Source organism: Cucurbita maxima, unplaced genomic scaffold, assembly GCF_002738345.1.
Source record: "Cucurbita maxima cultivar Rimu unplaced genomic scaffold, Cmax_1.0 Cma_Scf00033, whole genome shotgun sequence".
Taxonomy (NCBI): domain Eukaryota; kingdom Viridiplantae; phylum Streptophyta; class Magnoliopsida; order Cucurbitales; family Cucurbitaceae; genus Cucurbita; species Cucurbita maxima.
The window spans coordinates 2,154,182-2,224,563 of record NW_019272049.1 but is presented as its reverse complement, the minus strand read 5'-3'; the positions used below and the strand labels follow the sequence as shown (position 1 = coordinate 2,224,563).

The 70,382-nt window shown below is 36.8% G+C and overlaps 7 protein-coding genes across 12 annotated transcripts in view; 5 read left to right on the top strand and 2 right to left on the bottom strand.

Annotated features, from left to right (window-relative positions):
* Positions 1–244, top strand: part of LOC111467237 (rhomboid-like protein 14, mitochondrial) — a 3,529-nt gene extending 3,285 nt beyond the window's left edge. For all 5 annotated transcript variants that reach the window (XM_023112081.1, XM_023112085.1, XM_023112082.1 and 2 more), the window contains one exon: positions 1–244. This exon is cut by the window's left edge and continues 744 nt beyond it. In XM_023112081.1, coding sequence (XP_022967849.1) covers positions 1–24 — 24 coding nt within the window. In that variant the 3' untranslated portion in view covers positions 25–244.
* Positions 245–1,140: 896 nt separating this feature from the next.
* Positions 1,141–6,850, top strand: LOC111467161 (cell division control protein 48 homolog C-like). Its single transcript, XM_023111949.1, has 10 exons — positions 1,141–2,188; positions 2,793–3,409; positions 3,530–3,682; positions 4,530–4,646; positions 4,740–4,844; positions 5,047–5,112; positions 5,250–5,314; positions 5,393–5,594; positions 6,249–6,386; positions 6,473–6,850. Exons 1-10 carry the CDS (start codon positions 1,243–1,245, stop codon positions 6,518–6,520), a joined length of 2,457 nt encoding a protein of 818 aa, XP_022967717.1. The 5' UTR covers positions 1,141–1,242; the 3' UTR covers positions 6,521–6,850.
* Positions 6,851–12,471: 5,621 nt separating this feature from the next.
* Positions 12,472–15,080, bottom strand: LOC111467218 (myb family transcription factor PHL5). The gene is made up of 7 exons (XM_023112045.1): positions 14,256–15,080; positions 13,941–14,163; positions 13,794–13,870; positions 13,649–13,688; positions 13,424–13,478; positions 13,161–13,230; positions 12,472–12,876 (listed from the first exon to the last, which is right to left on the bottom strand). Exons 1-7 carry the CDS (start codon positions 14,739–14,741, stop codon positions 12,667–12,669), a joined length of 1,161 nt encoding a protein of 386 aa, XP_022967813.1. The 5' UTR covers positions 14,742–15,080; the 3' UTR covers positions 12,472–12,666.
* Positions 15,081–17,220: 2,140 nt separating this feature from the next.
* Positions 17,221–30,105, top strand: LOC111467221. 2 transcript variants are annotated; one of them, XR_002714495.1, is made up of 6 exons: positions 17,221–17,397; positions 17,710–17,753; positions 17,799–18,933; positions 21,537–21,611; positions 29,659–29,859; positions 29,940–30,105. XR_002714495.1 is itself a non-coding variant. In XM_023112049.1 (5 exons), the coding sequence occupies exons 3-5, from the start codon at positions 18,016–18,018 to the stop codon at positions 29,773–29,775; spliced, it is 1,110 nt and encodes a 369-aa protein (XP_022967817.1). In that variant the 5' UTR covers positions 17,221–17,397; positions 17,710–17,753; positions 17,799–18,015; the 3' UTR covers positions 29,776–30,105. The 2 variants fall into 2 exon arrangements, 1 of the variants encoding a protein (XP_022967817.1); XM_023112049.1 differs by having other exon boundaries at positions 29,659–30,105.
* Positions 30,106–31,309: 1,204 nt separating this feature from the next.
* Positions 31,310–37,874, top strand: LOC111467210 (UDP-N-acetylglucosamine--dolichyl-phosphate N-acetylglucosaminephosphotransferase-like). Its single transcript, XM_023112035.1, has 11 exons — positions 31,310–31,730; positions 32,963–33,050; positions 33,406–33,497; positions 33,624–33,742; positions 34,543–34,658; positions 34,729–34,856; positions 34,954–35,040; positions 36,039–36,099; positions 36,177–36,217; positions 36,313–36,433; positions 37,573–37,874. The coding sequence occupies exons 1-11, from the start codon at positions 31,366–31,368 to the stop codon at positions 37,630–37,632; spliced, it is 1,278 nt and encodes a 425-aa protein (XP_022967803.1). The 5' UTR covers positions 31,310–31,365; the 3' UTR covers positions 37,633–37,874.
* Positions 37,875–38,705: 831 nt separating this feature from the next.
* On the bottom strand, positions 38,706–47,130 carry LOC111467217 (DNA repair protein recA homolog 2, mitochondrial). The gene is made up of 8 exons (XM_023112044.1): positions 46,899–47,130; positions 45,691–45,751; positions 44,612–44,829; positions 43,448–43,535; positions 40,897–41,069; positions 40,503–40,649; positions 40,285–40,419; positions 38,706–39,415 (listed from the first exon to the last, which is right to left on the bottom strand). The coding sequence occupies exons 1-8, from the start codon at positions 46,992–46,994 to the stop codon at positions 39,134–39,136; spliced, it is 1,200 nt and encodes a 399-aa protein (XP_022967812.1). The 5' UTR covers positions 46,995–47,130; the 3' UTR covers positions 38,706–39,133.
* Positions 47,131–47,452: 322 nt separating this feature from the next.
* Positions 47,453–51,026, top strand: LOC111467271 (protein FATTY ACID EXPORT 1, chloroplastic). Its single transcript, XM_023112129.1, has 6 exons — positions 47,453–47,724; positions 48,313–48,541; positions 49,909–50,073; positions 50,367–50,413; positions 50,494–50,534; positions 50,645–51,026. Exons 1-6 carry the CDS (start codon positions 47,614–47,616, stop codon positions 50,733–50,735), a joined length of 684 nt encoding a protein of 227 aa, XP_022967897.1. The 5' UTR covers positions 47,453–47,613; the 3' UTR covers positions 50,736–51,026.
* The last annotated feature ends 19,356 nt before the right edge of the window (positions 51,027–70,382 follow it).

Here is a 70,382-nt window from a genome sequence, read left to right as displayed (position 1 = left end):
AGGCTTGAAAGATTTGGATGCTGATACAATATCACCAGGTATTTGCTCTTATTTGAAGGCATAGCAACGCAACTATATATCTTGGCAATGAAGATGTTTGCATATGTTGAGTAACGTAGCAATTTGATTGAATACATATGGAATAGTCTTGTACATATGGAACGAATTAATATACTTTACATTGTTTTTTTCTTTTTTACTTTCTTTATAATAGTTGGATATGGATTTAAAAATATTTGTACAATCTCTCACCCGCCCGTTCTCGATAACTTTTCTATCTTCGATCATCTTTTCAAAAGAAGAGTTATATTTCTTATTCCTTTGCTTTTAGGAGTTAGTTTGCTTCAAATGCTTGAAGCGAAATTGACATTTTAGCGATAGTACGAGCTAACTATAGGACACTCTACTAAAAGCCTACTGATAAAATAAGTTGGGTTTGTGAATATAATTTTTATATACTAGTTGGTTATTCACGAGTGGTTCGTAACTGCAGTTTTACCTAGTTCTTTCGTGAACAATTTGTTTATAATTTAATTATGAATTATGTTTTTCTTGTTGTTCAAAGTATACTTAAGAGAATTACGCATCTACTTATTTTACGAAGATTATGTTTCTAATTATCAATCAGGTTAATTCTTCAAAATCAATTGTGAAAATATATCATGAATTTAGTTTGTAACTCACTTGCATATGAATATGACGTCAAATATTAATCTTTTCAATTAACAAATAAATATTAATCTTCTCGATTAATAAATCTATAAAGAGGGATCAAATATTTTGTACGTAGACTTATACATAAAATAATCAAAATTATTATTAAAAATTAAAATTATTGGTTCCTAACAATTGAATGCTAATTTCAAAATTTTAACCAATTTTTTTTTTCTTTTGGCTATTTTTGATGAATATTTTTAGATTAAATTAGTATTAGATGAAGTTAGGCATTATTATTATTATTATTATTATTTTGGTGAAATTTAATTTCATATAATTACTGAAAAGGGTAAAAATGTCATTGTCTCCTACGCAATCCCAATAAAATAATGAACAATAATTATAAAAATAAAAACAAATTTAAAATAAGATTAAAAAAATTAGGGGTAAAATAGAAATTGGCATTACCAACCATCCCTCACAAATCCCCTCCTACTCCGTCCGTGTGTTGCTCATCGTTAACCGCCGCCGCTGCGCGTCGATTACAAGTGCATCTCTCTTCCACATCCAAGCGAGGCGGCGGAGATGGCTGGCGGCAGGTCGCCGTCCGTTGTGAATCGTGGTTTCCTTCTTCAACGAATTAAGTCTTGTCGCCATAAATGTCCCACCGTCGACGACATCGTCGAGCATCTCCAGTCCACTTACCGGGACTACCGAGGCCTCAAGAAGTCACCTTTCACTTTAATCGTCCAACAAACCCTCGACTCGCAGCTCACAAAGAGCCCTAAATCCATTCCTTCTACTTCCACCAGCAAAATCAAGCGCCAATTGCAAGATTCTGAAGATGAAGGCGCAGATTGCAGTACCATTGGAAAGAAGCGGCATAGGAGAGTCGACGTACGCGAACAGCGGTTGCAGAGTTTGGAGAATATGCACCTCAGGAGGATACAACGTAGCAATCAGGATGATTCGTCTTCATCGTCTTCGTCTTCTTCGTCGGATTCTGATAATAGTGGCGATGGAGCGTTGTCGACATCGGAGGATGCCATTTACGGGGAAAAGGTAGAGCCGGAGTTCGATCTGATGAAGTCGATGCTCCGAACATCTTATGCAGAGTCAAAGAAATCGAAGAACGAGCATTTGGAGAAGAGTATGGAGTTGGAAGTTGCCATAGATAATAAGGTTGCTGAAAAGATTTGTGTGGGGAATGCAAGCAAGGGGGTATTGCAGAAGGAGACACAGGATTCTCTTAATGGGACAGAAATTGAAACAGGTGAAGCGAAGGATGAAGGGCCAAGGTTTAAGGATTTGGGAGGGATGAAGAGTGTGCTAGATGAATTGAAGATGGAGGTGATTGTGCCACTCTACCATCCACAGCTGCCACTGTGGTTGGGGGTTCGGCCGATGGCTGGAATTTTGCTACATGGCCCCCCTGGTTGTGGGAAGACAAAATTGGCTCATGCCATTGCAAATGAAACCGGCGTGCCTTTCTATAAGATTTCCGCCACGGAGGTCGTGTCGGGTGTATCAGGTAGATAGGTGTTTATCTTGCGAAAGTAGTTGAAATTGTGTGCTTGAGTGGTAAAACCATATGGTTATATAGATGTGGAGATATGAATTTTGGTTATGAGATAGTATAAACATGCTTGCAATATGTCATGTTATGTTTTACTTACTGTCAAGAGTTAAGCTTTTCATTTTAGAAAATTAATTGTATGATTATCAATATAATTGTTAGTCTTAAACTCAATAGGTCTTAAGGAAATTGGTATTCTATGTTGTCTAATCTTGATTTTTCCACAGTTCCAACACTACATATGTTTTCTTAATGATACTTAAATCGTTAAACTTACAAATTTGGATTTGTGGTACTTATTTGTAATATATGTGTACATTTAACGGATCATTTGAGTTGATGAAAAGTTCTCACTTAAACTTCAATTGTAGCAATTTTGGACACTTTTACTACTATTACAAGTTTCACTTTTCTATGATGCTTGATCTTTTTTCTTTCAATGTTAATGTTCTCCATTTCCTCTTAATTTGTTCTTTCTTTTTGTTCTGGTTTCAGTGCCGAATATTTTGTTTTTTGTGTTCGATTATTTCAAATAATTAATATTTGTTGGTGCATTTAGGTGCATCGGAAGAAAATATTAGAGAGCTTTTTTCCAAAGCGTATAGGACAGCACCCTCAATTGTTTTTATTGATGAGATTGATGCAATTGCATCAAAGAGAGAAAATCTACAGAGAGAAATGGAGAGACGGATCGTAACACAATTAATGACTTGCATGGATGGGTTCCACAAACTTGTAGATTCTACTGATGCAAGTTCAAAGAAAGATAATTCCAATGTTAGACCAGGCTATGTTCTTGTAATTGGTGCTACCAATAGGCCTGATGCTGTTGATCCTGCATTAAGGAGGCCTGGTCGTTTTGATCGTGAGATTGTATTAGGTGTTCCAGATGAAAATGCAAGGACTGAAATTCTCTCTGTCCTTACCAGCAACTTGAGACTCGAAGGTTTGTTCGATCTTCTAAAAATAGCTAGGGCGACTCCTGGGTTTGTTGGAGCTGATTTGACAGCATTAGCTAATAAGGCTGGTAATCTTGCCATGAAGAGAATAATTGATCAAAGAAAATGTGAATTATCTTCTGATGTTGTTGATAAGGAACATATGGAAGATTGGTGGAAGCAGCCTTGGTTGCCTGAAGAGATGGACAAATTGGCTATAACCATGACTGACTTTGAGGTGATCAAACATATATGTATTTTTAATGATTCTTATTTCATGAAACTCACTGATTTTTTCTCAAATGAATGATATTGACTAGATTTGTCATTTTCTCTTCTATGTTGTTACATTCTACAGGAAGCAATTCAAATGGTACAACCTTCACTGAGAAGAGAAGGGTTTTCTGCAATTCCTAGTGTAAAGTGGGAAGATGTTGGAGGCTTAGAACAACTAAGAGCAGAGTTTGATCGCTATGTAGTTCGGCGTGTAAAGTATCCAGAGGATTATGAGGTATTTATTTTGGGATTTTCTTTTGATATTTAATAAATCATTATTTTTGTTTCATCTTTTCCTCTAGCTTGTAATTTCATATTCTCGTTCAGTTGAATTAGAGAACAGTTTCTATTGTAATGCTTTGGTTTAGGTTTTTCAGGCTTCATGATCAATAGTTTTGTAAGTTTCATTTCAAATGAAATATTATTTAGGGTCTGTTTGGCATGCAATCTAAATTCTTTTTTATGTTTTCAGTGAATATTTGTTTGGCACACTTATTCTTTAATTGCATTGCATTTGGCTTTTGTGATCCAAATAATTGAAATTTTGGAAACGACATTTTTATGCGTTCATTGTATCCAAAGTTCGAATTTAAAATTTTGAAATGCAGAATTACAATTAGAAAGATAAAACTTTGATAAGTATAGCATTTAACATACTATAAATTCTATGATATTTTGTGATAATAATAATATGAACTTTTTAAACATAAACCATATCCGTAGGTTAATTAATATTAATTGAAATTCAACCTAATATTTAGTTGGTAACTAGAACTATTTTTATGGGTTATAACTATATATTATGAAACACATTCTGGATGATTGTTTAAATTGGAATCCAAATTCCAAACCTACTGCCAAACATATAATAAAAACACTGGAAGCATGAAATACAACTTTGTTATTCATTGAATTCCTTGTTTTCAAATTTCTATTTTCAGACTACTATCCAAGTGCATCTTTAATTTTTGTCATCAAGTATATGGACTTTTTTATGCTTCTTTTCTACAGGGTTGAGAATTTCCAGTGGGTTGTTCTTATGGCATTTTGTCATTTTTTTCTTAACCTGTTCTTGGTTCTAGGGCTTTGGTGTGGATCTAGAGACGGGATTTTTGCTATATGGTCCTCCAGGATGCGGTAAAACACTAATTGCTAAGGCCGTTGCAAATGAGGCTGGAGCCAACTTCATTCACATTAAGGTTCGGTATTTAAGTGATTCAAATGAGGCTGGAGCCAATTTCATTCACACTAAGGTTCGGTATTTTTGTAATAACCCTTCATTTGTTGCACAGGGGCCCGAGTTACTAAATAAATATGTTGGAGAAAGTGAACTTGCAGTTCGGACACTATTTAGTCGGGCAAGGACGTGCGCACCATGCATTCTATTCTTTGATGAAGTATGACTCGTGCATTACTATTTGCTAGTTATGTTGTTGATGATCATTTTTGTATTTGACTTACCATGCTCTAAAATGGATGATGATCCAAATCTTCCCCTTTCTCTAGAATGGTTATGAATGAGTGGCTGATTGATAGAAGCAAGGTTTTTTTTTTCTCTCTTATCCTTTTTTTTATTATTATGTTTCCAATTGTTTGTAGGTGGATGCCTTAACAACAAAACGTGGCAAAGAAGGGGGATGGGTTGTGGAGCGATTATTGAACCAGGTTTGATGAAGCGTCTTGCAATGCATTTTATGATTTTATTGTGCTTAGGGTCTTTCTTCTTCTTGTTTTTTACTTTCTATCCTTATTTAGATTTCATTAGTTCAGTGTGGTTAAACGGATCCACTTCATTTTTGTAGTTACTCATAGAGTTGGATGGAGCGGAACAACGACGAGGTGTCTTTGTTATTGGTGCTACAAATAGGTATATCATCTAAATTTATATGCTTTGGTGAGCGTCGCTATAATCTTAATACTCATAAAAATACGTTCATCTTGGTAGACCGGAGGTCATGGATCCTGCTGTTCTGCGACCGGGTAGATTTGGAAAACTTCTTTATGTTCCTCTCCCTGGTCCAACTGAACGAGGGCTAGTCTTAAAAGCTCTTGGAAGGAAGAAGCCTATTGATATTGGCGTAGATCTACTTGCGATTGGACAAATGCAGGCTTGTGATAATTTTAGTGGGGCTGATCTTGCTGCACTGGTTAGTTTTTATTTTCTTTTAAATTTTTATAAATCTTTTGTTAGAAATTACGACTCTCCACAATGGTATGATATTGTCTACTTTGAGCATAAACTGTCATGGCTTTGTTTTGAGCTTCCACACAAGGCCTCATTCCAATGGAGATGTATTCCTTACTTATAAACTCATGATCATTCCCTAAATTAGCTAATGCGGGACTCCCTCTCAATAATCCTCAATAGTCCTCCCCTCGAACAAAGTGCACTATAGAGCCTTCCCGGAAGCCTATGGAGCCCTCAAACAACCTCCCCTTAATCGAGACTCACAACTTCTTTGTTCAACATTTGAGGATTTTATTGACACGGCTCTGATACCATATTAGAAATCACGACTCTTCACAATGGTATGATATTGTCCACTTTGAGCATAACCTTTCATGGCTTTCCTTTGGGCTTCCTCAAAAGGCCACATTCCAATAGAGATGTATTCCTTATAAACCCATGATCATTCCCTAAATTAGCTAATGTGAGACTCCCTCCCAACCATCCTCAACATCTTTTTGAGCGGGCAATATTTATATTTTAGGATTAGTCACGGTTTCTTCTTTCGTCATTTTACCTGGGAAAAGGGTGAAGGGTGTTCAAGGTCAAGCTCATGTGATTTTTATCATGACAGATGAATGAAGCTGCAATGGCTGCTTTGGAAGAAAAATTGACATCAGTCAGCAGTAATTTGGAATCAGCATCATGTACAATCAAGACGACCGATTTTGAGCGTGCGCTGACTAAGATTTCGCCCTCCGTGTCGGAAAAGGTTTTATTTACCTTACCCTACTCAAGACTAAATATTGTGATGCATTATTTTCTAACCATCCTTTTTCTCTCATTCTTTGGTAACAGCAAAAACATTTTTACGAGCTTTTGTCGAAGAGCTTAAAAGCTGCTTAATGGTTGCAAGACAGTTAATTCAACACTATTCGATATTGGGTACAGTTGCTGGCAAATTTCAATTCCTAAAGAGCTGTGAGTTTTGAAGTTTATTTAGGGCTTAAAAGGCACCCAAAAGAGTTGCCGTAGGTTTGAGGAGCCTTCTTTTGTGAAGGGCATTCCGAAAGTTTTGTTTAATATCCAATTCTTTGAGCAAAATTTACTGTTCGTGATTCAGGTTTTAGGGATAATTTATTTAGGTCCTCTAACATGACTAGAAGTACATTTTTTCTTATTAGAGTTTGAAAATAGTTGGAAATGATCCATGAAATTGTATTTTTGTTAGTTACATTCACATAGAGTTTGAAAATAGTGCTGATGTAACGGTCCAACTGTCCAAACCCATTGCTCGCAAATATTGTCCTCTTTGGGCTCTCTTTCGGGGTATCCCTTAAAGTTTTTAAAATGTCTAATGCTAGCTAATATTGTCCTCTTTGAACTTTCCCTTTCGGACTATCCCTCAAAGTTTTTAAAATGTGGCTCAGGAAGACAATATTGTCCTCTTTGGACTTTCCCTTTCGGATAATCCCTCAAAGTTTTTAAAATGCGGCTCTGGAAGACAAGAGTAAAGTAACCCATAGTAGACCATCTGACCTTACCGATATCACTAACCCACTGTAGTCTATTGTTTAGATATGACTACTAGTCGTTAGATAGCATAATTAAGTTATGTTAGCTCGATAAAAAGATTCTAAATTCAATTTTATGAATGAATAGAATATCCTAGGTGAACTTGAATTTTAGGTGAGTTGAACCTAGGAACAATCGGTTAGAATGAGCACCAAGCTGATCCTAAAACTGCAAGTTCACTTGCTATTGAAATGCCTATGAGCTAGATTGGATGAAATTGTTTGAGGCATGAGCAATATGTCATGTGGCTCGATTTACGTGTTATTATTTATGTTATAGTATCTAAATGAACTATATGTAACACGTACTTTTTTTTATGTTTGATTATGACTACTACGTTGATATGATCGTGTTTATGTCTTCCAAGATACCATGATGTACCATATATGATAAATATAAATGAAATAGTATGAAAGTATTATGTGCGTCATCTTATCGAACCATGATTCTTAATGTAGGATCTCATGCATGCTATATGTCATGTAATCATAGATTATTCTCCAACATGTTACGTGCTGAATAGGAGAGAGAAAATGTAAAAAGGAATATTAGCTCGACGTTTATACTCGAGTATGTACAATAATAGAGAATACAAATATTACAGAAAATATATTTAGTATATATATATATATATATATCTATTTGCTATATAAGATAAATAAGCACTATGTTCCATAACCGCTCAGCCGACACGTATAGCACGACATTATTCACGTAAACCACTATTTATAAGTCATTGTCACGTCACTTTTTTTTGTATTTTAAATAAACTTAAAATTTTAGGATATAAATGATTTTTTAAAAAAAAATTTATAAGTTTGAGGGCACAATAGGAAATGTCATAATCTGAAAGCACTTTTAATTGGTCCCATGGGGTGTAATTATTTTAATTCTAAGTCATTGGGCGGTCCAATTTGGATGACATTTTCCTCGTTTTTTTCTCCCATAATTTGTCACATATATAAATAAAGCCTAAACGATATAATTTAAAACCCTTTTCTTTCGCTCGAGTTCAGATTAATAATACATTTCAATTGTATTTATCAATTTGACTCATCCCCTTCTCGATAGTTATATGCAGTAAGTCGTTGTTGTTGTCTTTTGCTTACATTCCCATATAACGCAAATTTCAATTTCTCAAATTTTGCTTTCAAAACTCTTTGCCATCGTTTTCTACAACTTTCTTCTTGAACCGGGGCCAAAGGCTCGAGTATACGCCGCTTGGTCGTAGGCGATGCAAGAACGAATAACTTATCTTACTTGTTGCTGGGAAGTGAGTGCCGCACAATCGCAAGTCCGTTGCCATCAAAGTGCAAATGTGACACGTGGTATCAGAGCAATAATGTTCATATTTGATGAAATTGACCCACATTTTTAAGCAAAGAAACACTTCGAAGTAGTTTCTCTACCGAGCCATTTTCTAACTTTTTTCGTTTTTTGAATGAGACCCATTGGGATGCTCGGTTGAAGATTTTGTCTAAGATATTCGAGAATAAGATATTTATAAATAAGATGTCTAAGAATAAGATTCTAGAAAAATAAGAGACAATTGTGTTTGGTGCTACTCGAAAATACTATCATAATTTCATATAAATAAATAATATTTTTGTTTAGTTCTCCTAATTACTTTCAACAATTTAGACACTACGTACGACACTGTGTACGCAACGTTCTTGAAACTTACATGTATGCTAGAGAAAGGTTTCCACACACTTACAAGTAATGTTTAGTTCTCCTCTTCAACCGATGTGGAATCTCACAATCTACCTCCCTTGGGAGCCCAATGTCCTTGCTAGCACTTGCTAAGGAAAAGTTTTCACACCTTATAAGTAATATTCAGATCTCCTCTCCAACCGATGTGGAATCTCACAATCTAACCCTTTAGGGCCAACGCCTTTATTGACACACCGCTCAGTGTCTGGCTCTAATACCATTTGTAACAGCCTAAGTCCATCGTTAGCAGATATTGTCTGTTTTAGCACGTTACGTATCACCGTCACCCTTGTTTTAAAACGCGTCTGCTAGAGAAAGGTTTCCACACACTTATAATAAAGAATGTTTCATTCTTCTCTCCACCCGATGTGTGATCTCACGATCTACCCCCTTGGGGCCCAACGCCTTTATTGGCACACCGATCATTGTTTGGCTCTGATACCATTTGTAACTCCCCAAGTCCACCGTTAGTAGATATTGTCTGTTTTAGCACATTAAGTATCGCTGTCACCCTTGTTTTAAAACGCGTCGGCTTGGGAGAGGTTTCCGCACACTTATAATAAAAAATGTTTCGTTTTCCTCTCCAACCGATGTGAGATCTCACAATATACCCACTTGAGGCCCAACGTCTTTATTTGCACACTGCCAGTGTCTGGCTCTAATACTATTTGTAACAGCCCCAGTCCACCGTTAGCAGATATTGTCTGTTTTAGCACGTTACGTATCACCGCCACCCTTATTTTAAAATGCATCTGCTAGGGGGAGATTTCCACACACTTATAATAAGAAATGTTTCGTTTTCCTCTCCAACCGATGTGTGATCTCACAATATACTCACTTGGGGCCCAACGTCTTTATTGGCACCCCGCCCAGTGTCTGACTCTAATATCATTTGTAACAGCCCGAATCCACCGTTAACACATATTGTCTGTTTTAGCACGTCACGTATCGCCGTCACCTTTGTTTTAAAACGTGTCTGCTAGGAAAAGGTTTTCACACACTTATAATAAGGAATGTTTCATTCTTCTCTCCACCTGATGTGGGATCTCACGATCTACCCCCTTGGGGCCCAATGCCTTTATTGGCACCGACCATTGTTTGGCTCTGATACCATTTGTAACAGCCCAAGTCCACCGTTAGTAGATATTGTCTGTTTTAGCACGTTAAGTATCGCCGTCACCCTTGTTTTAAAACGCGTCGGCTAAGGAGAGGTTTTCACACACTTATAATAAGAAATGTTTCGTTTTTCTCTCTAACCGATGTGAGATCTCACAATATACCCACTTGGGGCTCAACGTCTTTATTTGCTGCTCAGTGTCTGGCTCTAATACCATTTGTAACAGCCCGAGTCTACCGTTAGCAGATATTGTTTGTTTTAGCACGTTACGTATCACCGCCACCCTTATTTTAAAACGCATCTGCTAGGGGGAGATTTCCACACACTTATAATAAGAAATGTTTCGTTCTCCTCTCAAACCGATGTGTGATCTCACAATATACTCACTTGGGGCTCAACGTCTTTATTGGCACACCGCCCAGTGTCTGACTCTAATACCATTTGTAACAGCCCCAGTCCATCGTTAGCATATATTGTCTGTTTTAGCACGTTACGTATTACCGCCACCCTTATTTTAAAACGCATATGCTAGGGGGAGATTTCCACACACTTATAATAAGAAATGTTTCGTTCTCCTCTCCAACCGATGTGTGACCTCACAATATACTCACTTGGGGCCCAACGCCTTTATTGGCACACCGCCCAGGGTCTGACTCTAATACCATTTGTAACAGCCCGAGTCCATCGTTAGCATATATTGTCTGTTTTAGCACGTTACGTATTACCGCCACCCTTATTTTAAAACGCATATGCTAGGGGGAGATTTCCACACACTTATAATAAGAAATGTTTCGTTCTCCTCTCCAACCGATGTGTGACCTCACAATATACTCACTTGGGGCCCAACGCCTTTATTGGCACACCGCCCAGTGTCTGACTCTAATACCATTTGTAACAGCCCGAGTCCACTGTTAGTAGATATTGTCTGTTTTAGCACGTTACGTATCACCACCACCCTTATTTTAAAACGCATCTGCTAGGTGGAGGTTTCCACACACTTATAAAGGAATGTTTCATTCTCCTCTCCAACCAACCAATGTGAGATCTCACAATCTAACCCCTTGGGGCTCAACGCCTTTATTGGCACACCGCCCAGTGTCTGCCTCTGATACCATTTGTAACAACCCAAGTTCACCGTCAGCAGATATTGTCTGTTTTAACACGTTACGTATCGCTGTCACCTTTGTTTTAAAATGCGTTTGCTAGGGAGAGGTTTCCACACACTTATAATAAGAAATATTTCGTTCTCCTCTCCAACCGAGGTAGGATCTCACCATCCTTCTTTTAACGAATAATAATAATAATTTAATTATTTAATTGACTAATATTCGTGAAGAAAGACCAATCAGAATCAATACCAAAATAGAAAAAGCCAAAGGCTTAAAGGACAAGAATCTTTGGCAAATGCACTAATAATGCATCTAAAAAGGTGTTCGTTGGCTTCCAACTCTTATCTCTTTCTCACAATTTAAATGGTTTTGGTAAGAGATAAGATGGCATTGTTTGTTTTGCTTGTAAATGTCGACACTTTTTTTATGCTTTGGCTACCTACTTCTCAAGTTCAAACACTCCTTTCAAATGCATATTCTATTCAGAATTTGGCTTCTTCTATGCTTCTTTGATTCAAACCTTCTTCGTAGCTGGTCGTTTCGGGTTTGGTTTCTGCCTCTTCGATTCTTGAAAAGACAACTAAAGCCTATTTGTTCGGATTCATTCGGTTTTAAATTGTTTATGTTATGTTATTCAAAGTTTAATTTTGTTTGTCTCGTTAACTTAATGCTGGAGTGACATAACGTGCTAGGTTTAGGGCGGAAATAACTAGGTAAGTTGTAATAGCTCAAGCCTACCACTAGCAAATATTGTCTGCTTTTGGTCCATTACATATTGTCGTCAGTCTCACGATTTTAAAACGCGTCTACTAAGGAGAGGTTTTTACACCCTTATAAGAACTTTTTGTTTCCCTCTTCAACCGATGTGAGATCTCACAATCCACCCTCTTAGGAGCCAGCGTCATCGTTGGCACATTGCCCAGTGTCCGACTCTAATATCATTTGTAATAGCCCCCAAAAAAAAAGAACTTTCGACCGAGATGGTCACTACCTTACTTTTCATTCGTCTATCTATAAACATGTTAACTCTAAATGCGTCAAATATATATCAATCCGGTTAAAACATATATATTCTTGATTAAGAAGGTAGAGGTTTAATTTCTACGCCACATGAGTGTCATAATGACATTATGACGACTACACTTTTGAGAGTCTCTTGATTTTATTAGCTTAGCTATTTCCTCTCCTCCAACTACTCTCTTCTAGTCCAATCTCTATGCTAAAACTTAGACCGTACGTGGTCGGTTTTGCATGGTAAAAAAATAAGGCAACAACTCGAACTTATTTTAGGGTTAAAATTACGAACATTTTCTAAAAATTTAAAGTTGAGATTGCAAAAGTTATCTGAAAAGCAACTGGCCATTGCTAGTTTCTTCAATTCAACTTTCAAAAGTTTGTATACTCAACAACACTCAAATATTTACGACATAAAGGCTTTTTCAGTCTGCAATGTTCATTGTAAGTTTGAAAGAAGACAGTGAACCCCCCAATGAGTGTTTATGTACTGGTAATGATGAAAATGGTGGTTCTCTTCATGGCTAACTTATGTTGGTTGAGAATTGGGCATTTCGGATGTTTTCGGCTGCAGGGATCGGAGGATCGTCGAGATAACCCGATGGGTCGTTAGGGAACGGTTTGTTGAAGCCATTGGCTGTGAAGAAGCATTTGTTAGTTTCTTGTTGTTGGTCAAACATGATCTTTAGTCGTTTCCCTTGTTCTTCAATTTGCAACTGTAGCTTCCTCTGTATCTGCAACAACAAAACAAAAAATTTGGAATCCTATTAGATATAAAATTGAGCGGAAAGTTCAAGAACTATCGGACAGTATAAAAGTTTAGATACCAACAAAACACTTTATTATTCAATAGTTTATTTGGCACAAACTCGATAGAATATGGGTATATTACCTCTAGTTGAACATGAAGACACGAGTTCTAAGAACTATTATACACTATTAAAGTTTAGATACCAATTAAACATTTTATCATTCAGTAGTTTGTTTGACACACACTCGATAGAACAGAATATATTACCTCTAGTTGATCATGAAGGCGCCTCTGAACATCTAGCTGCAATTGTAAAGCGTCTTTAATTTGCATGGCACTGTTATGCATCATCAATCAATTGTATTAACACGAATGAGTTAGAAATAACTTTTCGAAGATCTTATATAACTATTTGGTTTTCTTGTAATGGTTATCATCTTTCTTAATCGAACACTTAAACGGTTATCAAAACAAAGAGTTCAATCATTCATGTTCTTGAATATAGATAGAAAAAGTGACGAGAAGCTCACGTTTTGACATCCAGTTCGGCAACTTCATTCATGTCGTTCCTTCTATCAGATTTCCCTGCATTACAAAACACTGTTGCTGAAGTGATCTTCATTCGAAAATAACAATACAAAATTGGAGGTTGCAGGAAAGAATCCATTGTTGATAAGTCCAGATTAAAAGCTTCAAGCAAACAGAACAGAGGATTGAATTGAAAGAAATGGTTTTTCAGTATGGAAATCTCTTACTATCTGCAGATTCTGGCATGTATTTTGCTATCCGATATTTCTACAAAGGAAGAGGAACACAAAATCAGGACTTATGGGTCAGAAAGGAAATTCAAATCATACAAAATTGAATTATGTTATGGATTTCTTTCTTCTTTTGATGAACCTGCAAATGGCTCTTCACATGGAATATGGTCAATCCCTCTGAATCCATCAGCTTCAAAATTGCTTTAGGCGTCGCCTCTGTAACACAAACAACAATGAGCCTTGAAAAATTCAAGAAAACTCCACAAATCGGCTTTAATGTTCTTACTCTCAGCACCACCAAGACGATTAACGCAGTCAACAAACTTCTCATGGAGATCTTGCGTCCATCGGATTCTCGTTTTGGTAGGGAATCCATTGCCATTGAAGGAAGAAGAAGAGCTTCCAGAGCCAAATGAAGAACTCCAACAAGAGAATCTAGGAGAGTTCTTCTCTTGTGAAGAACAAAAGCTAGGCTGTGCAATTGAATAACTGGTTGAATCATAGCACCCCTGAATCAGAATCAAACACCGCAAAAACATCCATAAAAGTTGGAAAGGAGAAGGAAAATAGATTAATCAGATGGAGAGTGGAAATTACGTACTCCTTGATCTTTGAAAGGAATGGAAAAGTGCTTCTCGATTGAAGGCGGACGAGCATCAAACACCTTGTAGTCAGTGAAAATAGTCTTCGGGAAGCCATTGAAGCTTCTCTTACAGAGTTGAGATCTCACGACCGAGTGCAAGGTGTTACTGAATTCAGAATCTGCGCCGCTGTGCTCCGCCGAATCGGAAGCCCTATCGAAAGACGAAGAACCAGTATGAAACTCAATAGGAGGAATCCCCATACATTGCTCCGTCGCGAAGAAAGCCGAAGCAGGAGATTCGAACAGGTTGATGATGGTGGAGCTCGAATTAGACAAACCTAGATTTTGCTGTTCCGACGACTCAACCTCATCCATGGCAGATAGATGAACACGAGCTCCCATCCTCCAGGGCTGCTGTGCCCTAGTATTCTGAGAGTAACAATCAAGAATCACTCCATGATTTTGATGAATTTCTTGCTTCGAATCGATTCCGTAATCGTTCATTTACAGATTTTCCAAGGAAACAACCTCCAAATCTCCGTTTTCAGTCAATTTTTTGGGCTTGAAAACAGATTATCGAACCTTTTCCAAACAGATTGACAGAGTAGAAACAGAGATACAGAGAAGGGGCATAAATAACATCAACGCATGGCCTACAATTCCATTGCGATTATTCTTCAAGACTTGATGTGTAAGATATGATGAATAACAGCGAATTGGAAGAGAGATTATTCGAGAAAAAACGGGATAGAATGAAGAATCGGCACAAATAAATAAATCTACAACGGAGCTAGAACACAAAAGGGAAGAACAATTTGAAATGAATCTTCGTTTTTAACTACGAATCCCAATTTTCGTGTTCGCTCCCTTCAACTTTCATGCACGTATTAAAACTATTATTTTTTATTTTTATTTTTATTTAAATTGTTATTATTATTATTATTATTATTATTATTATTATTATTCTGAACGAACTTTAAAATTATTATTTTTTATCCACAATTTTAAATTGTAAAACACGTTGGAATGATCATTAATTAATTTAATGAGGAATTTCTTTTCTTTTATTATTAATTTTTAATTTTTATTAACGTTGTTATTATTATTATTAAGTTGATGATGGTAATTAAAAAATTTAAAATTTTAAAAAAAAATTATTTTCAATTTGAAATAAATTATTAGTTCCTAAAAAGTTTAAAAAATGACATTTTTAGTCCAAACCTCTCCCTAACAACAAATGTATTTTAAAATGGTGAGACGGATGCATAATGGGTAAAAGGGAACAATATCTAATAGCAATAGGGTTTGACTGTTACAAATGGTATCAAAGCCCGACATCGAGTTGGAGAATTAATAGATGCGTTTTTAAACTATAAGGCTGACGACGATACATAATGGGTCAAAACAGACAATATCTACTAGCGGGGTGGGCTTGGGCTGTTATTAATGGAATCAGAGCTAAACACCGTTCATTTACATACTCCGTTGGAGAGGAAAGCAAGACATTCTTTATTAGAAGACACTAAGCAGTGTGGCAACAGGATGTTGATGTTGAACCCCAAGGGAGCGGAACAAAATATTTCTCATAACAGTGCGTGGGCCCAATGGGGGATTTTATAATTTGTTTATGTTTAGCTCACTGTAGACAAATATTATATCATTGTCCTAACATCCTTTTCACTTCATTCACTCCATCCGTAGAAGTGATGAAATATCGACCGCTCACATGAGCCTTTGTGCTCCACTTTCTGTTCTAAAATCATTCCAAAACCCGCATTCTTGCAAGGGGTCAATGATCCAAAGGTTGGGTTGGGTTGAATAGAAAAATCTAAAATTCAGTTCGGTTTTCTGTTTGATTTTTTTTTGTTGGGTCAATCAGACCCTAAGATTTTAGTTATTAAATTAAATGTACGGTAAATAAGTAATTTTTTTAAAATAATAATAATAATAATAAAAAACAAATGGACAATCAAACCCAAAAATAGAAGGTTGGGTTGAGATGGATTGTGAACTCTATTCACGTTGCTCAGTGTCACGGTCATGCTCGTCCAGGGCGTGTTGCCCATGGCCGCATGCCTATGGCAAGCCAAACCCTTGTCATGTCTTTTCATTCTAGTGTTTTTACTTTTGTAGTTCTAGGGCGTATGACGCCTCAAAAATATCATGTCTAGGCGTGCCAGACATGAAATGCCTCAAAATGTACTATAGGGGGATATGACTAGTTGTCAACTTCTCCCTACCCAAGGTTATATATGCTAAGCCGTTGTTATCTCTCTCTTGCTTGCTTATATAACGTCTCTTTCAAAAATCTCTCTTTCTAAAATCTCTCTCTACCCTCGTTTTCCAAAAACCTTCTTTTAAAACCGAGGTTAGAGGCTTGATCATACGTCGCTTGGCCGTAGGCGACGCAAGTACAAATTGGCTTAGCTCACTTGTCGTTGGAAAGTGAGTGCCGCACAATCGCTAGTCCGCTGCCTTTAAACGTGCGATTGTGTCACTCAGCTCACCAATCCAACTAACCCGAAATTTTGGGTTAGTCTAAAAGATTTTTTCGACTCAACCCATATAAACGAAGATGTTTCAATATGTCTTCCAGTGTCAGTTTTACCGGTCTGCCTGTCTCCAATAATTAATTATCGCTAACCACGTTCGATAGAAATCATCGCATCAATAGCAATAAGTCCTGTTTGAAGAGGCTCATATACGGAACGTCTCGAAATAATACCAGGAGCAGGGGATTCACATTCTAGCCAATTTTTCACTTGAACGAGTTCATTCGACCTAACATTACTCACATTATGCTTATTTATTTTTTTTATAATTTTTATTATTAATTAGTCAAAATTTACTAATCAATAATGAAAACATGAACTATATTGAAATATTTTAAAATTCCAACAAATTATCTACTAAATATTTAAATAAAAAAAAAAAAAAAAAAAAAAAAAAAAAAAACTCCTACGGTGTGGTGTTGGCGGCATGTAAAAAATCAGTCAATATCGTCGCTAGCAAAATCCCACTCTCTCTCTCTCTTTCACTCTCAGGGCACTCACTTGGCCACCCAAAGGGCAGATGCAGAGTAGATCACATGAAGGAGAGGGCAGAGTTTCAATCACTCGCCGATTTCCCAGCCCTAATTGCAAATTGATTCCTGCAACAGGTCTATCTCTCATTTCTTTGTTTTTACTTTTGCATAATTCTATGGAATCTCGTTTTGATTTCGTTTCAATGCTGTTTCAACTATGGGAATTCTTCTTTTTTTTTCCCCCTTTTTCTACGTGGTTTTTGATTAAGGGAGTTTATCTTCGATTATGAACATTCTCTTTTGGTCGTAATTTGTGGAATTCGAGCGATCTAGTTCTGTTTCTGTTGATGTTTCTTGTTTCTTTCTTGAGGATCTTGCTTGATTTGTTCTTCTTGATTGGAATTGTTCAGTTCAAGTTCACGGTGTGATAAAATTGTTAATTTCTAGGGATTTTGCTCGCCGACGAACACTATTCTGCTGCTTCGCTACATTAGCGTTGGGGTCAGGCGACAACAATATACGTTCGTTGGGGCAGATAGACTGATGGTCGATTCTTAAACAGGGCGGATCGTATTACTTGGTATAGAAATCGTCAGGATGATTGTTTCGTATCCTCAGTTTTCTACTGCTTGGTAGTGATCTTGTCTAATTTTCATTGAGTGCTCGGGGGAATCATGCCTGAATTGGCTGATTATTGGACTTATTGAAGTAGAATGGCTATAATCCAAGAGTAGAACAAGCTTGTTTAAATCTATGTACTCCACGACTGAGAATATGGGAAAGGAAAATTTGCTGCAGAGAGTAGTAGATGACAACACTGAAGTGAATGGTTGTTCAACTGCCGAGAACGAAGATCTCGGTTGTCAGTCTCGCCATAGTGTAGGCAAGGAATCTGGGGCAAGTTGTCGTGTATGTCAATGTAGCGAATCTGACAGGAGAGGTGATGCTGTTTTAGGATTTCTAGGCATCACTCCTCCAATAATGGAAGAAAGAAAAAGTGATCGGGATTCTACATCCGAGAAGCAAAGTCTAAAACATGTTGATGGTTGTTCTATGCTGAAAAAAACCGTTAAAGGGGATTCTGGTTCGATTAAGTTCATAGGCCCTAATGGGGAGGTTTTCATTTGTAAAGCTGATATTGAAATGGGTTCATGTCATCTTGAAGATGCATTAGTGGAGCTTGGGTGTTCTTGCAAGAGTGACCTTGCTCTTGTACACTATGCATGTGCTCTCAAGTGGTTTGTCAGCCATGGATCAACAGTTTGTGAAATTTGTGGATGTATTGCAGAAAATATTAGAACTGATGACTTTAGAAAGGTTGTGAGTTCTTTAAAAGAATATGAAGCTTTAAGGGAAAGAACTGCTCGTGGGGAACCGAATCCTATGCAGACAATTGCTAGTACCGATATAGATCCCGATGCTGTTGCTGCTGTCCGCAGGCAGCGGCTTAGTGAAATTGCATTGTGGTTTAGTCCTCATAGTTATATTAGCAACAATAACTCTAGTGCAGCCTCCCAGGTTGTTTCTGAACATTTGAATACCATCTCAGAAAATGTCGTTCGTGCTGAAAATCCTGCAACCAGGTGGGCTGTTGAGGGTACTGGAATTCTCCTTGCTACAGGCCTGCTCACCGTTACGCTCGCTTGCCTAATAGCTCCTCGGGTGGGGAAGGTAAGCCTTAGTAGTTGTTTTATATTATAGTAATTCAGATGCATCTTTCTTGTCAATATGGTCATTTAAATTCTCTTATTTTAAAATTGGAATTCATAGTACTGCAAATTACTGAGTTAAATTTAAAAAATAACGTAGTTTTGAAAAATAATTATGATTTAAGAGTGTTGAAATAAGACAAATTACAAAATTGGGGTAGAGGAGCAAACTATTGACAAAAATAGGGTAGATTTTTTCAGGATGATTGCCATGTCGCGTATATCGTACTCGAGTTTTAGGCCTTCTTTGTTTATTTTCAAATAATAATCCAATTGTTTTCTATTATGGTTTGCTTGTTCAATGAGTTCTTGTTGTGTTACGTTGAAGACATGGAAATCATCAATACACCATTAGAGCAACCATCCACCACGAAACCAAAAAACACACAAGAACCTCTACTTAATTCCCCACAAAGAAGGGAAAAAAGGAATACATAATTCAATCATTTTGTACACAATCAAATTTTAAAGTGGAATAGAAACCTACAAACAAACTCCACAAAAAGTCCACTCCTTGACCGTTCAATTCATCTCTCTACTTCATTGGTCTTCTTCAAACATTATGTGAGACTCGAGTAAAGGAGGGGTACATGAATAGATCGAGACTACATTTGAATGAGAGGGATCACGAGAATAAGATGGCTAAGAAAGGCTTAAAAAAATTGAAAGTTATTGCCTATACCAACAAGGTGCACCTTTCTTTTCTGTAGCTGAATCATATGAACTAAGTTAAGTGTGCTTTGCTTGAAGCGGTTCTAAGTTGGGTGACCTGGTAGTTCTCCTAGGATACATGTGAGTAAGGACAAAACATGCTGGTAGTTCTAAGTTGGGTGACCTGGTAGTTCTCTCCCAATAAGATGTGGTTCGGGACGAACCGAAGCGAAAACTGGTGGGCATGTGACACCTGAATAAAAGAGTGATACATGAATGAACCGAGACCACATCTGAATGAGAGCGATCATGGGAATAGGATAACTAAGAAAGATTTAAAAGAATTGAAAGTCATTACCTATACCAATAAGGTGCACCTTCCTTTTCGGTGGCTTAATCATATGAACTCTATAGCTATGCTTTACTTGGAGCAATTCTAAGTTGGGTGACTTCTTGAGAATTCTCCTAGTGTAACGACCCGCTTTTTGAGGGATTCAAGCCATGAACCGTTACTCACTAATGTGAAATAAGTAAAAATATATAAAACTTAAAACTTTTAACACGTGCATGAACATATGAAATTCATTTAAAATAGTAACGAAATTTTTTGATTTTACAAAGGATAAACTGAGACCACCAAAATAGAATATTACGAGTTTAGACTATTTAAAATACACGAAGTACAAAAATTAAAAGACAAGTCTGAAAGAAAATCTAGACTTGGATATGACTTGATTCCCTATGGCCAACGCCCACGTGCCCCTTCGCCTCAACCGCTACATCAGGTTGCACCTGAAAAGAAAATTGAAAAAGTAGGATTGAGTATATAAAATATACTTAGTAAGTAGCTTGCTGGTAGTTCATAGTTCGTTCTTAAGTCTTATGAAATAAATTTCATTCGTTTAGTGTCTTATTTTGCTTTAGGAGTTTGTTCCTTAAAGTAAGTTCTTTCTAGGCTATACCCTAGGTTAGTTCGTTCCATCTCAGCTTAACTTAGGGTAATTTAGTAGAAACTTGTTTAAGTTCTTGGTTCTTGATCCTATCTAGACCTCCAACCCCCAGAACTTCCCTTGAATTCTAGGTCTCCTAAATTGTCGTTCTACTAGTCTCTTTCATCATCATCATCATAGTTCTAGTCCTGTATTGTAGGCCCTCAAGGGGCAACCTCGACTTCAATCATAAGTTCTAATAAGATTCATGCATTCTAAAGTTTAACCAACTCTTAAGTTACTACTGTAGATTTTTGCGCAGGTTCACTAAAATGAAACTAATTAGTAAACTCTCTAGTAATCCCCATAGAGTACAATCATACGTCATAAGATATCATAAGCCAATTCTATAGTTATTCGGACCCCTGACAGTCGAGTTAGGTTTACAATTAAAGCTAGTTGGCGAGCTTATTGTTATAACTTGGGTTTGTTTGGGAGTAGAGTTCCTCCTTGCCCCCGGGGGGATGAAAATGCCAAGGTTGATATTAAGGATAACTCAAATTTATGGATATATCGACACATATTTTAATATTGAAGACTATTATGGAAAAAACCATAGATATTTTAGAAACATAGAGAAATATGATAAATTTCTTCCTAGAGAAATAAATATAAAACATAATAATACATTATGACATCATTACGATTTGAGGGGAAAGAGACAAAATAAAAATATTTGTTAATAGACTAATTATAATTATAATGTATAATAATACATTATGACCCTAATTGTTGAATTTATATTTTATTAAGACAATTTTTTAAGAACATTAAAAAATGTATAATTGCCAATATAAAATTGAATCGACCATATGCCGTCGTTTGTTTCTCTTTGGAGTGCCAATGCTATGGGATTTTGTAATTGTTCCATTCATTGATATCCTGCGCTAGATTTTTTTTCTTAAAGAATTTTATTTTGGTGCAGAAAACTGCAAAAAGTGGCCTTCATATTCTTCTCGGAGGAGTTTGTGCGTTAACAGTAGTGGTTTTCTTCCGCTTTGTGAGTATAATGCTTTTATTTGGCTATGAACTTGTTTTTCTGGCATCTTTTTTTACTTTTATCATTGGAAACATTTTATTCATTAGTAACGCATTGATTGGTAGAATGGACTAAGGGTCTCACTCAAATGTAGTTGTCGGGTGTCATAATCACAATCATGTGGCAGCAAGACGACGATTGTGCGATACTTGTTCTAACTCAATGAACAAGTCAGCCATGTGAAAGTCGAATTTTGTGGACAATCTTAACGTATGGTCGAGCCTTGGGTCATGTTTGAGAGAAATGTTTTATAAAACGTGAGCGAGGAAATGAGTGGAAAACAATTTGAAAGAAATCAATATTATAGGTTAAAAGCGAAAAAGCAACAACCCCGACTTGATAACTTAGAACCGGATAGGAAGAATGGACAACTAGTCACATCCTTCTATAGTACATTTTGGGGGCATTTTAGCCTTGTTAGGTGTAGACATGATTTTGTGAATGGTCATACACCTCCGTATTGATATATAACAAGATAGTAAAGATCTAACTAGCATGATAGTAAGAAGAAGAGGTTTGGAAAGGGCATGCGGCCCTGGGTTGTTAGGTTATGGAACCTGCTGCCTATTTATATAGCTTAGTTAATGGTTATACATAATAAGACTATATATGGTAAATGACATATAAGTAAATTGTTATAAATAGTAAATAACTATGTATAGTAAAAAGCTATACTCGGTAAAACTATATACGGTAGATAGTTATATATAGTAGATGATTATCTGGTAAAGCTATATATAGTAAACTGAATCATATATATATAGATATATATATATATATATATATATCTCCTTAGACAGAGCTTTGAAAATGTACTCTCGCACTGTACATGCCTGAAGTCATCAATATAAACCTTTAGTCAATATTCCTCCTTGCAATTTCTCTCTCCTATTCTTTGTGTTCAATCTACAAATGTCTGAAGGTGAATCTGTTGCTGATCATATAAATGAACTCAATATGATTGTAAGTCAACTGAGTTCGGTGGAAATTAATTTTGAGGATGAAATTAAAGCGTTTATTTTGATGTCATTTTTACCTGAGTCATGAGATACTGTTGTTGCCGCAATCAGCAGTTTTCGAGGGTCTGATAAACTGAAGTTTGATGAAATTTGAGATGTAGTTCTTAGTGAAAGTATTCGCAAACGAGAAATTGGAGACTATCGGGCAATGCTCTCAATGTTGATCGAAGGGGAAGAAGTAAATCAAAGAGCCCAAACAAACATGGGCTATCAAAATCAAAGAACTGAGGAAAATCTCCAAACAAACCCAACGTAACGTGTTGGAGTTGTGGAGAAAAAAAGGCACTTTCGGACAGATTGTACAAAATTGAAGAAAAAACAGAATCATAAATCTGGAGATGATGATGGTTCTATCTATACAGTAGAAGATATTGAGGATGCTTTAATCCTTAGTGTGGACAGCTGAATCTTGGATTTTGGATTCAGGTGCATCGTTCCATTCATCTCCAAGTAAGGAATTGTTTCGAAATTTCAATTATGGAGATTTCGGGAAGGTGTATCTTGCCGACAACAAAACCTTAGAGATTGAAGGGAAGGGAGATGTCTCCATACAAACTCCATTAGGAAATTAGTGGACATTACAAGACGTCAAATATATTCTTGGTCTCAAGAAGAACCTGATCTCTATTAGTTAGTTGGATAGCACAGGCTATGCAGCAAATTTTGGAAAGAGTTCGTGGAAGATTGTGAAGGGTGTCATGGTTGCATGTGGCACACAATCCGGAATCTTATACACTACTGCGGAGTGTATAAACATGGTTGCTGTTGCTGAGAGTGCTTCTAATTCAAGTCTATGTCACAATAGACTTGGACATTTGAGTGTAAAAGGAATGAAGATGCTGACTGCGAAAGGAGTTTTAGAAGGCCTAAAATCGGTTGATATGAGTTTTTGTGGAGCTGTGTTATGGACGAACAGAGACGAGTTAGCTTCACAAAGGCTGCTAGAGAACCGAAGAAAGTGCGGTTGGAAATGGTTCATACAGACGTTTGGGGACCATCTCCAGTTTCATCACTTGGTGGATCAAAGTTCTACGTCACCTTCATCCATGATTTCAGCAGGAAGGTATGAGTTTATTTTTTGAAACACAAGTCAGATGTGTTATCACCTTTGAGAAGTGGAAAACGAAGTTGAAAATCTGACCAGCTTGAAGATCAAATGCTTGAGGTCTGACAATGGTGGAGAGTACAACAAATCAAAGTTTAAAACATTTTGTGCCACGGAAGGAATTGGATTTATGAGAACAATTCCTAGTAAGGCAAGACAAAATGGTGTGCAAAAAGGATGAACATAACATTGAATGAGCGAGCAAGAAACATGAGGATTCATTCTGGACTACCAAAGGCATTCTGGGCTGATGCTATGAACACAACAACCTATTTGAAAGACTCAAGTACTCTCACTTGAGAATTTTTGATTGTACTGCATATGTTCACGTTGATCTAGAGAAGAGAGACAAGTTTGATGCTAAGGCTGTGAAGTGCTACTTCATAGGCTATGATTCTGACATGTTTGGGTACAGGTTTTGGGATGACAAGAATAGGAAAATCCTAAGACATTGTGATGACCTTTCATGAAAATGTCCTATACAAGGACTGGGAGAAGATAAACTCTGAGACTACGAAGCAAATGGGAGTTGAGCTTGAGTTGCCAGAAAACTCACATAGTGATATTACGACAGAAGCTCAAGAAACTCTTGAGATGGTTGCTGAAGAACCAAACGTGGAGCAAGTTACACCTGAGCAGTTGTTGAGGAGATCATCTAGAACTATGAGAGCACCCGATAGATATTCACTTTCATTACATTACTTGTTGCCGACTGACGAAGGAGAACTAGAGTCCTTTGATGAGGCCGTGCAGGGGAAGATTCAACCAAGTGGGAGCAAACTATGGATGATGAGATGAGCTCGCTTGAAAAGAATAATACGTGGGCGATGACTGAGTTACCTACAGGAAAGAGAGCTCTGTTGAGCAAATGGGCGTTCAAAATCAAGGGGGAACCAAATGGCAAAAGGAGTTTCAAGGCTCGATTAGTAGTTAAAAGATATTCACAAAGGAAAGACATGGATTATGTTGAGATCTTTTTTTCGGTTGTGAAATTAACTACTATCCGAATTCTGCTGAGTATTGTTGCATTGGAGAATTTGCACCTTGAGCAAATGGATGTAAAAACAACCAAAAGGGTTTGCAGCTCCAGGCAGGAGCACATGGTGTGCTCAATAAGAGTTTATATGGACTGAAACAAACACTGAGACAGTGGTACAAGAAGTTTGACTTCTTCATGTGCAAGAACAGTTTCCATAGGAGTGAAAAGGATTAGTGTTGTTACCTCAAGAAATACACTGATTCTTATGTGTTTCTACTCCTGTACGTGGATGATATACTGATTGCTGGATCCATCATGAGGGAGATAAACTACCTAAAGGCGAGCATGTCTTCATTATTTGAGATGAAAGATTTGGGTGTAGCGAAGCAGATTCTTGGGATGTAGATTTCTTGAGATAGATTTGCTGGCACATTAAATCTATTTTAGGAGTAGTACTTTGAGAATGTGTTGTCCAAATTCAGGATGAATGATGCTAAACCCAAGACTACCCCTTTGGCAAATCGTATTAAATTGTCAAAGGGGCAATCTCCCAAGACAGTGAGGAAGGTGAGCACATGACATTAGTTCCGTACGTTTCTGCAGTTGGGAGTTTGATATATGCTATGGTCTGCACTAGACTTGATATAACACATGCCGTGGAAGTTAGAAAGTACATGGTAAACCTAGGGAAAGAATATTAGGAAGTTGTGAAGTGACTTCTGAGATATCTGAGAGGTGCATCCAATACTTCACTTTGTTATAACAAGGTTTTGTGGATGCTGATCTGAGTGGAGATGTAGACTCTAGCAAGAGCACATCTGGATATCTACACTATAGATGGAACAACAGTGAGTTGGATGTCCAAGCTTCAGAAATGCATTGCTCTTTCATCTACTGAGGTTGAGTACATGATAATAGCTGAAGCTGGAAAGTTGATGATTTGGATGATAGACTATCTAGATGAATTAGGCAAGAAGCAGTGCAAGAAGATTCTTTATACAGATAGTCAGAGTGTCATATAGTTGGTGAAGAACCTAATCTATCATTCAAAGACAAAACACATCAGAAGGCGATACTATTTCACTTGCAGGTTAGTGGAAGAAGGTGATATGTGTTTGAAGAATATAGAGGGTGCAAAAAATCCAGCATGTTGACAAAATGTGTTGATGTTAGAAAATTGAGGTTGTGCAAATCCTTAATTGGTACGGTGCAGTGAAGATGCTGATGGTCATTTAAGAATGAAATTCTTGGTTGACTGGATTAGTCTTCAAATGGGAGAATTGTTAGGTTATGGAGTATGCAGCTTATTTATAGCTTAGTCAACGGTTATACATAGTAAAACTATATATGGTAAATGACATATAAAGTAAATTGTCATAAATAGTAAATAGCTATGTATAGTAAAAAGTTATATTCGGTAAAACTATGTATGATAGATAGTTATATATAGTAGATGATTATATCTAGTAAAACTATATATAGTAAACTGAACCATATATATATCCCCTTAGGCAGAGCTTTGAAAATATATTTTTTTGTATTCTGTCTTACTGTACATACCTGAAGTCATCAATATAAACTTTTAGCCAATATTTCTCCTTGCAATTTCTCTCTCCTGTTTTTTGTGTTCATCTAGATCGAGTGTGTGCGTTGTTGTGCGATCCTAACATGGGTAACACGCCCTAGACAAGCATGACTGAGACATTCGACACGTGATCACAGACAACACACCTTGGACAAGCATGACTGTGACATCCTCCCCCACGCAATTGGTTGACGTCTCTATCAACCGACTCTCCACGAACTCAACGATGTAAGATGAGACTGACTTCAGATCTCTCGACGCGCTTCCAGTTGATCTCAACATTAAGGATCGCACAACAATGCACACACTCGATCTAGATGAACACAAAGAACAGGAGAGAGAAAATGGAGAACTCTGACTAAAAAGGTTTGTATTGATGACTTCAGATATGTACACCATAGAGAATACAAAGAGTACATAAAGTACATTTTCAAAGTTTTGCCTGAGGGGATATGGTTCAGCTTACTATATATATAGCTTTACCATGTATAACCACTACTATATATAACTATCTACCATATATAGCTTTATCGGATATAGATTTTTACTATACATAGCTATTTACTATTTATGAAAATTTACTTTATATGTCATTTACCATATATAGCTTTACTATGTATAACTGTTGACTAATCTATAAATAAGCAGCAGACTCCATAACCTAACAGGGCCCCCCTTGTATATGAAGCAGCGCGAGGGCCCTTGACTATGGTCGTTCTTGTTGTGAGGTTTCCGCCATGGAGTTCTACCTCTCTGTTGGGAGGATTCACCATCCCTTCCTCCATCTTCGAGTTTGTCACCTCCTCACCTTTGGTTGGGGAGTTGGATAAGTAATGAAGCCGGATTCCGCTTTACCTCTTGGGATTGATTGTTGCTATAGTCAAACAATCGTTCAATTGTAGCATAGGCCGTGGAAAGATCTTGAGCTCTGTTCGTAGAGCGTGGTCTTCGTCCATGGCTCCAGCCCCTCAACAAAACGGAAGACCTTATCTTTCTCGGACATGTCACAAATATCCAATGTAAACCTAGAAAACTGCTTGACGTAGTCTCAGAAATTTCCAATATGCTTCCGCTCCTTTAACTTCCTTCTCACTATTATCTCAACATTCTATGAGAAGAACTGTGAGCGGAGTTCTTGTTTTAAGTTCTCTAAAGTATCCACAGTCCATCAACCATCTTAAATGTCTATGTACTTGAATCTTCATTACAATTACAACTTTGCATCATAGATTTATACTTGCACATAGATTACAATGTTAATATGCAGTTGTTTAGGCACATCTAGAAGCTTATTTAACCGCCCTTCATTGATTTTCTTTCTCAAACGTTGTGCTTATGGAGGGGTGGCTGAACTATTCTGATGCGCTGGAACTCTTTTATGAGCTTGTTTGTTGTTTGGTATAGCTTATAGTGATTGGATGATGTAGCTGGCAGAGCCTTCTTGGTCTCATCATTATCAGACTCATTTGAATTTCTTTTTCTCTTCAAGTTGAGATTGGTCTAGGGTAGGTTGATTGATAGTGCCTGAACTTCTTCTCTATCAATAGGGTTCAATTGTCTTCCGCATCTCAACTTCATTGCTTGGCATTTCCTTAAAGACGAAGTTTCTGAATGAATGCGCCATTCTTGGCCATATACTCGTTTATTAAAGATACGAGTGAAGTTGAGGTTGAAGCTGTTAGTACGTTGATTCCTTGCTGATTGTTGCGTTGAAATTTTTCTCGGTGTTGTAGAATGGAAACATTTGAGTTAGTGTTAAGCCAGGAAGATGTAATTGTAATAGCTCAAGCCCACCGCTAGCAGATATTTTCCTCTTTGAGCTTTTCGTTTTGGGCTTTTCCTCGAGGTTTTTAAAACACGTCTGCCAGAGAGAGATTTCCACACCCTTGTAAAGAATGCTTCGTTCTCTTCTCCAACTGATGTGGATCTCACAATCCACCTCCCTTCGGGCCCAGTATCCTCGCTGGTACTCGTTCCCTTCTCCAATCGATGTGGGACTCCCAATTCACCCCCCTTCGGGGCCCAGCGTCCTTGCTGGCACACCGCCTCCTGTCCACCCCCTTCGGGGTTCAACCTCCTTGCTGGCACATTGCCCAGTGTCTAGCTCTGATACCATTTGTAATAGTCCAAGCCACTGCCAGCCGATATTGTCTTCTTTGGGCTTTCCCTTTCAGGTTTCCTCTCAAAGTTTTTAGAATGCGTCTGCTAGGGAGAGGTTTCTACACCTTTATAAAGAATGTTTTGTTCTTCTCCTCAATCGATGTGGAATCTCACAGTGGTCTACTTACGTGAAGCAGACACTAACGCATTAGGAAGGTTTTGATTCCCTCCAAGGGGTGATATCTCTTGCAAGTGTTGAATAGATTATTTTTGTTATTATTTGGCTGCCTCCACATTATAAATTGACTCTGAATTAGATGGACAATTTTTTCCAACGTGTGGTTGTAGTTGGAATATGCACATGACAGTAGGCTACTTGGTTTTTACCGAGAGAACTGTGGGCTGCGTTGACATTGACTTCACCAAGTTAGTTAATGCAGCCATCTGACGTACTTGAAAACTTCTTGTCCTGGATTGAATAGGAAGCTTTCTCTTATCTTAGGCAGATCCCTATTCTTAGTTATTCTTGGCGATGGTTTTCACCGAGAAGTCATTAAGTAAATTTGTGAGTTCCCACATTGGTCAGAGAGGGGAACGAAACATTCATTATAAGGGTATGAAAACCTCTCCCAAGTAGACCCGTTTTAAAATCGTGAGTCTGACGGCGATACGTAACGGGCCAAAGTGGACAATATCTGCTAGCGGTAGACTTGAGCTGTTACAAATGGTATCAGAGCCAAACACCGAATGGTATGCCAAAAAGGACGTTGGTCTCCCAATGAGGGTGGATTGTGATATCCCACATCGGTTAGAGAGGGGAACGAAAAATTTCTTGTAAGGGTGTGGAAACCTCTCCTTAATAGACGTGTTTTAAAACTGTGAGGCTGATGCCCATACGTAATGGACCAAATTGGACAATATTTACTAGTGGCGGGCTTGGACTGTAACAAAACTACACGTAAGAATCAGCAAAAGGTGAATCCTTATCTTCAAAGATCCATAGATTTATTCCATGGGATATTTTAAAATTCTCAAGTAATAGTAAAAATATGGTATACTTGTATACGTATATACTCGAAGTCCACATTGAAGGGTTGTGTTCCCATTCGTCGCATTAATCGTTTAACATACTTTTACATTGGCATTAATCGTTTTACCTATGAGATAGTTTGAGAAACCTCAGTTGCAATTCTTGACATTTATTCTTTCCATTTCTGCAGTTTGTGCTTACCAGAATAAAATATGGACCTGCACGATACTGGGCCATTTTGTTCGTCTTTTGGTTCCTAGTGTTCGGCATTTGGGCGTCGAGGACACACAGTGCCCATACGACGTAACCGAGTATGTTATGTACATTCTATTTGGCTGTTTTTTGTTCTCCACTTCAAGGCGATATAGAAGAGTTTGATACCTTCTTTGAGGTACTAATATCATGATATATATATATATATATATATATATATATATTCCTGCAGGGTTTTGATTTTATGTTGTATTTTAGGTTGTACTGAGTGTAAAGTTCACATTGAGAAAGGTATACAAGTATCCAACAGGATACAAAGTATACCCTTCAGCTGTATTCCCTTGACATCAGAGCTGAGTATTTTTTTTCTTTTATTTCTTAGAAGGATCTTCGATTCTTTTAAAATTTTGTTAAATTTCTCTCATTTTTTTAAGTGTTTTAAAATGGTGGATGATTTGATTATAAGTTTCTAGTTAGATATCGAACCAGGTAAGTTGCCGCCTCCTGTTGGTAAATTATCGTTGGTTCAATCTCGTCGGTTCGATAGTTCAGTCTCAATTAGTCAGTTTCTCCCGACACTTATCTTGCTCTTTTTTTTTTTTTTTTTTTTTGTTAAGCATAATATACAAATATTATGGAGTTTGGATTTTGGAGTAGTCTGATTGCATGAGTAGTGAAATTAGTGTTTTTTCATGAATTCAAATTACACCTTGATCATTCCGTTCGAATAGTTGATAGGCCTCTCGTTGAAGTTACATGAACATCGTCCATAAAATTGTCAAATGATGTCTTATTCGACTGTTTTTTGTGTTCCTAAATTGAATGTAACTTTTTTTTTTTATTGTTCTTCGTGTTCTAAAATGGTGGATGATTTGATTATAAGTTTCTAGCTAGATATCGAACCAGATCAATTACTGTCTCCGGTTGGTAAATTATCGTTGGTTCAATAATTCAGTCTCAGTTAGTCAGTTTCTCCGGACACTTATCTTGCCTTGCTTTTGTTTGGATTTTGAAGCAGTCAGATTGCATGATAAGTTACATGAATATCGTCAATACAATTGTCAAATGATGTCTTATTCTCGACTGTTCTTTGTGTTCTTAAATTGAATGTAACTTATTTTTTATTGTTTTTCGTGTTCTTAAATTAAATGAAGGCCAATTATAGATGATTCTCGATAATAGAATGGTTTCTAAAAGAAAGTGTTGAAATTGGATTTGTTAATTTAAATTACAATCAAATATGTTTTGTTATTAAAAAAAAAATTGAGTTAACTAATAGTTCATTGAAGTATAAAGAGTCAACAAAAATTTAATTAATTAAAGTACAAAAATTACAAAAATGAGCAAAATTATAGTGTAAATTTGATTTTTAAAATTATCCCTTCAATCCAAAATTTAAAATTTATTTTATCAAATTTTATTTATTTATTTTCTACATAAATACGAACATTTTAAATATCCATTTTTTATTAAAAAAGAAAATGAAACTAAATTAAAGCACAATATTTTGACATTTAGTATGCCACGTGGAGGAAGACTTGCTGACTTGGCGCTATTTGGTTGGTCAATGACACATCATCAACAGACATGTCATAAAATTTTATTATTCCAAATTAAATTTGAGAAATGAGAAATCACAGAAGAAAAAGAGATTAGGAAGCGCAGAGACTCAATATCGTCCGCCATGACTGCTCGCAAGAGAGCTTCTGCAAACCCATCGGTCAAAGAAGCTTCTCCCAAAGAAATTGACAAGACACACCAAAGCAAATCCCCAATAATATCGGATGATCCGCCCCTTGCGCCGCCGAAAACAGGTTTTATCTTCAAACTCATTCTCTTCTTCTCTGTCCCATACCTTTACCTCATCGTCTACCGCTACAAGATCGACCTAGAGCTCAGAAGATCAATCATCATCAATGCTGGACTCAGTCTTGCTGGATTCTTTGTCACTCTGTGGATGATACCTGTTGCTTCCAGATACGTTATTAGGCGTAATTTATTTGGCTATGATATCAACAAGCGGGGTACCCCTCAAGGCGCTGTTAAAGTGTAGGTGATTTCAATTCAAATTGATAACTCTGATTAGATTTAGTCATTTTGTGAACATGATCTGGTTTTTGCTTGCCAGAATTTTTGTTCAGTTTAATTTCACTTTCTGAGTGACTTCTAGTTTAAATTAGGTTTCGGAATGTTTATGGCTTCAATTTTCTGATTGCCAAGCTCCAAATAGACCAAATTGAACTAAAAAAATCAATTAAATAAAATAAAATTACAGATAATCTATTTATTGTCTCTAATTTTTTTTTTTTTTTTTTTTTTTTTTTTTTTTTTTTTTTTTTTTTTTTTTTTTTTTTTTTTTTTTTTGAGGAATTAGCATCATGAATCTTCTCTGGAGGATTTGGCCTATGGTATTGGGCATAAAATAGTTTATTTTTCGTAAATAAGTGTCGGAGTTATGGTTATTTTATGAACTGGTTATTCATGAATTAATATATTATGAATGATATTTTAGGGATATATAGTAGGCAGTTACTGAATTCATGTGATCAATGATAACAACATTAGGTAATTGAAATTCTGGTGGCATTTATAAATGAGGAGGTAGTAAAGAAATCAATTTTCCTTTTTGTTTCTGGATAGTTATTTCTATGAAAAAATTGTTTTTGACTCATGATGTGTAACGGTCCAGACCTACCGCTTGTAGATATTGTCCTCTTTAGGCTTTCTCTTTCTGGCTTCCCCTCAAGGTTTTTAAAACGCGTCTGCTAGGGAAAAGTTTCCACACCCTTAAAGAGTGTTTCGTTCTCCTTCTCAACTGATGTGAGATCTCATAATCCACCCCCTTCAGGGCTCAGTGTCCTCGTTGGCACTCGTTCCTTTCTCCAATCGATGTGGGACCCCTACCAATTCCACCCCCTACAGGGCCCAGCGTCCTTACTGGCACACCGCCTCTTGTCTACCCCCTTCGGAGAACAACCTTCTCGCTGGCACATCGCCCGGTGTCTGGCTCTGATACCATCTATAACGGTCCATGCCCACCGCTAGTAGATATTGTCCCTTTTGGACTTTCCCTTTCGGGCTTTCCCTCAAGGTTTTTAAAACCCGTCTGCTAGGGAAAGGTTTCCACACCCTTATAAAGGGTGTTTCGTTCTCCTCCCCCACCGATGTGGGATCTCACATCATGTGTTTTTAAACTTTTGTTATAAGACATCTTTATTTGCTAGTTTTAAATCTCATGTACCTTTTTGATGCACTTTCTGATACTTCATTTTGTTTTGCAGGCCTGAGTCGCTGGGAATTGTTGTGGGGATTTCCTTCTTGGTCTTAGCAATTGCGTTTCAGTATTTTAACTTCACATCAGATTCAAATGTGAGCCCCAAGCTTACAAAGATTTTTGCCATTTGAATTTGTTTCATAGCTATGGATTAATTCCTTCCTATTGAGTAGATTGCTGTTCTTTTTATTTAATTTAGTTTTATTTGATATATTTGCTATAATGATTCTTTAATTATTCTTCAAATTTTGGCGAGGGTGGGGAGATGTTGATCATAGCAGCCTTAGTTCGACCACCCCAAAAAGTGGATCCCTCTCTAATAACTCTGAATAAAACATTAAAATACGAAGACTTTAGCTCAACTTTATCAAGCAAGCACTTGCATAAGTTTTGTCTAATTTATGTGTCAATTTTTCAAAGATTAAACTGTTAAATAATGTGACAATGCAGTGGCTTGTTGATTACAATGCAGCCTTGGCATCTATTTGCTTTATGACATTGCTTGGATTTGTAGATGATGTTCTTGATGTCCCCTGGAGAGTGTGAGTATTTTCTACTCACTTTACTCAATGTTTGTTTCATATCTAAGACGGATCATCTAGTATGGTGCTTTAGTAGTTCTAAGACTATATTCTGACCTGCCTTCTTTTATTTGCTGTAAAGATCAGGAAACTGCTACTGCCATCGTTTGCTGCTCTTCCCTTGTTGATGGCTTACGCTGGACACACTACTATTATAATCCCGAAGCCTTTGATTCCATACCTTGGAATGGATGTCTTAGACCTTGGTAAGATTTCAGACAAATTATGTTTATGTTTATGTTGATGGCTTACACTGGACACACTACTATTGTCCTCTTTGGCCTTTCCCTTTCGGGTTTCCTCTCAAGGTTTTTGAAACGTGTTTTCTAGGGAAAGATTTTCACACTCTTATAAAGGGTATTTCGTTCTCCTCCCCAACCAATGTGATATTTCTACCATGAGTCAAAGATACTCGTCCCCGAGTAATGAAGCTCTTCAAGGTAAAGAGGAGGTTTAAATGAGAATTTGTTAATCTAAAGAGAGTGCTTCTAATAAAGTATTGATATAATTAAATTTATCGTAACCTATTTAGCTTAAGTTTATGAGTCTAGTGGTGATTTAACGTGATATTAGAGCACAGGAGGTCGAGTATTCTAACTCCTATAATAGTTTTCCTTCGCTCATTAATGTTAATTCCACTTGTTAGGCCTTTTTGAAATTTTCAAACCCACAAGTGAGGAGTATTAAAGTTGTGATATAACTTAATTCGCGATAACCCGGAATGAAAACAACCCATGAAATTTTAGTTTGTAGGCGTTTCGATCCTCCGTTTTTTTTCCCTGTTAAGTTTTGAACCTTAATGACCCACTATAGATGTAATCCAAACTGCCAATGAAAAAAGTGTAATTGTCCTATTTGGTTTGTAATTGTCCTTTTGGTGTAAAGCGGCCAATGTTGATGTACTTGGTCCGCATTTCGAACGAGTTAATGTCGTAATCCTAACTTGCTTAGCTCTCCAATAAATTGGTGATTGAGATACTAATTTCTACTACACTATGATACACAGGATGGATATATAAGCTTTATATGGGACTATTGGCAGTGTTCTGTACAAACTCCATTAACATTCATGCTGGTTTAAATGGATTGGAAGTTGGGCAAACAGTTGTCATTTCATTTGCGGTAAGTACTGAACAAGCTGTAGTAAAGGGGCCCAATTTTCTTGAGCATGACATGTCTTAGCTATTTGCAGATATTGGTTCATAACGTTATGCAAATTGGAGCGTCGACAGATCCGGAGTACAAGCAGGCCCATGCATTTTCTATTTATCTTGTTCAACCCCTATTAGCCACATCCTTAGGCTTGCTAGCTTTCAATTGGTAATTTATCATGCTTTACGAAAAAACGTATGGTTTTACCTGTTTTTCCTTCATGTTTATGTCTTCTCAACATCTTTTCTTGGCTTGTGTGATTTAGGTACCCGTCATCGGTCTTCGTTGGCGATACCTATACATACTTTGCTGGGATGACTATGGCTGTGGTCGGGATTCTAGGCCATTTTAGGTGCGTACTTTGTTCTAAGTTTCGCTTTTTTTTTTCTTCCCTAGAACTTAATTGACATTTCATTGTCAAGTAGATGGAATACACAAAAAACGGCGAGGAGCCCTCAAAATGAACTCTAGATATCTAAAAAGATCGTGATTCCGGGATTATTAAGTGATAACAATATCTGCCTTTGCTTGTGTCTTCACAAATATAAGTCGATAACACTTCAAAAGGAAAAGAAGAAAAAACAAATTAGTTCCTGTGTAGTTTTGCTTGAGAGGAAGCCTGAAGCTACACAAATCTTCATTTATCTTTGAAAATTGGATTACTTCTTTTGATCACAAATTAGCCAAAAGAGATTTCTTTTGTATGCCTCTCCAAAAGTTCTGAGGTCTTGGCTTTTTCACTAAATGCTAGAATGTCCATGTAATCCAAGAAACTTGGAGCCTTTACTCGAGTATGCTCATGCATAAACAACGAAAATATTGTCTACCCTCATCTCGTGCTGGTAAACTTCTTATCTAATGACTATTGTACCCTTATTAGTCTAATGGTATCGTGGCAGAGTGGCCTTACTGCCACAATCCACTGAGATTCAACTCTTCATCGCTCTGATCCTATCCCTCCCCACGCAATAGACAAATTTGATTCTACATGTTGATGATTGGACAAAAACAAAAATAAATAAATAAACGTACTCAATGGTAAATAAAAAAGTCCTTGCGAGTGTTCTTTCTTTCTTGAAGACGAGGCAATTGAATTGCTTTACTTTCATCTCTCGTCCAGCCTATTTACCGAGTGAAAGAGTGAAAGAAGAATTTGAGTCTTTCCTTCTCGTTCAAATGAATGAATCTTGAGTTGAGTCTTTACTTTCTTTCGATTATTCTAGACTTACCTTTGTCCAAATGGTAAAAAAAATGATTTCACAGCCAAATGACATTTGTTTGAAGATACTGGTTCAAGACTTGTTAACTATAATCTTCTAATTCGTTTTTGTTATATCCTTCCTGATGCAGTGAAACTCTTCTGATCTTCTTTTTCCCTCAAGTTCTGAACTTCCTTCTGTCACTCCCCCAGGTTCGATCCTCTACTCTGTGCGTGTAAGACATTTCTGTATGTTTTCATCGTTTAACGTGTAAGATACGTGTTTGCAGTTGTTTGGATTTGTTGCATGTCCACGTCATCGGCTGCCGAGGTATGCATTTTCCTATCCTATTATCCTTCTTTTCTTTGGGGGAAAAACATGATACTGCTGCATAGTTTAGTCTTCTTAAATCTCCTTGCCCTCAGATTTGATCCACAGAGTGGACTACTGACTGGAACAAATGATGGAACACTTGTGAACTTTTTCTTGCGAATATTTGGGAGAAAAACAGAGAAATCACTTTGCACCTATCTTCTTGGTTTCCAGGTGATTTTTTTTTTTTTTTCTTCTATTCAAAGGCATCCCAAACAAGAAAATCCCGTTTAAGAGAATTAATCCCCTTAGTTCGTTATGAACTTGACTATATAGAATTAATCCCGTTTCAGATTCGGATTGCCTTGTTATTTCAAGACAAGAACACTAGATTGAGATTTGAATCACTCCACAAGTAATAAGATTGATCGTGGTCAAGTTTGAATGATTCTAGACATGCAATCTAAACTATATAGAATAACAAAAAAAACTTAGGCTAAGTTGAGTGATAAGGAATCACTCCAAGGGAATGTAAAATTTGGATTACCTTGTTGATTAAATATCTCAAGGCAAGAACACGTGATTGAGATTCGAATCACTTCACAAGCAAGATTGATCATGTTAAGCTTCAATGATTCTAAACATGCAATCTAAACTAAAGAAACTTAGCCATTGGCTAAAAGAAAACATTTGGTCTCTTAGAAGACAACATACATGGCTAGTCTCAAAATTAAAACCCTTAACCTTCTATAAGGCATTCCAAACGTTGTAACGTTTATTTTTTATGAACATAATTAACCACTGTATATATTTTATGACCATAATTTGTCACTAGGTAAATAAGTTTTAAAATACATTAAAGAAACACCATAACTATAAATTACCATCCACCAAAAATTTAGACAAAAAATTTATTTTGCGAAGACAGGATTTGAACCAAGCTGTTCTACCCTACGAAGAACGGTGAACTAATAGACAAACAAAGATTAAATGTACCCCTATACCATATATGGATAAATATAATAGTCGATTTATACAGAATGGTAAAGGGGGTCCCTCTATGATCACAAAATTGAATAGAAAGGGATATATGAATCCTTTTCAACTTGATCCATTAAAGAAATACCATAATTCTAAATTATCATCCACCCAAAATCTGTGACCATCTAAGAATAAATCTGTGACCATTTAAGAATAAATGAAGTTTTATTCTTCTTTAATGTACGAATGACAACATCATGTGATAGTTTGATCAACATTTTTTTCACATTTTCCTTGAAGTTTATATTGCATGATTGATGCCTTGGTTCGTATAACAAATGCATCTCCATGTTTTGTTATGTATAATCGTTCTTACATTTATCTGTGAGCAGGGCGTTTCTTGCTGCTTCTGTTTCTTGCTGAGGTATTTGCTTGCTGGATGGTATAAATGATGCAAAAACAAAACAATCTTCACTTTTGAAGCATTTCAAAATCATACTGTCATTTATACGACGTTCGACTTCGAAGCGGTTTACTCTGCTGTTGTTGAGTTAAAAGAATATGATTTGATTTTAGCTTGGAAAGTTATAACTTTGTTTATATTTAACAGTGTGTTAAATGAAAAGTTTGCTCTTTCTATGGTTGATATCTGATGACATGAAAGTTTCTGAAATGTTCTTTTGCTACATTCTTACCTTACTGCAGCCAAAGTCATTTTTTATTTGTTATTTTTGAGCTCGAGAACGTATAAGGTAGAGATTTAAACTTATAATCTCTCGATCGATACTATATATGCATTAAGCTATGTCAATTTCTGGGCATTATTCCGTTCTTGCATATTGGAGTAGTGGAGACAGGTCTTATGTGAGTTAGATTTCATTAGTATTTGTTTGTATCCACAATCATGAGGACTTTAATGGAGGTCATATCCATTTTCATGGAGATTTCTTGATTCGCAGTCTAACGATATTTGTTATCTTTTTGTCATTAAAAACGTTAGCAAAATGGTGTTGCCCACACTTTAGAAGGCATTGGGTGTGTCGGGTGGCATGAAGGGAGTTTGGTTTTAGTCGTTGTGCTCGAGTCTTAGGTTATGTTGTGACAACCAAGGAGTAGAAGTTGATGGAGAGACGATAAAGGAAATACAAGACTGACCCATGCCACAAAGCTTAAGTGGGGTAAAAAGTTCCATGTATTAGCGAAGACATTAGTTCCATTGCTCCACCACTGAATTAAATTCTAGTTGGGGACTTTCAAAATCGGCAGTATAATAAAGAGTTGCACACAAGTGAAATATCCTACTAACTACTTCTCCCGACATTAGGTAACAATGCATAAAAATATTGTCGTTCTTTTGACACTCAAGATCCATTCAATCCATTCAAACATCGAGCTGCAAAGTTCTTTTTGTTAGTACATCTCTCAATTGTAGTCATGAGGGCATATAACTAATGCATACTATCCCGTTCTCTAACTAATCAACTTCAATATGTTTTGTTCTATCATACTCGAGAGAGTCTTTTTACTATCTCATTAATATCGTTGGACATTTCCTTTTAAATTTCAATAATATTAATCAAAATATTATCTTTTAACTCTATAATCATACGAATACTTAAAAATTGTAGTTAGGTTGGATCAATAATGAAGCCAAAATCTTGCTTTCTGCTCGACTTGAAAACAGTAGGAATGCACCCGCTACTCGAAACAAAATGCCAACCGTCGTAGGCTAATGGCACCGGCAATGACCTCTCTAAGCCCACCCCATCAACTAATCAAAGCAAGCTAGGGATTACACGGTTGCTCTCTTCCTTCTGTCAGTTCTCAACGAGAAGCCTCTAAAGACTTTCAACTTCTCCAATGACTCTTCACTTGCTCGGGTTATCGTAAACGACCAAGAACAGAATCGCAAAGCCATAATTCAAGGAAATCATCAAGGGCTGAAGAACTCTACTATTGTACAAATAATTGGTTTCTTAAGATCTCAACCACCTTACAAAGAACATCTTCATTTTCCATAAGATATTGGTGTGCTTCATGCTTGCTGCTGCAAATCCTCCCTTCTATACGAAAGTTGTTCCCATCTTTATGAATAACTCCATGCTCACAACCCAATTCCAAAACCTCAGATTCACAGCATAAGCCTTTCCCAAAATGTATCCCGAGTTCTGCCGTTTTCATCGACGTTGCTAACTTATTTTTCACCACTTGCACGGCGACCGCAAGACCCGTGACCTAGAACAAACCATGGTTGGATTTAAGAAAGCATTCCATACATGAAAAACCAGAGGTCTAAAATCTTCTCGGGTTTGGTTTTAACGCAAAATGCTGCAAAAATTAAATGACTAGTAGACGAGTTTTAACGAATGTGAGATCCCATATTAGTTGTGGAGAGGTCTAAAGTACACAATACAAAAATGAAGTTATGTTGTAAATAATCAGTAAAACCGTGTCAACGAATGTGAGATTCCACATTGGTTGGAGAGGGGAACGAAACATTCCTTATAAGGGTGTGAAAACCTCTCCCTAGTAGACGGATTTGAAACCGTGAGGCTGATCACAATATGTAACGGCCCAAATCAAACAATATCTATTAGATGTGGGCTTGGACTATTACAAATGGTAATAGAGCCAGACACCAAGCGGTGTGCCAGCGAGGACGCTGGCCTCCAAGGAGGGTGGATTGTGAGATCTCACATTGGTTGGAGAGGGGAACAAAGCATTCCTTATAAGAGCCTGGAAACCTCTCCCTAGTAGACGCGTTTTAAAACCGTGAGACTGATGGCGATACGTAACGGGCCAAAACAGACCATTTCTGCTAACGGTGAGCTTGGACAGTTACAAATGGTAACCTAGCTAGACACCGAGCAGTGTGCCAGTGAGGACGTTGGGGCCCCAAGGAGAATGGATTGTGAGATCCCACATTGGTTGGAGAGGGGAACGAAACATTCCTTATAAGGGGTGGAAACCTCTCCCTAGTAGACGCGTTTTAAAACTGTGAGGCTGACGGCGATACGTAACAGGCCAAAACAGACAATATCTACTAGCGGTGGGCTTGGACTATTACAACGAATCACGGTTAGCAACTACGAGTTGAAGTGTACCTTATCGCCACTCTTCAGTAATCCCCTTCTCAAAAGCCTCAATCTGACTGCTGCATAGAATTGCAAGGCATTCCCACCACAGGTTACCTCGTTCATCTGTCCAAAATCACCCCAAGCCCCTCCGCTCGATCTAACCTGTAAGACGATAATGCTGCATAGTGAATCACTATTTCTTATAATGACAATATGAGGAAGAACTTTTGCAACTTAGTTCCAACCTGATTAGTAAAAACAATCAGAGTTTGAGATAGGCTCAGGGAATGATGTATTTTCCTCAACGCTCGGGTCATCACTCGAGATTGAACGTCTTTCTGTGGACTGCCAATCAAAGCATCGAGTTCACTTTGTGGAACAAGTGCAGCTACCTGCAGTTCCAATGAAAGCATCAGCGGACTATCGAAGACTGATAATATAAAACTAGTCCACGAGTCCAAAGAATAGAAGCAAGAAAAGTCAACTGTAATAAGGCATATGACAAATGACATAATTATCGAATATATCGCTATCGGTCCTCAGAATTTTGGCATATAAAACGAAGATCATGGCAGAACCATAACTAAATAAGACGTTTTGAAATAGCTAATACAATACATGAGGGCAATGTAGTCTTACACTATCAACCACGATTACGTCGACCGATCCACTTTTAACTAACGTATTAACGGCACACAACAAATTTTCAGCAGTATCTGGAGGTGAAATAAGAAGATTATCTACGTTTATACCCATTGCTTCAGCAAGTGACATGTCCATTGCATTCTCTGCGTCAAAATATGCACAAAATCCTGCCCAGGGAAAAATCAATAAGCAAAAGATGACAATGAAACAAAGAAACCAAAAAACTATTGATAAATTCCACGAAACTTGGTATGGCTATGTAACAGACCAAGTCCACCGTTAGCAGATATTGTTCTCTTTGGGTTTTCCTTTCTAGACTTCCCCTCAAGGTTTTAAAACTCATCTACTAGGGAGAGGTTTCCACACCCTTATAAGGAATGCTTCGTTCCCCCTTCTAACCAATGTGGGATCTCACAAACCACCCCCCTTGGGGGTCCAGCGTCCTCGCTGGTACACCGCTCGGTATCTAGCTCAGCATCCTCGCTGGCACACTGCTCGGTGTCTGGCTCAGCATCCTCGCTGGCACACCGCTCGGTGTCTAGCTCTATTACCATTTGTAACACTCCAAGCCCACCACTAGCAGATATTGTCTGCTTTGGCCTGTTACATATCGCCGTCAGCTTCACGATTTTAAAATGCAACTACTAGGGAGAGGTTCCCACACCCTTATAACGAATGCTTCATTCTCCTCTCCAATCGATGTGGGATCTCACAATCCACTCCCTTTGGGGGCTCAGTGTCCCCGCTGGTACACCACTCGGTGTCTGTCTCTAATTCCATTTGTAACATCCCTAGTCCACCGCTAGCAGATATTGTCCTCTTTGGGCTTTCCCTTCTGGGTGTCTCCTCCAGGTTTTAAAACATGTCTACTAGGTAGAGGTTTACACACCCTTATAAGGAATGCTTCATCCCCCTCCCGACCAACGTTGGATCTCACAGGCGAGGACATATGACCTTGTGGTACACATTGCACAAAAGAAATATACTTACGCACGTGTGTTTTTGACCGTCATATTGGCGAATCATTGACTCGCCACATTTCAAAAATTTTTGCATGTCAAGGATGCCCAATATAGATTGCTCGCAAGTTTTTCATGAGTACGAGTAGATATCATTGGCAAATTCCAGAAATGCAGGCATTTACACATGAAATGGCTGGCACTCGTAGCCAACAAGAAATCATATTTTGGAAAATAATACCATCTTATCTCCATAATTCATTACAACATTCACAATTCATTCATAAAAATAATAATAAATAATAGAAGTCAAGACTTGAGTGATAAAAATAATAATAAATAATAGAAGTCAAGACTTGAGTGATAAAAATAATAATAAATAATAGAAGTCAAGACTTGAATCTGAGAGTGAGAGCAATAACTGTTAGGAATCATGAACCTCCACAATGGTATGATATTGTCCATTTTCAGCATAAGTTCTCGTGGTTTTGCTTTTGGTTTCCCCAAAAAGTCTCATGCCAATGGAGATAGTGTTCCTTACTATGAACCTATGATCTTCCTCTTAATTAGTCAATGTGGGACTAGTCTTTTCAATAATTCTCAATAGTCCTCCCCTCGAACAAAATACACCATAGAGTCTCCCCTGAGGCCCATGGAACCCTCGAACAAACTCCCCTTAATCGAGGCTCGACTCCTTTCTCTAGAGCCCTCAAACACGAGTCACTTTTGACTACACCTTCGAGGCTCACAACGTCTTTGTTCGACATTTTAGGATTTTATTAACATGGCTAAATTAAGGGCATGACTCTGATACCTTGTTAGGAATCACAAACCTCCATAATGGTATGATATTGTCCACTTCGAGCATAAGCTCTCATTGTTTTGCTTTTAGTTTTACCAAAAGGCCTCATGCTAATGGAAATAGTGTTCCTTACTTATAAACTCAGGATTTTTCTCGTAATTAGCCAACGTGGAACCCCTCTTTTCAATAATTTTCAACAATCCTCCCTTCGAACAAAGTACACCACAGAGCCTCCCCTGAGGCCTATGGAGCCCTCAAACAAAGCACACCCTTTGTTCAACACTTGAGTCACTTTGACTACGCCTTCGAGGCTCACAACGTTTTTGTTCGCCATTTGAGAATTTTATTGACATGACTAAATTAAGAGCATAGCTCTAATACCAGTTAGAAATCACGAACCTCCACAATGGTATGATATTTTTCAATTTGAGCATATATTCTCATGGTTTTGCTTCTCGTTTCCCTAAAAAGTCTCATGACAATGGAGAGAGTATTTCTTACTTGTAAACCCATCATTTTCCTCTTAATTAGCCCATCAGGGACTACTCTTTTTAATAATTCTCAACAATAACAATCCATGACCGAACAAGTAGTTTCAATATGTTATGAGATTGGATAAAAACGAAGAACGAGCATGAAAAAAAGGACGGTATAAAAATCCGGGTTGATACTAAACCAAATGGGTTTCATCTTGAACAAAATATTTTAAACTAAACAACTTGTCAGAATTATCAACAGGCAGTTATCATTCTGATCCAAAAAAAAAGGCAAAACCAACAGATACCTCCTAGTTTCTGAGCCTCCTTAATGATGTGGAGCGCCAATGTTGTCTTTCCAGAAGCTTCTTGCCCATAAAGTTCAACTATTCTTCCCTGCATAGCAAGTAGAGTGCTCACAAACAATGCTTTTGCAAACTTTCTTAAGTATGCATTATGTAATTTATAAATAATCATACGACTTAGAACTGAATCATGCTGAAACTACATGATTGTTCGAGTATAAGCTCTCATAGTTTGCTTTTGGTTTCCCCAAAAGGTCTCGTACCAATAGAGATAGTGTCCCTTACTTATATACATATGATCTTCCGCTTAATTAGTCAATGTGGGACTCTAACAATCCTCCGCTCGAACAAAGTACACCATTGAGTCTCCCCTTAAACAGTATCTATTTGTCTAGCACTATCAGAACGACTCCTTTTATCTGGAGCACATTATTGGTCCAATAGAGCTCTAACACGGATTTTCACTATGACTACACCCACCATTGAGCATCCCCTCAAAGAGTCATCTGTCCGTCTAAACTATCTGGATGACTCCTTTTCTCTGGGTCCAATAGAGCTTAGCACGAATCTTCACTATGACTACACCTTCGAGACTCACAACTTTGTTCGACATCTGAGTCACACTATAACTACATAATCGAGGCTCACAACTTCTTTGTTCGACACTTGAGAAATCTATTGACATGACTAAGTTAAGATAAGAGCATGAGTCTGATACCATGTTAGGAACAACTCTCAATATTGATATAATATTGTCCACTTTGAGCATAAGCTCACATGACTTTGCTTTCGGTTTCCCCAAAAGACCTCATACATGGAGATAGTAATCCTTAATTATATACCTATGATCTTTCTCTTAATTAGCAACGTGGGATTCCAACAATCCTCAACATGGTTGCCACTCAAACCCACCCTTGAAGAAACAACATGAAGAAATGAAATATGATACTAAATAACATGCAACAAACCAACTATGGTAAGGTTCAAAACATGCATAAGCAAATTTCTCCTATAAGATAGGACGACGATACAAAGTAACGACCGTTAAACCTGTTTATGTTCAAATCAACCCGACACGAACTTTAACTGCAAACACATTCCAATTCCAAAAGTACATGAATGAATCAAATATAAGGCAGAAGAAGAATTCGACTTGCAATTACTCACCTTAGGTAATCCTCCAATCCCAAGAGCAAGGTCAAGCTTTAATGATCCAGTAGAAATCACAGGTGCATTCCGGGAGCTGAAAAACCTCTGCAAACACAACATAGATTCCTTCCCAAACTCACCAGCAAGCTGAGTGACTGCCAAACGTAGTGCAGCATCTTTCTCTGTTGTTCTAGTATCATCACTAAGCTTATCACATTCGAACTCCGAAACATCAACTAAAGCCATAAACACAAATTAAGGTGTATCAGGTAAATAGAAACCATCAATTGGACATCTCTTATATAACTAATGAGTTACAAAGAAAAAGGTCGCTGGCGCTTTTACCTAGTGAGGAAAAATAACAAGCAAGTTAATATGATAGGAAAAAGAAGACGCTAGCGGAGTTGTATTAAATGATAATGAAAATGAAAAAATGTTGGGACCTCATGCATTATTGTGTGCTCATGCATTGGGGGATACCCCTTATCCTTCACGATAGTACGGACGCGTACGCTCGAGACAAGAGAATAATCATTATGTTATCATAATACTATTGTGATGGTCGCTATTCCTAATGGAAATTAAGTACACATCCCAATTGTCCGTTAGGATGGCTGCCGTAGGAAAATAGACTGTTATGATAAGTCCCATTCATGGAATTGTACGTGTTTGCATTTAACCCTAATAGAGAAATCACTTACTGAGTATTTCTTAAAATACCCAAACCACATGCTACTTCTATTTTAGATAAAGGCAAAACATCCCTGTACGGCTGACAACGGTATCGCAATTTGAGACAATGACACATCCATAAGGTAGTCACATTTATTTTCTTAGACTTAGGCTAGAATAAGATGTTTCTAATTTAAATGTTTGTTTGTTTCATTTAGTTTATTGTTGTGTCGTTTTAATGATGTTTTCGAATACGTAAGTCCTTGACTATGTTTTAACATGAAGTTTATGTCTTATAAAAAAGTTTAAACGTCTATTTCTGTATAGAAATGATTACGCTATAATGACGGTAGCGACTCTAGGTAAGTAGAAATCTAGGATCGTCACAAATGAGCAACAAAGAAAGAGATCGCGGGCGCTTTTACCTAGTGAGGAAAAATGACAAGCATCCAAACCAAAGCAGCTGATCACATCTCTCCTTCCCTTCTGTAACAACAGTGAAAAGGGTCACAAAAGAAACACAAAACTGGGAAAACCCATCAATAAAATCTTACTAAATTGAAAGCTAAACAGAGACAAAATACTTTCAAAAGCCCCATTATCCAAAAATGATATCTAAATCCTTTCATTTCTTCCTTTTCCTTTGTGTAACCGTGAAATGCGCTCACTTCACTCCTCGCAGATATTGTCCTCTTTGAACTTTTTCTTTCGAGCTTCCTGTCAAGGTTTTTAAAACGTGTCTGCTAGGGAGAGGTTCCACACCCTTATAAAGAATGCTTTGCTCCCCTCTCCAACCGATGTGAGATCTCACAATCCACCCCATTCGGGACCCAACAACCTCACTGACACTTATTTCTCTCTCCAATCGATGTGGGATCTCACAATCCACCCCCCTTTAGAGCCCAGCGTTCTCGCTGGCACACCATCCAGTGTCTAGCTCTGATACCATTTGTAGCCCCCCAATGCACCGCTATTAAATATTGTCCTCTTTGAGCTTTCCCTTTCGAATTTCCTCTCTAGGTTTTTAAAACGCGTCTACCAGAAAGAGGTTTCTACACTCTTATAAATAATGCTTCATTCCCCTCTCCAACCGATATGAGATCTCACAATCCACCCCCCTTCGCTACCCAGCATCCTCGCTGGCACTTGTTCTTCTCTCCAATCGATATGGGATCTCACAGTCCACCCCCTTTTCAGGCCAGCATCCTCACAGGCCCTCGTTCCTATCTCCAATCGATGTAGGATCTCACAATCCACCTCCCTTCGGAGCCCAACGTTCTCAGTAGCACCTCACCCAGTGTCTAGCTCTAATATCATTTGTAACAGCTCAAGCACACCACCCTTTCGGACTTCCTCTCAAAGTTCTTAAAACGCATCGGCTAGGAAGAGATTTCCACACTTTTATAAAGAATGCTTTGTTCCGCTCTCCAACCGAGGTAGGATCTCACACTTTTCACATTCACAAGAAAACAACTATAGTTTTATGCCAATATCTAATTCATTCCAATCAAGAGGACATTACAGACAAAACCCAGAAATAAAAAGCTTGAAATTCCAACAAGAACAAATAATATCAATTTAAGACAAAGGTCTGAACTAATATAAGTAAAAGAAGCAGTAAAAGGAAAGATACATGGCGGATGGCGTAGAACAGAGACGAAAGGCGCGTTGCTTCAAAATACTTGAGACGGCAAGAACGGAAGACTGAAGGTGCGAGGAAGAATGGCATGATCGTAAAGCTTAATGAGGAGAGTTTGGGGTTAGGGTTTGAAGATTAAGAGCTTCGGCGCTTGGGAATTTTGCAGAGGAGAAGCTCCATTGTTGATTTCAGTGCTTGTGGAGGTTACTTGAATCAAGCCCATTGTAAAAACTCAGATGATGAGATGAATTTATTTCTAAATAAATAATAAAAAAAACATTTCTAATACAAAAATCCCAAAAATAAAAAATAAAAAAATATTTTGAATTTTTGTTTATTTATTTAATAGATAATTTAGTGAGTGTTATATTCTTTTATATATATAGATAAAATGTAATTTTAAAATTTTATGGATATTTTTTAAATATAAATGTTTTTTTAGGTGGAAATTTTTTAAAATTTAAATTAAAGGAGCATTTTTATTAATTTAGGCTTAGTATTATTGAAAAATAAGGTATTTTCTTTTTAAAAATTTTAATATGAATTCAACTCGTTCAGTCTTCTGTAAAACGTGGAGACGATCCAGATTCTTCGAATAAGTATAATCCTCTAAAGCCTCCATTCATCACATTCAATTGGAACTCAGATCCTCCTTGTTGAATTTTCACTCCGTGGATTGCTCGATTTAGCCTTGCTCCGATCTAAAAAAATGGTGGCGACAGCGTCTCAGTTTTCGTGCTTCTTCGCTATCAACCGTGGCTTTCGCCTGCAACAGCGCCGCTCATTAGTAGCTCCTCGCCCTTCTCTTTCCTTGCCTAAGGTTTGTGTTTCATTTTCGTATTCTTGTTTCTGATTTCTTTTGGCAACTTTATGAATCCGAGATTTGAAGAAATTGTTGTGAATTTCGATGAGTTATGAGTCTGTTTCGCTATTATGAATTAGTGATGAAAACGCTTTTTATGTAAGTCTGGGATTTGATTTATATTCATTCAAGGACGGATAGTTAACATTAAATTCGATATATTTTACTTGAATGTTTTAATTCAGATACAGTATCTTTTGCAAGTTGGGTTGAATGATTTTGATTTAATATTACGTTCAATCTAATAATCTCTTGCTGCTGCTTGAATTTTATTGCGTCTCTGCTTGAATTTATTTTTCGCTTTGTTTACTCGTTAGAGTTTTCATCGATACTTCATCTGTACATTTTTTAGAACTTAGATCGAACTTCGAATTGACAAGAGATAGGACAGTTCCCATTTAATTTTAAAAGTTTTGCAATGGTCATTTCTTGAAAGTGCTTAATTCTTGTGCTGTGTTTAAGTAATGGCTTAGGTTAATGGTGGTAAACACGAGGGCATCAAGTGGCATAATCGATTGAACTGATACTTGAGTTTTCCTATTTTAGTTCTCGATTGTTATGAGCCTTGAAGGATCTGCTTCAAATACTGCTGATGCTGATGCCCAGACTAAGACAACTTTAAGCGATGCCACTTATGCATCAGAATCTCAAGTTACCTCAAATTCATATCCTGGTGTTGAAGAGTCGTCTGATGTTGGAAATGTAGAGAACGACGTTGGCACTGTGCCTAAACGATCAGCAAAAATCCATGATTTCTGTTTTGGCATTCCCTTCGGTGAGTTTTGCATTCTTTTGTCATTTATAGGCTAGCTGCTTGTAGCAGCTTTCACTTGAGGAGGAGAAGAAGTGCTTCCTCCCCTCCTAATATTGTTTCTCACAATTGTTTCTCAAATGCATTACATTGAATGATGATTTATTGTGTTAAATGTAGCTATTAAGCAACTGTAACCTGATCAAAGCCTTAGTTTTTTGCAATCACTTATTTTTTATAAGAAACGAGTAGCTTTTCTAGAAATGCATTCATTCAGTTTGAAATGTGAATGGTTGATTTGATCGCCAAATGCCTTGACCTACTGGCTCTAGACTGACTGAGATGACACAAATCATATGATCCATGAGGATCACGAATGGAATGGAAAAAATAACCAGCTGGTTGAGGTTAATTTTCATAATGTATTCTGGTAAACAGTGATCTTTAAGGAGCTCATGCAACAAAAACTTTAAACAGAGATAAAATAGTGAGGGATTATTTCAATTCTTCAGTACCCATTTCCCGTTTTCTCATTCAGGCTGAATATAAGAAAGAAAACTTCGTCGTCAATGGTATTACAAGAAAATTTGACTCAGCATGCCCTATGCCTAGGCCGTGAAGGAGAAAACAAAATGCCATTTGCCAATCTGTTAATTACATATGTTCTCCGCTTAACAACCTTTAGAAAGCTGAATCTATTTGCTTTTCTTTTCCCCGTGTCATGAAGCTTTTGGGTGTTACTGAACTTATTGGCCTTTATCTGTGCTGTAAGTTTACTGGAGGGAGAGGTGGAAATGGTAATGTAACATTGAGAGTTAGTATAAACTGCACATATATATAGCAGGTATGATGTAATCATCACGTGTGTGGGATTTGTGTTGGGACAAGAAGCTGGCTGTCTCGAATTGCCCTACTAGTTCTTATTCTTGTTTACTGCTTTGGTCTCTGGAATTTTTTTTTTTTAGCAGTGTTGATACAGAACAGATTGCCTTACAAACTCTCTTTAGGGTACTGGATAATTTGTAATTTCTTTCTTGTATTTGTTAAACTTTAAGAGTCTCTAGATGATGTCCTGTTCTGTTTCAATGCAATGTCGAGAATATGCGTGACTTAGTCTGTTTCTCCTCGTTTGTTATCGACGTGATGATATTGAATTAGAGGGTTTCAAATAATGATAGTATCTGACAGTTTCTTTTATTGGAATAATGATAAACTGATAAATCGGAACGTTAAAGCAATAGAGATCCCACATCTATTAATCTTGGTATGTTCGCTTAAGTTCAGAACCTTTCCTTCCTGTGTAATAAAACATGCCTTCCACTTTGAAAGAACACAACCTAGTGGTGCCATGTTCTTACCCCCCCTAACGTTTGATTATGAACTCGTTACAGGTGGAATTGTTCTAAGTGGTGGCCTTATTAGCTTAATATTTTCAAGAAACCCGTCTGCATTGACCAGTTTGATCTCTGGGGGTGCTTTGCTGGCTCTGAGCACTTTAAGTTTGAAAATCTGGAGGCAGGGGAAGTCCAGTTTGCCATATATTCTAGGACAAGCAGGTAATTGATTTGGTTACTCTTTCAAGTGGTTACTCTTTTAAGTCAGTTGCATCTCCCTCTAAATATACTTCAGACATGCAATATAATGTGTTTTAATTAGGTCCTCGGAGCCTTTTTTCGTGTAGTTAGTAGTTCGGTCTCTCTTGGTGGACTGTCTTCTTGTACGCTCGTGCATTCTAACCACCTCGTTTTAGTTGTATACATAATATATGCATACAGCATGTTTTAATGGTTCAAAATACAAAAGTTATGTTCAAGTTCTGAATTTGACTGTGTGCTTACCATCTTTGCAGTACTTACCGCCTCGTTTTTCTGGAATAGTTTTCAGACGTACTCATCGGTATGCCCTTTATCCATATAAATATTTGACCCGAGTCAATAGATATTAATGTTGTGATTATACTATTTTCGTGATTGTAGACCAAAAACGTGTTTCCATCGGCCTTATACGCTGCACTCAGGTAAACTTTTTTTTGATAGTTCTGACTGACATGTCTTCCTTCGCTAACTCTACTTCAGATTAATCAAATCCTCTCAACGCAAATTTGTTTTGGCTTTGTTTCTCTCACAGTGCTGCAATGTTGTGCTTCTACTTATATGTGGTAATTTCTGGGGGAAACCCGCCACCAAAAAAATTAAAGCCTTCTCCATCTGCTGCTTAATGAATTCGAATCCTACTGATTACATTTAGGAAACGTTTACTTTGTGGTGTAGCATGTGAGTTGAGTTAGGAGGGAAAAGAGGACTTATTTTCTTTTGTTGGGATGGTAAAATATGAAATAAAGCTTGCGGGGGAGGGGGGATGTTCTGTACTTCATCATCTGTGAGGTTTGCAAATATGATATCAATACAAGCTAGTTGTAGTGTTCTAAAAACTCCGATAATTTGAAAAACTTGATCAACTCACGTTTGGATTGGGTTACGAATTTATTTGGATTTGGTTAAGTTCTAATTGATGAAAATTTTATGGATTGATCCTTCCTTCTTTCTTTGTTCCTGTTCCGGTCAGGGTTTCGTTTCATTCAGTTGTAGCTCCGGGAATAGAGGGGCAGGCAATGGAATTGTTCAACCGAGTTTTAAGATTGGATTGCCTGAATCACGAGTCCACTATACTGTGTTACGATTGAGTTGATTTATAGGTTCTCATAAAATTTGATTCGGATGAATTGAACCTACTCGAATTTATGGCTAATTTTAAAACATATTTTATGCTACCAAAATCATTTGAAGCTAGTACGAACGAGTGTTTGGCCAATTTAAAGTATTTAGAACTAAGTTAGATGATTAATTGATGTCATTAGGTAAATTAAGTCTTTTAACATGTTCTAACCTGATGTCGTGAACCCACATGGCAGGTCCGTGTATGTAAATATGTTAATAAAATAATAATTAATAATTTAGGAAGTTGATAATCAAACCTTTTACATGGGGGTTGAAAATTTATCTAAAGTGGATGTAGTTTTAGGCTTTTAGGTGAGATAAAAGGTGTCCTCTTTAGTTAAACTTCCTTGACCACAATGGCCATAGACTTGGTTGAGGCCTTTTTATATTAGTTTAATTGTGTTGGTGGGTTACTTCTCGATCGTTCTATTCTTGTATTCTTTATATTATTATGGCCGTTTGAACGAGAGTCAGTTGACATTCCTAATAAATATGTGAAAACTTTTCTTTAATAGACGCGTTTTAAAATCATGAGACTAACGGCGATTTGTAATGGATTAAACAGATAATATTTATTAGCAATGAGTTTGAATTATTACAAATACATTATACTTAACTAAATCCATAGAAAATTTTAGGATTTTTTCTTGCAACAAATACTTTTATGGATATCTAGTTTTGCAGGTCGTGAGAGCGGCCCTAATACCCAACCAAAGGACTACATGGTATTGGTCAAAACGACAGTTATGCCTATGGGACGATGTATGAATTTTGAATTTGCTATTAATCCTCCCATGCATTTGGTTCTGAGTTGACTCGCTATAAAAATGTCACTAGGAGGAATTTACTCTGTTTTTCGGGGAATTGGATCGTAACCCTATTTTCAGATTAGTCGAGCTGACTCCGACTATAAAAGTGTCACTCATAATTTTGTTTTTCAAAAATTTTGAGTAACCCAAAAAGAAAAAATGTTTTACCAACTCATGAGGGGTTTAGAATGGATAAAAAGAAGTTAGAAGTTTCTAATTGGGAGACATAATGATAATGGGTTGGTGACAAGACATGCTGACATGAACATTAATTAATTAATTAATTACTAATGGAAAAACCCTAATTGTCCACATGGCAAAACATGCTGACAGGTGGCCCATGTGGCAAAATGTATGAACAAGGTGGGCTTCTGCCACGTGTACCCTTTTATTGTCACATTCACCAATAAAATAAGTTCATAAAATCATCTCAACCAAATCCAAATATGATTGGATTGGTAATTACACGCAAATCTTTTCATGTTTTCCACTAAAGAGAGTTGGTGATCAAATTACACTAATTATGTCAAAATAATTCAAAACGATAATGTCGAATAATGATTTGTCAATCGATAATAGGTTTTAATTGGTAGAGGTTTTCAGAAAATCCAATCAATCCAACCTAACGTGTACGGTTTGAGTTGAGTTATTAATTTATTTGGGTCGAGTTGGGTTGGATTCAAATAAATGAAAATTTTATAGATTGAGCTAGTTCATAGGCTCGTGTGAAAATATATATTGAAATTGAGTTACAAATTTTAATTAAATGTTTGAAAATAAATAAATAAAATATTAAAAATAAAAATGAGTAAACAATTTGAACCATTTGAACCAACTTAATTCAACCAAGTCCAAAAAAAGTTATGGTTCGGTTGGGTTAGTTCATTATTAACACGAACAATTAGGTTAGGTCTAAAAGATGTTTCAACTTGAACCAACTTGTGGTTGAGTCGAACCAATGTTTCAGCCTAATTCAACCTAATCTAGGATCGACAACGCGAAAATATTAATTATAATTACTTCAAAAAAAAAAAAAAAACATTACTCATGATAAGACATGTTTTGTTTGGATGATCTTAGATGAGTTTTGTAAAAGTGGTCATAGCACTAATTAGGTGGTCATGTCCACTGCAAGTTCTTGCTTCATAGCATGTCATTGTTACCCACAAGGCTTATCTTGTTGAGTAGGCTTTGGACCATCTTTTATCTTTCAAACATAGTGTGGTCGTGGATGGATTGTAACAGTAGAGTATATATTGTCCGCTTTAGTTCGTTACGAATCGTCGTTAGCTTTACAATTTTAAAATTTGTTTGTTAAGGAGAAGTTTTCACACTTTATAAGGAATGTTTTCTTCTCTCCAACTGATGTGGGATCTCACAATCCACCTTCCTTGAGGGTCCAATGTCCTCGCTAGCACACTGGCCGATGTCTGGCTCTATTACCATTTGTAACGGTCCAAGCCACCGTTAATAGATATTGTCTACTTTAGCTCATTACGTATCGTTGTTAGTCTCACGGTTTTAAAATGCGTCTATTAGAGAAAAGTTTCTACCTTCTTATAAGAAATATTTCGTTCTCCTCTTAATCGAGATGAGATCTCACAAAAAAATCACGACCCTTTACAAAAATAAACATCATTCATCTCAAAACCTCAAAATTTTTTAATCGAATTCAATCCGATCCAACTCTGACTGGAGGAAGCTTAGAACATACAAATGTATTGGTGAGAGGACAATAAGGCTCACATAAGTGCCAATCTTTATCATTTCCAAGATTACCTGTGGAATAAAACAAATTTGAAAAAGTATTGGATAGGTTTTAATGTCGGAAAAGATCTCGTATCACTATTAAAAGATTTCGACTAAATTAATAAAAATATCTATAAATTTTTAAATTTTTTAATAATACCCTTAAACTTTTAACTTAAATTTAAAAAATAATAATAATTTGAAAAGAAAACGGTCAATAATTTATTTTAAAAATATCTTTGAATTTTTAAGAACTAATTGATGCTTTTAATTTAAAAAATTTAAAAGTATCCCACGTTTAGCACTGAGATTTTAAAAATAGCATTAACACTATTAAAGTTTATGATTTATTTTAAAAAAAAAAAAATCTTATTGTCAATATATGAAAAGAAACGTCTACCTACATCTTATAGATCATCTTTTTTTTCCAATTTTAAAAGTATTAAAGTAAAAACTTTTTTAAAAAAAATTCTAAATCGGTAAGGATATTAATGTTACTTATAAAAGTTCAAATTGGGTAGAGTCATTTTTGGACCGACACTCTGTAGACGAGATCAATAAGGTTGAAATCATATAAATGGGTCTATAGCTCAGTGGTAGAGCATTTGACTACAGATCAAGAGGTTCTTTCTATTTACCCATGTAGGTAGCTTTTGCAGTTCTCGAACCCAATTAGGCCCTTTCCTTCATCCATGTAGGAACTACTCGAACCTGAGTGGGTAGGGTCACTTTTGGATCGATACTCTATAGAAGGGGTCAGTAGCTTGTGCAGTTCTTGAACCCGATTGGGCCCTTTCATTCATCCATGTGGGAACCACTCGGGTCACTTTTGGACCGATACGCTGTAGAAGGGTCACTAAGGTTGAGATTATCCAAAATGGGTTCATAGCTTAGTGGTAGGGTCACTTTTGGACCGATACTCTGTAGAAGGGGTCACTAAGGTTGAGATTATACAAAATTGGTCCTCAGCTCAATGGTAGAGCATTTAACTGCAGATCAAGAGAGGTCGTCAATTCAAACTTGGTTGGGCCCTTCTATTCATCCATGTAGGGTGATTATTGCTTTTGGACCGACTGAAGGGATCACTAGGTTGAGATCATACGAAATGGATCCATGAATCATTTTTTTATTCATTCATGTATGATCGCTTTTGGATCTTCTATTCATCCATGTAGAGTGATGATTGCTTTTGGCTCAAACTCGATTGGGTAGGGTTGGACCGACACTCTGTAAAAGGGATCACTAAGGTTGAGATGATACGAAATGGGTATATAGCTTAGTGGTAGAGCATTTGACTGCACATCAAAAGGTCAACCAGTTCAAACTTGGTTAGCCCCTTAAATTTATCCATGAATAGGGGTCACTAAGGTTAAGATTATACAAAATGGGTCCATAGCTTAGTGGTAAAACATTTGATTGTAGATCAAGAGGTTACTAGTACGAACTTGGTTTGGCCCTTCTATTCACTCGATTGGTAGGGTCACTTTTGGATCGACACTCTAGAACGAATCACTAAGGTTGAGATCATACAAAATGGGTCCATAGCTCAGTGGTAGAGCATTTGACTGCAGATCAAGAGGACACTAGTTTGAACTTGGTTGGGACCTTCTATTCATACATGTTTGTTGATGATTGCTTTTGGCTCAAACCCGATTGGGTAGGGTCACTTTTGGATCGACACTCTAGAAGGGATCACTAAGGTTGAAATCACACAAAATGGGTCCATAGTGTCACGGTCATGCTCATTAAGTGTGATTGTGACACATAGCTTAGTGGTAGAGCATTTGACTGTAGATTAAGTGGTCACCAGTTCGAACCTGGTTGGGCCCTTCTATTCATTCATGTTTGTTGCTTTTGGCTCAAACCTGATTGGGTAGGGTCACTTTTGGATCGACACTCTAGAAGGGATCACTACGGTTGAAATCACACAAAATGGGTCCATAGTGTCACGGTCATGCTCGTCCAGTGTGATTGTGACACATAGCTTAGTGGTAGAGCATTTAACTGTAGATTAAGTGGTCACCAGTTCGAACCTGGTTGGGCCCTTCTATTCTTCTTACATGTTGGTTGATGATTGCTTTTGGCTCGAACTCGATTGGTTAGGGTCACTTTTGGACCGACACTCTGTAAGGGATCACTAAGGTTAAGATCATACAAAATGGTGGTAGAGTATTTGATTGCAAATCAAGAGGGGTTATCAGTTTGAACCTAGTTCGGTCCTTCTATTCATCAATGTACGTTGATGATTGTTTCTCGCTCGAACTCGGTTCGATATTTGGACCAACACTCTATAGAAGGGGATCACTAAGGTTGAAATCACACAAATAGGTCCATAGCTCAGTGGTAGAGCATTTGAGATCAAGAGGTCACCAATTCGAACTTGGTTGGGCCCTTCTATTCATTCGTGTAGGTTGATGATTGCTTTTTGCTTGAACCCGATTGGTAGGGTCACTTTTGGACCGACACTTTGTAGAAAAGATCACTAAGATTGAGATCATACAAAATGGGTCCATAGCTTAGTGGTAGAGAATTTGACTACAGATCAAGAGGTCACAAATTCGAACCTAGTTGGGCCCTTCTATTCATTCGTGTTTCATTCGTGTAGGTTGATGATTGCTTTTGGCTCCAACTCGATTGGATAGAAGGGTTGGACCGACACTTTGTAGAAGGGATCACTAAGGTTGAAATCATACAAATGGGTTCATAGCTCAGTGGTAGAGCATTTGATTAAGATTAAGAGGTCACCATTCGAACCTAGTTGGGCTCTTCTATTCATTCATGTAGGTTGATGATTGATTTTTGCTCGAACCCGATTGGCAGGGTCACTTTTGGATCGACACTCTGTAGAAGGGATCACTAAGGTTAAGATCATACAAAATGGGTTCATAGCTCAGTGGTAGAGCATTTGCTCAGTGGTCGAGCATTTGATTGCAAATCAAGAGGTCATGAGTTTGAACTTAGTTGGGCCCTTTGATTCATCCATGTAGGTTGATTATTGTTTTTTTCTCGAACCCGATTGGTAAGGTCACTTTTGGATCGACACTTGTAGAAATTAAGAGGTTACTAGTTTGAACTTTTCTATTCATACATGTAGGTTGATGATTGCTTTTGGCTCGAACCCGATTGGGTAGGGTCACTTTTGGACCAACACTCTGTAGAAGGGATCAATAAGGTTGAAATTGTCCATATTTCAGTGGTAGAGCATTGACTGTAGATCAAGAGGTCACTAGTTTGAACCTGGCTGGGCCCTTTTATTCATCCATGTAGGTTGATGATTGCTTTTGGCTCGAACCCGATTAGGTAGGGTCACTTTTGGACCAACACTCTATAGAAGGGATCACTAAGGTTAAGATCACACAAAATGGGTCCATAGTTCAATGGTAGAGCATTTGATTGTAGATTAAGAGGTCATCATTAGTTCAAACCTAGTCGGGCACTTCTATTCATATATGTACGTACCTTGATGATTGCTCTTTGTTCGAACCCGATTGGGTAGGGTCACTTTTGGACCAACACTCTATAGAAGGGATCACTAAGGTTAAGATCACACAAAATGGGTCCATAGTTCAATAGTGGAGCATTTGATTGTAGATTAAGAGGCCATCATTAGTTCAAACCTAGTCGGGCCCTTCTATTCATATATGTACGTACCTTGATGATTGCTCTTTGCTCGAACTCGATTGGGTAGGGTCACTTTTGGACCAACATTTATAAGGGATCACTAATGTTAAGATCCTACAAAATGGGTCCATATTTCAGTGGTAGAGCATTTGACTGCAAATCATGCAAATAAAGAGATCTTTAGTTAGAGGTGGGGCCTTTTATTTATCAACGTAGGGGAGCTTTTCTGTGGTTCTCAAACCCTTGGACCCTTTCATTCATCATGTGGGAACCACTAGAGTCACTTTTGGACTAATACTCTGTGAAGGGGTCACTAAGGTTGAGATTATACAAAATGGGTTCATAGCTTAGTAAGTGACTCGATACTCTGTAGAAGGGGTCACTAAAGTTGAAATTATACAAAATGGGTTGATAGCTTAATGGTAGAGTATTTGATTGTAGATCAAGAGGGCACTAGTTTAAAACTAGTTATGCCCTTCTAGTCATTCATGTAGGGTGATGATTGTTTTTGGCTCGAACCCGATGTGGGTAGGGTCACTTTTGGACCGATACCCTATTGAAAATTGAAACCCTCCTTATTGGATGATCATGATACTTCCCAAAAATCGAAATTTTTGATCAATGGAGGAACAATATCACCATTTTTGTTCAATAAGATACCAAAGTAGATGATTGACTCATTCCATACGAGAAATAATCGAAGCCAAAAATTGAAATTCAAGAATCACTTTTGGACCGATACCCTATAGAAAATTGAAACCCTCCTTATTGGATGATCATGATACTTCCCAAAAATCAAAATTTTTGATTAATGGAGGAACAATATCACCATTTTTGTTCAATAAGATACCAAAGTAGATGATTGACTCATTCCATACGATATCCCACGATCAAGACAATTGGATAAATCCCGTGAAACTGGTAAAAAAAACATGCTAAAAAAAACATGCATTTTTTTGGATAGAAATACTATTTCACCAATCGAGTCACAGGTATCTAACATATTCATACTTAACGATTTTCCAGAAAGTGGTGACGAACGGTATAATTTGTACAAATCTTTCCACTTTCCAATTGGGTCACAAAATGGACCCAAAAGGGATCACTTTTGGACCGCACTTTGTAGAAGGGGTCATTAAGGTTGAGATTATACAAAATTGGTCCATAGCTCAGTAGTAGGGTCACTTTTGGATCACACTCGGTAAAAAGGGTTGAGATTATACAAAATGACTCTGCAGAAGGGGTCACTAAGGTTGAGATTATACAAAATGACTCTGTAAAAGGGGTCACTAAGAGATCATACAAAATGAGTCCATTGCTCAGTGGTAGAGCATTTGACTAAATTACACAAAATGGGTCGATAGCTCAGTGGTAGAGCATTTGACTAGATTATACAAAATGGGTCCATAGCTTAGTGGTAGAGCATTTGACTGCAGATCAAAGGTCACCAGATTGAACTTGGTCACTTTTGGATCAACACTCTGCTCAAGAGGTCACCAGTTCAAACCTATTTGGGCGCTTCTACTCATACACGTAGGGTCACTACTATGTAGAATGGGTCACTAAGGTTGAGATCAAAATGGGTCCATAACTCAGTGGTAGAGCATTTAACTGCAGATTGAACTTTGTCACAAATAACCTGGTTGGACCCTTCTATTTTAGACCGACATATAAAGCATAACAAAATATTCTTTGTAAGGGTGTGAAAACCTCTCCCCAGTAGACTTATTTTAAAATCGTGAGGTTAACTGCTATACGTAATGAGCCAAGGATTTGCTTTACGTAATTGTTGTTTCACAAATTTGCTTTAATCAAATAAGCTTTGCTCTCTGATCGATAATTTAAACCGTCATGCTCGAGCTCCAAGGATTCAACAAGGATTTTTATTATTCAACAACTAATCACAACATTTTGGAGGAAGAAAAATGCAAATTAGTGGATGTTGTGGGTTGGAAGTTGCAAAGACAAGGCATGATATTCTTTATTAGTCAAGGAAACTAAAAAGGGAGAAGCCAAAGAGAATTGAGTGGCTCCTAAAGGTCCTATCTTCTAGGGTACAATCTTCCTTTTGACAAAGGCAAAGAAAGTTTTGAGTGGCTTCCAAACCCCTTTGGCAATGGCCCTCTGGGGTCTATATGTGATACCTAACTCAATCTAATGATAGCACATGCTTCCCTAACGACAAGAAAGGTTGATCATACAACGACTTATCAAAGATCAACTAAGTTAAATTATAAATTTTTGAATAGGTTTCTAGAACATAAAAAAAATATTTAATAATTTTAAGTTGAGAGTCTTAACTTTTTGATTAATCTCGTTCGAGTGATTGGGTTCCTCCACTTGTGTCGTGGGAACTAAACTAGTTCTCTTTCCCCTATTCAAAAACTTCTCCAGTTATAAAACGTTCCACATAATTCAAAGAATTGAATTCACCCTCCCAAATGATCTACTTTATGATGTAATGGAATATCAACGAGCTACCAATTTGTTACGTAACAACTTAAGTCCATTGTTAACAGATATTGTCGTCAGCCTCACAGTTTTAAAATGCGTGTACTAGGGAGAAGTTTTCATACCTTTATAAAAAAAAAATTGTTCCCCTCTCTAACTAATGTGGGATCTCACAATCCAGCCCCATGGGGTCCAACATCCTCGATGGCACACCGTTCAGTGCTTGGCTCTGATACCATTCGTAACAACTCATTTGTTCCCCTCTCTAACTAATGTGGGATCTCACAATCCAGCCCCATGGGGTCCAACATCCTCGATGGCACACCGTTCAGTGCTTGGCTCTGATACCATTCGTAACAACTCATTTGTTCCCCTCTCTAACTAATGTGGGATCTCACAATCCAGCCCCATGGGGTCCAACATCCTCGATGGCACACCGTTCAGTGCTTGGCTCTGATACCATTCATAACAACTCAAGCCCACTGCTAACAGATATTGTCTTTAGCCTATTACGTATCACCATCAGCTTCACAGTTTTAAAATGCATCTACTAGGTAGAGTTTTCACACCCTTATAAGAAATGTTTTGTTCCCCTCTCTAGCCCAACCCCTGGGGTACAACGTCCTCTATGGCACACAGCTCAGTGCTTGGCTTTGATACCATTTGTAACAACTCAAGCCCACTATTAATAAATATTATCTGCTTTAGCCCATTACGTATCACCATCAGCCTCACAATTTTGAAATGCATTTATTAGGGAGAGGTTTTCACACTCTTATAAGAAATGTTTTGTTCTCTTCTCTAACCAATGTGGGATCTCACAATCCAACCCCCTAGGGTCCACCGTCCTCGATGGCACACCGCTCAGTGCTTGGCTCTGATACCATTCGTAACAACTCAAGTCCACTACTAATCGATATTGTCTACTTTATCTCATTACATATCGCCATCAACCTCACAATTTTGAAATACGTTTACTAATGAGAGGTTTTCACACCCTTATAAACAATGCTTCGTTTTCTCCCGACCAAATAGGGATCTCATACAAAATTATTTCTCATAATTCTTTAAGTTTTGATATTATTGGAGTCACCCAAAAAGGAATCCCAAATTTAGTCCAAGCAAGAAAATTAGGGTTTGAAGAAATGTTGGACCCATAAGATGAGTAGACAAAGCATGAAGGATGACAAGAGAAGTGTTTGTAAAGGCTACCAATGGAGCTCTTCCAATAGCTTCTTTGACTTGCATTGATCATCTTCTTTGAAATTTTGCATATAACTTTATAATTGCAATCACACTTGGGCTAGCCTAGTTACACACCTACCTCCCTTTTCTTTTGATTATCCCAATTCATATAGATAACATTGTTTCTTTGTTCGAGTGGGTTGTGAGAAAATAAAACATGGGACCAATAGATTTGAACATCTGACCTCTTAGTTAAAAATATAAGTCTCAATCAATTGTTTGTTTTAAAGTTTTTTTTTCGTTGACTTTTTAGTTCAACACAAATTTGAGATAGGGAAGTCTAGACATCTGTCGTGAGGATATACAGCTCGACTAATTGTTCGATCGTCTTAAAATATTTAAAATTTTATTTAATTAAATAAAAGTAATGAAAGAAAGAAAAAATAATAATTATCCAAAAAAGGGACTTTGGAATTCAAAAAAAAAAACAAAAACAAAAACAAAAGGACATGATAAGAATGGAATGTAAGTCTCATGGGAAACATGATAAGAGTAATGACTTTTTTTTTTTTTTTTTTCGTGTGTGACGATGACTAGGACTCCCGTTCGATTGATGTGGCAGTATTCGATTCGTCACACAATTCACTATGACATTAGTAATGGTCTATTATATTTTTTTTTTCCCTAAATCATTTCTTCTAATTTGGTTCTCTAAGTTACTTTTCGTTTTAGTTTTGAAAGTATTTTAGTCGAATATATTAAAAATATGTGTAATATGTAACTCCGATAATATAAGACTTTTAGATGAATGACAAATTTATTAATGAAGCCAAATGTTGTGAGATTCATCGTTTCTTTGGCCTCTTTGGAGCCGAGAAAAGTAAAACGAGATTTAATTAGTGTAATCAGGAACGGTATGTTATTGACATACGAGATAATCATGTTCAAGTAATAACTTATAGAATATGGATAAGGTTGGGCAATGTCTTATTCCAGTAAGACGATTGATATGACCCATTTCGTAATTGTTACAAATGATATGATCCAAACCGTTCACGTGGAGACATGTAAGTGGGGATATTCTATATAATAAATTTGTATAATTTCTTATCTACGTACATTCATAATCTATGAATTTAACCCTATCAAGAAAATCTACAAACCTATACCGAGATGGAGTACGTAGACTCTATCTCGAGATTCATGACTTTAACCTATTTATCTTTGTCGTGATCCCTTGTTACTATTCAATGGCAATAAGACTTTAATTAAGTTCTTGTAAAGGTTCAGTCGTCTCATGACTCTCTCGCTACGATGACACTTATCCAATTTCTTTAAATATATTCAGCCTCTTTGAAATTGTTTTCGTGTTTAGTATCACAATCATACTATGAAAACAATAGGTTGTGACCCCCACACGAAGACTGACAAGGTAACGACCTTCAAGTGGTGCCCATCTAGCCACGTGAGGGTTGAGACAAATAAGTGTCATAATGCGATCGAAGAGGAAAATGCATCATCTATACCAAGAAGAGTGTGCATTAAAGTCAAGTTGTAGCATAAGTAAGGTCGGAGAGAATGAGGCAGCATAAGTGTCGAAAACAAGCTTAGAGAGGGTTGGGTAGGGCCCTAGACCATAACCTCAGAAGTCAGGATTTCGATATGAGTTTTGATGTGGCTCTAGAGTTAAGTCCCACTATGTGAGAGATGAAAGCTCGAAAAATTTAGTGTTAATCGGACACTCGAGAAATGCTCCACGGGGTCGTATGACCGCTCACCAAAATCATGTTTACTCTAGAAAGATTAGAAATGTCTCAAAATCTATAGGCTGACGCAAGATGTTACTTCTCTACCACCCATATACCTTTGTGGCCTAAGTGGGCTACCATGTGGTACATATGTGTGTCACGATGTGGGTGACTTTCCTTGAAATTGATTTTTCGAAGATACTGTCAAACAACACGGGTGTCCGACATTACGCCCCAACCCATGTAACGGAGATTGATATATACACCCGCTATCCCATACAAAGTTTGTAAATGGTTATGCATGGACACAGGAGGAGGGTTCATGCCACGATAGATCCCTGATGGATGGATGTCCGGGATGCCCCGTATGATTGACATATGGTCGATCCTCAATAGTGAAGGGACTGAACACTTCATCTATACAGCGGAAGTATTAGTGATACGAAATAAGATGTTTTAATCGTGTCATTTATTGTATTTTTCAAGTAGAGAATTGTCTTTAAGATTATAAGTTACAATTAATTAGTGGCTATTATGGTATTGATGGTCATGAAAGTTACAGACTTCCAATTAACCGTGGGTTATTACACGGTTTATTTTCAAGGCTATAAGTACAAAGATTTTGGATATCATAATGAAAGTTGCATATTATTATTCTCAAGTCATGAGTTTGTTCGGTTGCATTTCTTGTGCTTAGATTTGCATGCTAGAGTCATCCAAGTAGTCTTGATTAAACTATTTTGTGGAGTGATTTGAATCACGATTTTAGAAACGATTCTTTACTTTTGATCTTGATCATCAACGTAATTCGTTCCAATACTTTCCCTTGGATTAATTCTTATCATTTTCGGGATTCTTGTATAATTTAGATCTCATTCTTTAAGAAGGATTTTAGAAAGTAGTAAATACGAGAGTAAGAACTCTACCCTTCTAAATACCTAGTTTGCAAGACTCCTTGAATTATTGAACATAGAAGTTCTTCATATTCCATAAGATCTTCTTTGAACCGGTAACAGGAAGATTTTGAGTCATCTGCTCTACTAAGTGAGCTATACCGGCCATTTCCTTTCCGACACATTAGACGTATTTTTAATAGCGGATTTGAACCAGTAACAGGAAGATTTTGAGTCCTCTGCTCTACTAAGTGAGCTATAGCAGCCATTTCCTTTCCGACACTTTAAACGTATTTTCAATAGGAGATTTGAACCGATGAGACAAGATTTTCAGTCCTTATGACTCGAACACAAGGTCAAGACTTTTTGGGATATCTTGAAGAGTTTCAAGAAAATTCTACTGAGTGAGAGTTTTATTCTCTCTCGAGAAAATGTTTGCTAAATAATATATTTAATATCTATTATATTAAAATATAATATTTTATTCAAATTATATTTAAATAACAAGATATCCTAATATATATTTAATTAATCGGAATCTCATTTAAATTTCAATATTTAATATATCAAATACAATAAATATATTTTTCTAATATAACCAATATACTATATTAAATATTAATTTGAATACTTTAAATTAAATATATTTTTCAATATTAATTTAAACATTTCAAACTAAATATATTTTTTCCTTTATATTTAATATCTAATATATTAAATATTAATTTGAACCGAGCAAAGGGACCAGATCTACATAAGCTCCAATGATAAATTAATTAATTAAGCTCCTTAATTAATCAATTTTCATTCATTAACTATATTCTTATTATGCACCTACATTTGCACTTTTATGCAATGTAGGATAAGTTATGTCTATTGATATAATCATTACATGCAAGTCAATTATTCACGAGTTGTTCATAATTATAGTTGCGTTAAAAGTCCGTTTCTCTACTGAACAATTTGTTTATGATCCAATCATAAACAAAGTCTCTCTCGAACCAATGAGAGAGTGAAGCTCCATTGTTCAAGTCTTGAAAGAAGTACTTGACAACTCGTGTACTTTCTTTATATGGAAAGAAGTGAATTACATCTCACGATATTAGTCCCTCTCTAATTCACTTGGAAAAAGACAGACCAAGCAGACAGTTGAGTTCGCAGCTACAGGCGCAACAGGCCAATGAACATCGAGAGTCACCCTATGAAGTAAGGAAAAGAGAAAGAGGAAGGGAAGCGAAGGAGCGAGGAAGGAATTGAATATGCGAGAGAGACTGTAAAGGGAAAGGTATCTCCACATTTCGAACAAGTCCCAAGAGTGGTAGGCATATTGAATTAGCTACGAGAGTTATTCTCACCCATGCAAATTAAAGAACGTCCTTACATGCCGGAGTTCATAACTCATTCAGGATTAAGATCGAGTCGCATATGATCATTATATGAAATATTGATTTTCTCAATTAAAAGATTTATAAAGAGAAATTAAATATTTATTAGTCCAGTTTTATACAAACTCATTATATAAGATACCCTCACTGTCTCCACATTTTGGATCAAATTATTTGTAACAATTACAAAGCTAGTCGTATCAATAATGTTACCAAAATAAAGGACCCAACCTTATCCATATACTATAGACCCTTCAGGTTATTACTTAAACATAATGCTCTTGTATGAACTACATGGTGTTCAAAATTACATTAATAATCTTGTGTTTTCATACTATAGATATATTAAATTGTAAATAAAATAATAAATAATTAATTACCCGATTTTATGACATAAATCCCAACAATTTCCCACTAACACTAAAGTGGGGAGACGTGTGTCCTAGAACATACTCTATACCTAACAGGTACGTGACCCTCAAAGACTCTAGGCTCGAGAGTCATTTTATATAAATCAAAACAAATATTATTAAATGTTGATTTCTCTTTTAATATCATTCTTTATATATTGATGATTTCGTTATGTATAGTCGTCAGTCTCATAGTTTTAAAACGCATCTATTAGGGAGAAGTTTCCACACCCTTAATCGGAATGTTTTGTTCCCCTCTCTAACCTATGATCTCATAATCCACCCCCTTGAAGGTTCAGCGTCCTTGATGACACATTATTTGGTGTTTGGCTCTGATATCATATGTAATAGTTCAATACTGTCGCTAATCGATATTTTCTATTTTGGCCCGTTACGTATCGTCATCAACCTCATGATTTTAAAATGTGTCTAGAGATTTTCACACCCTTCTAAGAAAGATTATGTTCCCCTCTCTAACCGATGTAAAATCTCATATCAGTTTAGATTCTAAAATAAAATAATGTTGTGATGGGTCAATACAATATTTATGAAAGGATTTTATGATTGATGGGGAGGGGATCTAGGGTTTTGAATAGGCCATCCCTTTTGGATTTAAAGCTTAGTTTGGGAAGAAGAGATCATCATTGTAGATTTGAAACTAAAAGTGGCAATATTGTAGATTTGTTACAATGGTATTATAGCCAAGGTTGAGCTCAAGGAGGGTGAGTTGTGAGTAAGGGTGTACATGGTCTGGGTTGGGTTGAGGAATTTTTTTGACCAAACCCAAAAGTTCAGATGGATTGAATTGGTAACCCAACCCAACTTAACCCAACCCAACCCTCTGTGTTCGACGTTGACTCCAAAGGGGTGAGTTGTGAGTAGGGTGTACATGGTCTGGGTTGGATTAGGTTGAAAGATTTTTTTTTTACCCAACCCAACCCTCTATTTTCGGGTTGAGTTCGGGTTGGGTTGTCAGAGTTGTCAAAAAAAAAAATTATTTAGATACAATTTTATTAAAAGTTGACAAACAAACACAAAAAAAAAAAAAAATACAAAAGAAATTAAATAAAGTCGAACTCGGGTGTTCCTAGAGAGGTCAAGTACCATGGCAAACCTATTGATATAAAAAGATTCTTAATATAATTTATATATTTTTATTTGGCTCGAGTCAACCCGAACGTTTTATCCACGAACCCAAAACCGATTAAGTTCGGGTTCAGAAAAATGAACCTAACTCTACTCGAAATACTAATCCAACCCAACTCTACCCGAAATACTAATCCAACCCAACTCAACCCTTATAATTCGGGTTGGGTTGGTCCGGGTTGTCGGATTGTCGGGTTGAATATACACCCCTAGTTGTGACGTAACTTCGTTGAACAAAAAAACATTTATGGGTTCAATTTAGGAATGTTCAAAAAGCTCGATAACCCAAAAAATCTGACCACCCAACTTAACTCATACATTTGGGTTCGATCATGAACTTACTTAGATTAGTTGGGTTCAAATAAATGAAAACTTTATGCATAGGGTTGGTTCATTTATTCCCCTAAAACTAAATTGAGTTGAATCGAACTAATCTGAATTTATTATTAATTTTCAAATGTATATGGTTGTTTACGATACAATTATATATACATATATTTATTTTATTTTTACGAAATTTCATATTTAATTGTTATTATTTATTCTCCAACCACTCTTAAAATAATTTTTAACTATTTGGAAAGTAATTGAGTGGTTAAAAATAAATAAATAAATATTTTACAAATTTACATTTTTCTTTTATCAAAAACAAAATACTAAATAAATGACTTGAATAACTCAACCACCCAACCCAAAAAATTTACGGTTTGGTTAGATTCATTATTTAATAAGAATTGTTCGTGTAGAAAAAATTTATAACCAGAACAATTGGGTTAAGTCTAAAAATTGTCTCGAACTGAAGTACAAATTAGGGGCGTACATCTAACCCGACAACCCAGGCCAACCCAACCCGAATTTTAGGGGTTGGGTTGGGTTGCATTAGTCTTTTGGGTTGGGTTATTTTTTCTGAACACGAAGTGACTCGGTTCGGTTTCCAGTTCATAGGATAAAAAACTCGGATTAACCCAAAATCAAATAAAACTTATAAATAACGTTGAAAACTCTGTTGTCTGTAAAGGTCTTTCAGAGTGGCAATCCGAGTTTACTAGAATACTCCATGCTCGAATTTGTTCAGATGTTTACAATTTTTTTATTACAATTATTTTCATGAATTTGTTTTTTTTAATAATTATAAATTGATTTGTGTTTATTTGAAAACTTTTAATATTTTTTTATCTAATATTATATCGAATAATTATGAATTGTGAATAAATAAATAAATAATTTAAAAAACTAAAAAAAGTAAGCAACTGGAGAACCCAACCCGAAAACAGACGGTTGGGTTGGGTTACCAATCCAACCAACCTGAACTTTTGGGTTGCGTAAAAAAAAAAAATCTCTCAACCCAGTCCAACCCAACTCGGACTATGTACACCCCTAGTATAAATACTCTTGGTATAAACTATAGAGGAAGAAACTTTCCATTTACGAAAAATGAATTCTTTGTAGGAGTTGTTTTAGGTTGTGGGCATTATGAACTATATCCAAAAGCATTGAAGATTCTAGAGAGTGAAAAGATAAACCCTAATTCTTTCTTCTTGGCCTCTACTTTTCATAGAGATTTGACCCTTCTTTTTGGGTTGAATTTTGAAAGAAGATTGTGTCATTGATCCCAATATTTGAAACAACAAAGTCCCATATGAAATAGATATCAAAAAAGAAGAAAAAAGGTATCTCTTAAGCAACACATGATATTCAAAGTGATGTTCATAAGGTTCCCCAATAAGGAAAAGCTATGTGTTTGATACTCTCCAAAATAGAAGCTTATTGGACACAATAGCCAATTAGGTGTTGTAAATATTGCTTTTTTAGTGTGTTTTTGCCATTCAAACTCTCATCTCTATGCCCACTTTCTTTTCATAACTTTTAAAGCTTTTTATACTTTATGGGTTCTTCTCTTCAAAGTACACACAAACAGGCCCCTACTTGCTAACACCACAAACTAAGTGGAGAGCTTGCCATGGGAAATTTTGGTGACAAGATTGGCTTTTCACATGTGGGTACCAAACATTCTTCTCTAGGTGCTTTTTTCAAAAAAGAAATTAGGGTTTTTTGATCCTAAGTTGAATTTGAGCTATTAGTAGTGCGGGATTAAGTTGACATACTTTTCAAAGTCGTCGAATACTGTTACGTTTTATGTCTTCTATTTGTTAAGTATTGAATTGATTGCTAAATAATCTCGAGACTTTGAGGGATTTTTGTGTGTTGACACTTTGTTTGTGTGAGATCTCACATTGGTTGGAGAGGGAAACGAAGCATTCCTTATGAGGGTGTGGAAACCTCTCCCTAGTAGATGCGTTTTAAAAACCTTGAGAGGAAACTTGAAAGGAAAAAACCTAAAGAGGACAATATCTGCTAGCGGTGGGCTTGGGTTGTTCCAAATGGTATCAGAGCTAGACATTGGGTGATGTGTCAGTGAGGAGGTTGAGCCTCGAAGAGGGTGGACACGAGGCGGTTTGCCAACAAGGATCCTGGGCTCCGAAGGGGGTGGATTGAGGATCTCACATCAATTAAAGAAAAGAACGAGTGCTAGCAAAGACGCAAGGCCCCAAATGGGGGTGTTTTGTGAGATCTCACATTGGTTGAGGAAGAAAACGAAGCATTATTTATAAGGGTGTGGAAATCTCTCCCAAATAGACTCGTTTTAAAAACCTTGAGAAGAAGCTCGAAAGAAAAAATCCAAAAAGAACAATATATGTCAATGGTGGGGTTGTGTCGTTACAGTGAGATTGATGGCGATACGAAACAAGTCAAAACAGACAATATCTAGTAGCAGTGGGCTTGGGCACATGGTTTTTTAAAAGTTTAGATCCACTTTTTCACAACTATTTGATTTTTATCTTTAGAAAATCAAGCTTATAAATGCTATTTGACTTATAGACTTCATTATTGATCGTAAATCAATTTGAAAAGAATACAGACGGGTCGTAGTGCAGATTGAGAAGCTACTCCTCCGTGTCATGGTTGTCATAATAGTTTGATAAAGGCAGAAGTCGAAGCCATATCTCTATCAAGCAGTGTCAATTGAAAGATAAGAAACTTGACATCTTAGTGGCGAGATTAGTTGACCGTTTCATCCGTGCCCTTAACATAAAAGAGGGCTTTTTTAGGTAGGTATGCTCTAGTAAAAGAAAATTCGGATACAATCAAAGAGAATCATTAGGCCCACTAGGACTTCGGTACAACCTACTCTCCTATTGAAAACAACAATGTAGAACTTTCTGTAATAGGTGAAAGTCTGACTTCCTAAAAAAAAACTTCAAAATCGACTAAGAATCGAAAAAAATCTTGAACAGAAATGAAAACTATAGTAAAGAAATGGTAAGAACACAAATACACTTTTCAAGAACGAAACTAGAAACGAAATTGTCATCACACAAAGGCTTGTAAACTATACAGAAACAATATTGTTTTGATTATTACGTAGAACAATTCAAATCGTTCTTTCCACCGTAATACATCACTCAATCATATTGGTTTTAAGAGCTACTTTTCAAAGAATTCCCAAACGATTTTAATATGCTATACCTTGTTTTTAGATGGTGATGGTAAGGTTGAAAGATAATTGTAGACACTCGCATGATGGTTACAAAAAGCAACCATTTTGAGGAGTTCTCTAGTAACTCAACCACCCTCATGGGCCAGAGTCCAACTTTCCATACAAAAGAATAATGTTGGGGCAACTTAAATTGAAATTAGAATCAATCCCATCCAATCAAACAATGGAATCTTTTTTTTTTTTTTTGTAATA

Excerpts from the sequence above, each read along its gene's own strand:
- LOC111467161 (XM_023111949.1), top strand. The coding sequence starts at position 1,243 with ATGGCTGGCGGCAGGTCGCCGTCCGTTGTGAATCGTGGTTTCCTTCTT. Across the intron at positions 3,410-3,529 it reads TAACCATGACTGACTTTGAG|GAAGCAATTCAAATGGTACA; the intron begins GTGATCAAACAT and ends TACATTCTACAG. Across the intron at positions 4,647-4,739 it reads CCAACTTCATTCACATTAAG|GGGCCCGAGTTACTAAATAA; the intron begins GTTCGGTATTTA and ends TTTGTTGCACAG.
- LOC111467218 (XM_023112045.1), bottom strand. The coding sequence starts at position 14,741 with ATGAACGATTACGGAATCGATTCGAAGCAAGAAATTCATCAAAATCAT. Across the intron at positions 13,871-13,940 it reads TCGTCTTGGTGGTGCTGAGA|AGGCGACGCCTAAAGCAATT; the intron begins GTAAGAACATTA and ends TTTGTGTTACAG. Across the intron at positions 12,877-13,160 it reads GCCTTCATGATCAACTAGAG|ATACAGAGGAAGCTACAGTT; the intron begins GTAATATATTCT and ends TTGTTGTTGCAG.
- LOC111467221 (XM_023112049.1), top strand. The coding sequence starts at position 18,016 with ATGTACTCCACGACTGAGAATATGGGAAAGGAAAATTTGCTGCAGAGA. Across the intron at positions 18,934-21,536 it reads TAGCTCCTCGGGTGGGGAAG|AAAACTGCAAAAAGTGGCCT; the intron begins GTAAGCCTTAGT and ends ATTTTGGTGCAG. Across the intron at positions 21,612-29,658 it reads TAGTGGTTTTCTTCCGCTTT|TTTGTGCTTACCAGAATAAA; the intron begins GTGAGTATAATG and ends CCATTTCTGCAG.
- LOC111467210 (XM_023112035.1), top strand. The coding sequence starts at position 31,366 with ATGACTGCTCGCAAGAGAGCTTCTGCAAACCCATCGGTCAAAGAAGCT. Across the intron at positions 33,498-33,623 it reads CTTGATGTCCCCTGGAGAGT|GAAACTGCTACTGCCATCGT; the intron begins GTGAGTATTTTC and ends TGTAAAGATCAG. Across the intron at positions 33,743-34,542 it reads AATGGATGTCTTAGACCTTG|GATGGATATATAAGCTTTAT; the intron begins GTAAGATTTCAG and ends TATGATACACAG.
- LOC111467217 (XM_023112044.1), bottom strand. The coding sequence starts at position 46,994 with ATGCCATTCTTCCTCGCACCTTCAGTCTTCCGTTCTTGCCGTCTCAAG. Across the intron at positions 43,536-44,611 it reads GGATTGGAGGATTACCTAAG|GGAAGAATAGTTGAACTTTA; the intron begins GTGAGTAATTGC and ends CTTGCTATGCAG. Across the intron at positions 40,420-40,502 it reads TGATTGTTTTTACTAATCAG|GTTAGATCGAGCGGAGGGGC; the intron begins GTTGGAACTAAG and ends ATCGTCTTACAG.
- LOC111467271 (XM_023112129.1), top strand. The coding sequence starts at position 47,614 with ATGGTGGCGACAGCGTCTCAGTTTTCGTGCTTCTTCGCTATCAACCGT. Across the intron at positions 47,725-48,312 it reads CTTCTCTTTCCTTGCCTAAG|TTCTCGATTGTTATGAGCCT; the intron begins GTTTGTGTTTCA and ends TTCCTATTTTAG. Across the intron at positions 50,535-50,644 it reads GCCTTATACGCTGCACTCAG|TGCTGCAATGTTGTGCTTCT; the intron begins GTAAACTTTTTT and ends TTTCTCTCACAG.